This window comes from Dreissena polymorpha, chromosome 16 (assembly GCF_020536995.1).
Source record: "Dreissena polymorpha isolate Duluth1 chromosome 16, UMN_Dpol_1.0, whole genome shotgun sequence".
Lineage (NCBI taxonomy): Eukaryota > Metazoa > Mollusca > Bivalvia > Myida > Dreissenidae > Dreissena > Dreissena polymorpha.
The window spans coordinates 10,002,653-10,074,741 of record NC_068370.1 but is presented as its reverse complement, the minus strand read 5'-3'; the positions used below and the strand labels follow the sequence as shown (position 1 = coordinate 10,074,741).

General features: G+C 35.0%; 2 protein-coding genes and 1 pseudogene across 8 annotated transcripts; all 3 read left to right on the top strand.

Annotated features, from left to right (window-relative positions):
• The first annotated feature begins 18,733 nt into the window (after positions 1–18,733).
• On the top strand, positions 18,734–23,558 carry LOC127861892 (uncharacterized). Of its 7 annotated transcripts, none has more exons than XM_052400619.1 (5): positions 18,734–19,285; positions 19,838–19,891; positions 20,565–20,621; positions 21,891–22,000; positions 22,216–23,558. In XM_052400619.1, exons 1-5 carry the CDS (start codon positions 18,937–18,939, stop codon positions 22,231–22,233), a joined length of 588 nt encoding a protein of 195 aa, XP_052256579.1. In that variant the 5' UTR covers positions 18,734–18,936; the 3' UTR covers positions 22,234–23,558. The 7 variants fall into 7 exon arrangements, with proteins under 7 accessions (XP_052256579.1, XP_052256578.1, XP_052256574.1 ...); XM_052400618.1 differs by having other exon boundaries at positions 20,518–20,621; XM_052400614.1 differs by having other exon boundaries at positions 19,841–19,891; positions 21,891–23,558.
• Positions 23,559–27,570: 4,012 nt separating this feature from the next.
• On the top strand, positions 27,571–32,045 carry LOC127861889 (kappa-type opioid receptor-like). Its single transcript, XM_052400607.1, has 2 exons — positions 27,571–27,718; positions 28,154–32,045. Exon 2 carries the CDS (start codon positions 28,160–28,162, stop codon positions 29,195–29,197), a length of 1,038 nt encoding a protein of 345 aa, XP_052256567.1. The 5' UTR covers positions 27,571–27,718; positions 28,154–28,159; the 3' UTR covers positions 29,198–32,045.
• A 100-nt stretch (positions 32,046–32,145) lies between these two features.
• LOC127862835 (plasma alpha-L-fucosidase-like) lies at positions 32,146–62,500 on the top strand (annotated as a pseudogene).
• Positions 62,501–72,089: the final 9,589 nt, after the last annotated feature.

Here is a 72,089-nt window from a genome sequence, read left to right as displayed (position 1 = left end):
ATGCTTATATACATCTTACTTGCACAGCAGATACCTTTTCAAACATGTCTGGACCTAATTTTTGAGAAAAATAGTTGATTTTTCAGCCCGCGAAGTGCCAATTTCCTTGACTTTTGTCTATTTTGCTCCTTCTCCTACATTAATACAACTGTTTTAGCATACATAAGACACTTAGAACATGAGAAACACTCAAATAACATGAAACAGTAAGAATAACCTGATAAAATAATAACAAACTCGATGTCGGACAGCCATATCACTGTTACGAGCTTTTTTTCGGATTCCAGCTAAAACAAGATGTGTTTGTGAAACACTATGTACACCCACCACATATTTATGACCTTTGTACTTGACCTTTGACCTTGACGGATGACCTTGACCTTTCACCACTCAAAATGTGCAGCTCCATGAGGTACACATGCATGCCAAATATCAAGTTGCTATCTTCAATATTGCAAAATTTGACCTTTGACCTTGAACTTTGACCTTGAAGGATGACTTTGACATTGACCTTTTACCACTCAAAATGTGCAGCTCCATGAGAAACACATGCATGCCAAATATCAAGTTGCTATATTGAATATTGCATAAGTTATGGTTAATGTAAAAGTTTGACGCTAACAAACAAACCAACGAACGAACCAACAGACAGGGCAAACACAATATGTCCCCCAGTATAGTCTGGGGAACATAAATAGCCATTTTTCAATACTTGAATCATCTCCCTTATTTAGATCAGTTATTTACATCCAAATTATGAAAACTTAGCTCATCCAAGCCCATTTGTTGACTGGACGGTGGTGAAAAATCTTAAAAAAATACATTTCCCAGGCCGACTGTTTAAATTTGTTTTGTCATTTACCAATTAAGGACACCAAGTACTCTTTTTCATAACTGTTAAAGCATCTATTTCTAGTATTTTAGACAATTGCTAACAAAAACAGACTGTTTTCAATCAACTGTTTTGCAAAAAAACTGTCTTTCTTCACACCAAACACTTAACCCAAAGTGACACTTTACTCCTATTTCACTGATAATTCATGCTTTCAGAGTTCCAAGAGAGACACACTTTAAATGTCTCCTGGAACCTTTTGGAAACCATTTAAACACTCTGCTCATGCTTATATACATCTTGCTTGCATCGCCAATACCTTTCCCAACATGTCTGGACGTAATTTTTGAGAAAAATAGTTGATTTTTCATCCTTCGGAGTGCTAATTTCCTTGATTTTTGTCTATTTGGCTCCTTTTCCTACATTAATACAACTGTTTAAGTATACATAAGACAATAAGAACATGAGAAACACTCAAATAACATGTTACAGTAAGAGTAACGTGATAAAATAATAACAAACTGGATGTCGGACAGCGAAATCACTGTAAGAGCTTTTTTCGGATTCCAGCTGAAAATAGCCATTTTTTAATATTTGAATTACCTCCCTTTTTCAGATCAGTTATTTACATCCAAATTATGAAAACTAAGCTCATCAAAGCCCATTTTCACACTGCTTGTTAGTGCAAAAGCTTAAAACAAGGGACAAAATTGTCACAAAACCAGGTTTTCACTGTGAAAAAAAAATCTGATAAAGGGCGAAAACTGAAACTGAACTTTTGAAATGAACAAACAAAATTAACCCCCTTTGTAAGTTTGTTTTTTAAAAAAATCTATTTTTAGTCGTGGCGACCTTGACATTGGAGATATTGACGTGATTCTTTCGTGCGACACACCGTCCCATGATGGTGAACAAATGTGCCAAATGATTTTAAAATCTCACAATGAATGACATAGTTATGGCCAGGACAAGCTCATTTATGGCCATTTTTGACCTTTGAACTCAAAGTGTGAACTTGACCTTGGAAATATCGACGTAATTATTTCGCGCGACACACCGTCCAATGATGGTGAACAAATGTGCCAAATGATTTTAAAATCTGACAATGAACGACATAGTTATGGCCCGGACAAGCTTGTTCCGCCCGCCCGCCAGCCAGCCAGCCAGCCAGCCAGCCAGCCAGCCCGCCCGCATTCGCCAATCTAATAACCAGTTTTTTCCTTCGGAAAACCTGGTTAATTCCTTCGGAAAACCTGGTTAAAAATACATTTCACAGGCAGGCTGTGTAAACAAAAATTTGTGATTTACCACTTAAGGACACCAATTATTCTTTTTCATTACTGCAAAAGCAGCTTTTTCAAGTATTGTAGACTATTCCTGACAAAAACACACTGTTTTCACTCAACTGTACTGCAAAATAGACTGTCTTTAGTCATATCAAACACTTAACCCAAAGTGCACACTTTACTCCTATTTCACGGAGAATTCATGCATTCAGAGTTCTGAGTGAGACACTCTTTAAATCTCCTCTGGAACCTTTAAGACACCTTTCAAACATGTTTACTTTTTATAAACACTCTACTCATGCTTATATACATCTTACTTGCACAGCAGATACCTTTTCAAACATGTCTGGACCTAATTTTTGAGAAAAATAGTTGATTTTTCAGCCCGCGAAGTGCCAATTTCCTTGACTTTTGTCTATTTTGCTCCTTCTCCTACATTAATACAACTGTTTTAGCATACATAAGACACTTAGAACATGAGAAACACTCAAATAACATGAAACAGTAAGAATAACCTGATAAAATAATAACAAACTCGATGTCGGACAGCCATATCACTGTTACGAGCTTTTTTTCGGATTCCAGCTAAAACAAGATGTGTTTGTGAAACACTATGTACACCCACCACATATTTATGACCTTTGTACTTGACCTTTGACCTTGACGGATGACCTTGACCTTTCACCACTCAAAATGTGCAGCTCCATGAGGTACACATGCATGCCAAATATCAAGTTGCTATCTTCAATATTGCAAAATTTGACCTTTGACCTTGAACTTTGACCTTGAAGGATGACTTTGACATTGACCTTTTACCACTCAAAATGTGCAGCTCCATGAGAAACACATGCATGCCAAATATCAAGTTGCTATCTTGAATATTGCATAAGTTATGGTTAATGTAAAAGTTTGACGCTAACAAACAAACCAACGAACGAACCAACAGACAGGGCAAACACAATATGTCCCCCAGTATAGTCTGGGGAACATAAATAGCCATTTTTCAATATTTGAATCATCTCCCTTATTTAGATCAGTTATTTACATCCATATTATGAAAACTTAGCTCATCGAAGCCCATTTTTTGACTGGACGGTGGTGAAAAATCTTTAAAAAATACATTTCCCAGGCCGACTGTGTAAATTTGTTTTGTCATTTACCAATTAAGGACATCAAGTACTCTTTTTCATAACTGTTAAAGCATCTATTTCTAGTATTTTAGACAATTCCTAACAAAAAAAGACTGTTTTCAATCAACTGTTTTGCAAAAAAAAACTGTCTTTCTTCACACCAAACACTTAACCCAAAGTGACACTTTACTCCTATTTCACTGATAATTCATGCTTTCAGAGTTCCAAGAGAGACACACTTTAAATGTCTCCTGGAATCTTTTGGAAACCATTTAAACACTCTGCTCATGCTTATATACATCTTACTTGCACCGCCAATACCTTTCCCAACATGTCTGGACCTAATTTTTGAGAAAAATAGTTGATTTTTCAGCCTTCGGAGTGCTAATTTCCTTGATTTTTGTCTATTTGGCTCCTTTTCCTACATTAATACAACTGTTTAAGTATACATAAGACAATAAGAACACGAGAAACACTCAAATAACATGTTACAGTAAGAGTAACGTGATAAAATAATAACAAACTGGATGTCGGACAGCGAAATCACTGTAAGAGCTTTTTTCGGATTCCAGCTGAAAAAAGCCATTTTTTAATATTTGAATTACCTCCCTTTTTCAGATCAGTTATTTACATCCAAATTATGAAAACTAAGCTCATCAAAGCCCATTTTCACACTGCTTGTTAGTGCAAAAGCTTAAAAAAATACATTTCACAGGCAGTGAAAGACACCTTTCAAACATATTTACTTTTTATAAACACTCTACTCATGCTTATATACATCTTACTTTAACAGCAGATACCTTTTCAAACATGTCTGGACCTAATTTTTGAGAAAAATAGTTGATTTTTCAGCCCGCGAAGTGCCAATTTCCTTGACTTTTGTCTATTTTGCTCCTTCTCCTACATTAATACAACTGTTTTAGCAAATAACATGAAACAGTAAGAATAACCTGATAAAATAATAACAAACTCGATGTCGGACAGCCATATCACTGTTACGAGCTTTTTTTCGGATTCCAGCTGAAACAAGATGTGTTTGTGAAACACTATGTACACCCACCACATTTTTATGATCTTTGTACTTGACCTTTGACCTTGACGGATGACCTTGACCTTTCACCACTCAAAATGTGCAGCTCCATGAGGTACACATGCATGCCAAATATCAAGTTGCTATCTTCAATATTGCAAAATTTGACCTTTGACCTTGAACTTTGACCTTGAAGGATGACTTTGACATTGACCTTTTACCACTCAAAATGTGCAGTTCCATGAGAAACACATGCATGCCAAATATCAAGTTGCTATCTTGAATATTGCATAAGTTATGGTTAATGTAAAAGTTCGACGCTAACAAACAAACCAACTAACGAACCAACAGACAGGGCAAACACAATATGTCCCCCAGTATAGTCTGGGGAACATAAATAGCCATTTTTCAATATTTGAATCATCTCCCTTATTTAGATCAGTTATTTACATCCAAATTATGAAAACTTAGCTCATCCAAGCCCATTTTTTGACTGGACGGTGGTGAAAAATCTTTAAAAAATACATTTCCCAGGCCGACTGTGTAAATTTGTTTTGTCATTTACCAATTAAGGACACCAAGTACTCTTTTTCATAACTGTTAAAGCATCTATTTCTAGTATTTTAGACAATTTCTAACAAAAACAGACTGTTTTCAATCAACTGTTTTGCAAAAAAAACTGTCTTTCTTCACACCAAACACTTAACCCAAAGTGACACTTTACTCCTATTTCACTGATAATTCATGCTTTCAGAGTTCCAAGAGAGACACACTTTAAATGTCTCCTGGAACCTTTTGGAAACCATTTAAACACTCTGCTCATGCTTATATACATCTTACTTGCACAGCCAATACCTTTCCCAACATGTCTGGACCTAATTTTTTAGAAAAATAGTTGATTTTTCATCCTTCGGAGTGCTAATTTCCTTGATTTTTGTCTATTTGGCTCCTTTTCCTACATAAATACAACTGTTCAAGTATACATAAGACAATAAGAACATGAGAAACACTCAAATAACATGTTACAGTAAGAGTAACGTGATAAAATAATAACAAACTGGATGTCGGACAGCGAAATCACTGTAAGAGCTTTTTTCGGATTCCAGCTGAAAATAGCCATTTTTTAATATTTGAATTACCTCCCTTTTTCAGATCAGTTATTTACATCCAAATTATGAAAACTAAGCTCATCAAAGCCCATTTTCACACTGCTTGTTAGTGCAAAAGCTTAAAACAAGGGACAAAATTGTCACAAAACCAGGTTTTCATTGTGAAAAAAAAATCTGATAAAGGGAGAAAACTGAAACTGAACTTTTGAAATGAACAAACAAAATTAACCCCCTTTGTAAGTTTGTTTTAAAAAAAATCTATTTTTAGTCGTGGCGACCTTGACATTGGAGATATTGACGTGATTCTTTCGTGCGACACACCGTCCCATGATGGTGAACAAATGTGCCAAATGATTTTAAAATCTCACAATGAATGACATAGTTATGGCCAGGACAAGCTCATTTATGGCCATTTTTTACCTTTGAACTCAAAGTGTGACCTTGACCTTGGAAATATCGACGTAATTATTTCGCGCGACACACCGTCCAATGATGGTGAACAAATGTGCCAAATGATTTTAAAATCTGACAATGAACGACATAGTTATGGCCCGGACAAGCTTGTTTCGCCCGCCCGCCCGCCAGCCAGCCAGCCAGCCAGCCAGCCAGCCCGCCCGCATTCGCCAATCTAATAACCAGTTTTTTCCTTCGGAAAACCTGGTTAATTCCTTCGGAAAACCTGGTTAAAAATACATTTCACAGGCAGGCTGTGTAAACAAAAATTTGTCATTTACCACTGAAGGACACCAATTATTCTTTTTCATTACTGCAAAAGCAGCTTTTTCAAGTATTGTAGACTATTCCTGACAAAAACACACTGTTTTCACTCAACTGTACTGCAAAATAGACTGTCTTTAGTCATATCAAACACTTAACCCAAAGTGCACACTTTACTCCTATTTCACGGAGAATTCATGCATTCAGAGTTCTGAGTGAGACACTCTTTAAATCTCCTCTGGAACCTTTAAGACACCTTTCAAACATGTTTACTTTTTATAAACACTCTACTCATGCTTATATACATCTTACTTGCACAGCAGATACCTTTTCAAACATGTCTGGACCTAATTTTTGAGAAAAATAGTTGATTTTCAGCCCGCGAAGTGCCAATTTCCTTGACTTTTGTCTATTTTGCTCCTTCTCCTACATAAATACAACTGTTTTAGCAAACATAAGACACAAAGAACATGAGAAACACTCAAATAACATGAAACAGTTAGAATAACCTGATAAAATAATAACAAACTCGATGTCGGACAGCCATATCACTGTTACGAGCTTTTTTTCGGATTCCAGCTGAAACAAGATGTGTTTGTGAAACACTATGTACACCCACCACATATTTATGACCTTTGTACTTGACCTTTGACCTTGACGAATGACCTTGACCTTTCACAACTCAAAATGTGCAGCTCCATGAGGTACACATGCATGCCAAATATCAAGTTGCTATCTTCAATATTGCAAAATTTGACCTTTGACCTTGAACTTTGACCTTGAAGGATGACTTTGATATTGACCTTTTACCACTCAAAATGTGCAGCTCCTTGAGATACACATGCATGCCAAATATCAAGTTGCTATCTTGAATATTGCATTAGTTATGGTTAATGTAAAAGTTTGACGCTAACAAACAAACCAACGAACGAACCAACAGACAGGGCAAACACAATATGTCCCCCAGTATAGTCTGGGGAACATAAATAGCCATTTTTCAATATTTGAATCATCTCCCTTATTTAGATCAGTTATTTACATCCAAATTATGAAAACTTAGCTCATCCAAGCCCATTTTTTGACTGGACGGTGGTGAAAAATCTTTAAAAAATACATTTCCCAGGCCGACTGTGTAAATTTGTTTTGTCATTTACCAATTAAGGACACCAAGTACTCTTTTTCATAACTGTTAAAGCATCTATTTCTAGTATTTTAGACAATTCCTAACAAAAACAGACTGTTTTCAATCAACTGTTTTGCTAAAAAAACTGTCTTTCTTCACACCAAACACTTAACCCAAAGTGACACTTTACTCCTATTTCACTGATAATTCATGCTTTCAGAGTTCCAAGAGAGACACACTTTAAATGTCTCCTGGAACCTTTTGGAAACCATTTAAACACTCTGCTCATGCTTATATACATCTTACTTGCACCGCCAATACCTTTCCCAACATGTCTGGACCTAATTTTTGAGAAAAATAGTTGATTTTTCAGCCTTCGGAGTGCTAATTTCCTTGATTTTTGTCTATTTGGCTCCTTTTCCTACATTAATACAACTGTTTAAGTATACATAAGACAATAAGAACATGAGAAACACTCAAATAACATGTTACAGTAAGAGTAACGTGATAAAATAATAACAAACTGGATGTCGGACAGCGAAATCACTGTAAGAGCTTTTTTCGGATTCCAGCTGAAAATAGCCATTTTTTAATATTTGAATTACCTCCCTTTTTCAGATCAGTTATTTACATCCAAATTATGAAAACTAAGCTTATCAAAGCCCATTTTCACACTGCTTGTTAGTGCAAAAGCTTAAAAAAATACATTTCACAGGCAGTCTGTGTAAACAAAAATTTGTCATTTACCCCTTAAGGACACCAATTATTCTTTTTCATTACTGCAAAAGCAGCTTTTTCAAGTATTGTAGACTATTCCTGACAAAAACGCACTGTTTTCACTCAACTGTACTGCAAAATAGACTGTCTTTAGTCATATCAAACACTTAACCCAAAGTGCACACTTTACTCCTATTTCACGGAGAATTCATGCATTCAGAGTTCTGAGTGAGACACTCTTTAAATCTCCTCTGGAACCTTTAAGACACCTTTCAAACATGTTTACTTTTTATAAACACTCTACTCATGCTTATATACATCTTACTTGCACAGCAGATACCTTTTCAAACATGTCTGGACCTAATTTTTGAGAAAAATAGTTGATTTTTCAGCCCGCGAAGTGCCAATTTCCTTGACTTTTGTCTATTTTGCTCCTTCTCCTACATTAATACAACTGTTTTAGCATACATAAGACACTTAGAACATGAGAAACACTCAAATAACATGAAACAGTAAGAATAACCTGATAAAATAATAACAAACTCGATGTCGGACAGCCATATCACTGTTACGAGCTTTTTTTCGGATTCCAGCTGAAACAAGATGTGTTTGTGAAACACTATGTACACCCACCACATATTTATGACCTTTGTACTTGACCTTTGACCTTGACGGATGACCTTGACCTTTCACCACTCAAAATGTGCAGCTCCATGAGGTACACATGCATGCCAAATATCAAGTTGCTATATTCAATATTGCAAAATTTGACCTTTGACCTTGAACTTTGACCTTGAAGGATGACTTTGACATTGAACTTTTACCACTCAAAATGTGCAGCTCCATGAGATACACATGCATGCCAAATATCAAGTTGCTATCTTGAATATTGCATAAGTTATGGTTAATGTAAAAGTTTGACGCTAACAAACAAACCAACAAACAAACCAACAGACAGGGCAAACACAATATGTCCCCCAGTATAGTCTGGGGAACATAAATAGCCATTTTTCAATATTTGAATCATCTCCCTTATTTAGATCAGTTATTTACATCCAAATTATGAAAACTAAGCTCATCCAAGCCCATTTTTTGACTGGACGGTGGTGAAAAATCTTTAAAAAATACATTTCCCTGTGTAAATTTGTTTTGTCATTTACCAATTAAGGACACCAAGTACTCTTTTTCATAACTGTTAAAGCATCTATTTCTAGTATTTTAGACAATTCCTAACAAAAACAGACTGTTTTCTATCAACTGTTTTGCAAAAAAAACACTGTCTTTCTTCACACCAAACACTTAACCCAAAGTGACACTTTACTCCTATTTCACTGATAATTCATGCTTTCAGAGTTCCAAGAGAGACACACTTTAAATGTCTCCTGGAACCTTTTGGAAACCATTTAAACACTCTGCTCATGCTTATATACATCTTACTTGCACCGCCAATACCTTTCCCAACATGTCTGGACGTAATTTTTGAGAAAAATAGTTGATTTTTCATCCTTCGGAGTGCTAATTTCCTTGATTTTTGTCTATTTGGCTCCTTTTCCTACATTAATACAACTGTTTAAGTATACATAAGACAATAAGAACATGAGAAACACTCAAATAACATGTTACAGTAAGAGTAACGTGATAAAATAATAACAAACTGGATGTCGGACAGCGAAATCACTGTAAGAGCTTTTTTCGGATTCCAGCTGAAAATAGACATTTTTTAATATTTGAATTACCTCCCTTTTTCATATCAGTTATTTACATCCAAATTATGAAAACTAAGCTCATCAAAGCCCATTTTCACACTGCTTGTTAGTGCAAAAGCTTAAAAAAATACATTTCACAGGCAGGCTGTGAAAACAAAAATTTGTCATTATTTTCCGTAAAGCCTTTGGCTTTACATGTATCAATAGCATGTCTGTCAGACGCTGCGCATACGGCCCGCAATTATAAAGATCCGGAAAATACACCATGCACTACGCTCCGCACAGTACACATCAAAGAACCCGGATAATCATTGTCTTTTCGGCGCTTGAAGCGAGAGCACGATTTTATGGGTGAGTTTCACATGGCCCGATATTTTTTAAATTATATTGGCTCCACCTAGGACGTAGTCCAGGTATTTGTTGATTTTATTATTACAGAAAGTTTCCGTTTTTACAGTTCTTTGCTGTTATTTATTTGTTAATTGTAACTCTGGTTAAAATTAAAATGAGCCAGTCCTAGAACGAAGTTCTCGAGTACACTGCCAATGTTCTGTTCTCATCTTCGGAAAGCGAAGGTGAGTTTTCGGGGTTCGAGGCAGATAGCGCCGAACCAAAACAGTGCCAACAACGAAAGCTTAAATCGGTTGTTAAGCGAGTACATAGAAGTTCGACACGAACTGACGTAAATAATAATTCTAAAAATGACTCAAAACAGACAAAGGGAAAGCAAAAAGCCACAAAGAAAACAACCCCTAAGTCAACAAGTGTAGGCTTATTTGATTTAGATAATTTGTCTGCCAATGATATTGATGTACTGAGAAAAAAGCTGGGCATTTTTGATATGCCAGTAGAGGAAGTGTATGATGACTTTGAGGGTTTTGACCCCCAGAGTGCCCCAAATTTGAGAATAGAGGTTGAAAATGAAAATGAATTTACAGATTCAGATGCAAATGATTCTATGGGTGCACGAAAATATGCCCAAGACTCTAGCAATAACATGACATCTAAGTTGAAAAATAGTCTTTTTGACGATTCTGATCAGGTTGAAGATCGATCAGACTGGAAATTGCCCAAGATTAAAACAAAAGTTAAAGGACCAGCTATTACACAATCTTTGGCTGACTTAATTAGTGTGGCTTGTACATCACAGTGTGACATTGAATCTGTTTCAGAGAAGTATCATGTTCCTGAAAATTGTGAGAAATTAAATCCTCCCACTGTTAACAATGAGATATGGAAAATTTTAGACAAAAGAACACGTACTTATGATCGTCTTTTCCAAGACATACAATCACTACTTTCATCAGGCATTGTCCCAATTCTGAAATTGGTCCAAGTGCTTAAGCAGTCATTGATAACCAATGAAGAGGCTAAAGAGTTAATCTCTGACTCTCTGACATTATTGGGTCAAGCCCAGTTCAATTTGAGTGTCCGTAGGCGATATCTTCTTAAACCTAATCTAGACCAGAAATACAAAAGTTTGTGTAGCATAAACATGCCTGTGACAACCCAACTGTTTGGGGACGACATTGCCAAGGAAGTGAAGAATTGCGAGACCAGTCTTAATCTTGGAAAGATGAGACCGCAGCAAAGTTTTCAGCCCAATTTCTTTCCGAGGGGAGGATTTCGTGGAAGGTTTCCACGTAATTTCAATAGAGGTCGTGGCAATGTAAGATACATGCCATATGGACAGGCACCTGCCTTCAATCCTCGAGGATTTAGAGGACCCATGAGAGGAGGACCTAGAGGCGGTAGAGGTTTTAAACCCTCAGCAACTGTATCAGCCCCAAACGAGGGCAATTAGGAGCGGTAGGTAGACTCAAACACTGTTATAAGTCCTGGGAATTTTTTACCAGTGATCAATGGATTTTGAATAATATAAAAGGCTATGTCCTGGAATTTGAGTCAAAACCTTTTCAAACAGTTATTCCAAATGAAATCTCTTTTAATGAATCAGAAATTCAGATTATTGATCAAGAGGTGGATGATTTATTGAAAAAAGGAGCTATTGTCGGTTCTGAGTGGGAGCCAGACCAGTTTATTTCAAATATATTTGTGGTCAAAAAACCTAATGGAAAATTTAGACCAATTATAAACCTCAAAAGGTTAAATAATTTTGTTCATTATGAACATTTTAAACAAGAGCATTTTAAGATAGTGCTTGAATTAATTCAAGAAAATGATTTCTTTTGTTCTGTGGATTTACAAGATGCTTATTTTTCGGTTCCTATTCATCCAGATTATCAAAAATATTTGAAATTTACATGGAAAGGAGTTTTATATGCATTTGTTTGCCTGCCGTTTGGGTATAGTGCAGCACCCAGAGTATTTACAAAGTTGTTAAAACCAGTTTATGCATGGTTTAGGTCCCAAAGTATTAGATGTGCTTACTATATTGATGATTCTATTAATATGAGTTTAGACAGACATATATGTTTACAGAATGCTGAAACAATTTGTTCCACATTACAGTCTCTTGGTTATGTGGTAAATCCCACTAAGTCAGTTCTAGTGCCAACACAAAGGATTGTGTTCTTTGGTTTTATAATAGATTCCGTTCAGTTTATGATATTCCTTACAGAGGAGAAAATAGAAAAAATTATTCTTAAAGCTCGAAGACTTTTGTCTAGTAGAAGAGTAATAGTTAGAGACCTGGCATCGTTTATAGGTCTTTTAGTTAATGCTTTTTATGCAGTTCTAGAGGCTCCTTTGCATTATAGACAACTTGAACGTTTAAAATTAAAAGGACTTGGAAATAATAACAGTTTTGATAATGAAATAATGTTAAATGGGAGAGTTATTCAAGACTTGCATTGGTGGATTGGGAATGTTAATTGTAAAAATGGTAAAAGGATTAGACCTAAGAAAGTCAGTTTCATTTGTCAAACTGATGCATCTTTATTAGGTTGGAGTTGTGTTGACAACGAATCTGTTAAATTTGTTAATGCTGAATGGACGAAAAAAGATTCCGAATATCATATTAATTTGTTGGAGCTTAAAGCGATTTTTCTTGGGTTACAGTCATTATATGATAAAACCAATGATTGTCATATAAGAGTTTTTTCTGATAATGTATCTGCAGTGACCTATGTTAATGATATGGGAAGAATGACTTCTCAAAAAATGGATGGTTTAGCAGCAGAAATTTGGCAGTGGTGTTTAAAAAATAATAATTATCTTTCAGCTGCCTATGTGAAAGGATCAGAGAATAATGTTGCTGATTTTTATTCTCGATATTTTAATAAATCATAAGAATGGATGTTGAAACAAGAGATTTTTGAAAGAATTTGTTCAGAGTATTTTATACCTGATATTGATCTCTTTGCATCAAGCCTTAATTGTAAATGTAATAAGTTTGTTTCTTGGGTTCCTGAACCTCAAGCTTATTTCAATGATGCTTTTTCAATTTCATGGTCAGATTTTGAACCATATTTGTTTCCGCCATTTGCCTTAATTGGTAAGGTACTGAACAAACTAGTACAAGATAATGTTAAACGAGCTATATTGATTATTCCATTATGGAGATCTCAATTTTGGTTCCCAAATGTTATTGATTTATTGATATCAATTCCTGTTAGATTACCTCGTCACAAGGATTTGTTGACCGACCCAGAGGATGGAACATCACATCCACTATCCAAAAGTATGGACTTGGTCGCAGTGCAGCTATCAGCCGACATTTGCTTGTGCAAGGAGTTCCTTCAGGAGCAGTCTCAGTTATCCTTAACTCATGGAAATCAGGAACAGAAAAACAGTATAGTTTGTCATGGCGTTAGTGGTGTATTTGGAATCAAGAACTAGGTAAAAATCCCATTAAAACCTCTGAGACGCAGGTAATAGCTTATTTATTTTACCTGTTAAAAAACAATAAGTCTTATTCAGTGCTGAACACACATTAAGCAATGCTTTTGCAGACTTTAAATATTTTAGGCAATAAATGGTGTGAATCTCCAACATTAATTAGTAGGTTTATGAGAGGTGTAGCTATTATGAAACCTGTGGTTCCAAGGTACAAATTTACATGGGACGTGTCTTGTGTTTTGCAACTATTAAAGTCGCTTATGCCTTTGAAACAGTTATCTTTGAAAACATTAACGCTAAAGTTAGTTGGTTTGGTGGCTTTGGCTGCTGCCCCTCGTGCACAAACTATTGTGTCCTTGAATAGTGATTGTGTTAAAATTGATTATACTACTTGTGAAGCGGTGTTTTATTTCAAAAATTTGTTGAAAACTACGCCAGTGGGTAAAAAACAAAGTTTTTATTTAAAATTGCAGCACTTTCAGGAAGAAAGTTTATGTGTGTTTCATACCTTAATTCATTATATGAAAAGAACTAAGCATCTTAGACTTTCATCTCAGTTGTTTGTGTCTTATGTTTCTTATAAAGAAGTGTCTACAAGTACTATTGCACGATGGTTGAAGGATGTTTTAGTTATGTCAGGTATTGATGTGGCTATTTTTAAGCCACATTCATTCAGATCAGCAGCAGTTTCTGCTGCAGTTAAAGGAAATTGTTCCATTAATAATATCCTTAAAACGGCAGGGTGGAATACTGATTCCAATTTGTACAAGTTTTATTATAGAGACATTGTTGAAAGGTCTGATGTACCATTTGTTCAGGCAGTTTTTTCGCAGGTTTAATTGTATCATTAAACTTAGTGTTATTTGATATGTTATATGTTAAAATATGCATGTATACATATACAAAGTGAAGGTTTATTTAACCGTATTGTTTTCATTTGTTGACGTTTCAGGTATTTGTATGAACAGTCACAAATGTTTTTCTATTACCTTTGTATTCTGTCATATATGGTTGGGGTATGGAATGCCTATTATCATATTGTTTACCTATTGTGTATTATTTTGTTAACATGTTGAAATAATACAATCTAGACAGGAAAGGAACTTAAGAATTGGTTTTATATCTGTGTCCTGCTAGATTTGTTGTCAGTCTTTAAAGATGCTATTTATACATGTAAAGCCAAAGGCTTTACGGAAAATAATGTCCCCTCATCCAAGCGTTTGTGACGGATGAGGGTCATTATTAGAAGTAAAGCCGGAGGCTGAGCATGTATCAACCCACCCCTGTTGTTGTATAAGGGTCATATGGAAGTGTTATTCTTCTTTTTCACCCTCCCAGGTTGACATTTACTGACAACAAATAACTTTTAAACAATGATTATCCGGGTTCTTCGATGTGTACTGTGCGGAGCGTAGTGCATGGTGTATTTTCCGGATCTTTATAATTGCGTGCTGTATAAGCAGCGTCTGACAGACATGCTATTGATACATGCTCAGCCTCCGGCTTTTCTTCTAATAATGACCCTCATCCGTCACAAACGCTTGGATGAGGGGACATTTACCACTTAAGGACACCAATTATTCTTTTTCATTACTGCAAAAGCAGCTTTTTCAAGTATTGTAGACTATTCCTGACAAAAACACACTGTTTTCACTCAACTGTACTGCAAAACAGACTGTCTTTAGTCATATCAAACACTTAACCCAAAGTGCACACTTTACTCCTATTTCACGGATAATTCATGCATTCAGAGTTCTGAGTGAGACACTCTTTAAATCTCCTCTGGAACCTTTAAGACGCCTTTCAAACATGTTTACTTTTTATAAACACTCTACTCATGCTTATATACATCTTACTTGCACAGCAGATACCTTTTCAAACATGTCTGGACCTAATTTTTGAGAAAAATAGTTGATTTTTCAGCCCGCGAAGTGCCAATTTCCTTGACTTTTGTCTATTTTGCTCCTTCTCCTACATTAATACAACTGTTTTAGCACACATAAGACACTTAGAACATGAGAAAAACTCAAATAACATGAAACAGTAAGAATAACCTGATAAAATAATAACAAACTCGATGTCGGACAGCCATATCACTGTTACGAGCTTTTTTCGGATTCCAGCTGAAACAAGATGTGTTTGTGAAACACTATGTACACCCACCACATATTTATGACCTTTGTACTTGACCTTTGACCTTTACGGATGACCTTGACCTTTCACCACTCAAAATGTGCAGCTCCATGAGGTACACATGCATGCCAAATATCAAGTTGCTATCTTCAATATTGCAAAATTTGACCTTTGACCTTGAACTTTGACCTTGAAGGATGACTTTGACATTGACCTTTTACCACTCAAAATGTGCAGCTCCATGAGATACACATGCATGCCAAATATCAAGTTGCTATCTTGAATATTGCATAAGTTATGGTTAATGTAAGTTTGACGCTAACAAACAAACCAACGAACAAACCAACAGACAGGGCAAACACAATATGTCCCCCAGTATAGTCTGGGGAACATAAATAGCCATTTTCCAATATTTGAATCATCTCCCTTATTTAGATCAGTTATTTACATCCAAATTATGAAAACTAAGCTCATCCAAGCCCATTTTTTGACTGGACGGTGGTGAAAAATCTTTAAAAAATACATTTCCCAGGCCGACTGTGTAAATTTGTTTTGTCATTTACCAATTAAAGCGGGTATATACGATCTTGTGAAATATTTATTTATTAATATAAAATGTGTAAAAATTTATTATACATATATTTCAATATGAACTAAAATAAAAGTTAAGAAGAACATGTGTCGAAAAATGCTAAATAAGCCAGATATTTAATTCTGAAATCGAAAAAGGCTGTACAGCCGAATTCGCCAGCATGTATATCATGCATGTACGATGTGAATCTAAATTTAGTTTAACGGTTCATTTGAAATTCCTGCAGCGATATCGATTCATACGACACACAAACACTTACTAAAAAGACGAATGCATCGGTTATTGTAGGGAAATAATTACGAATTATCTTCGTCACAATCGGCTCAGGGCCCTAATTTGTATTTGCTGTATTTTATGAAATTCGTCTTAAATGTATCATTTTTCTTGCATATTGTGTGTTATTATAACATATTTGTATCAATATTTTACAATTCAGCACATATAAAAATCGTATATACCCGCTTTAAGGACAACAAGTACTCTTTTTCATAACTGTTAAAGCATCTATTTCTAGTATTTTAGACAATTCCTAACAAAAACAGACTGTTTTCAATCAACTGTTTTGCAAAAATAACTGTCTTTCTTCACACCAAACACTTAACCCAAAGTGACACTTTACTCCTATTTCACTGATAATTCATGCTTTCAGAGTTCCAAGAGAGACACACTTTAAATGTCTCCTGGAACCTTTTGGAAACCATTTAAACACTCTGCTCATGCTTATATACATCTAACTTGCACCGCCAATACCTTTCCCAACATGTCTGGACCTAATTTTTGAGAAAAATAGTTGATTTTTCAGCCTTCGGAGTGCTAATTTCCTTGATTTTTTTCTATTTGGCTCCTTTTCCTACATTAATACAACTGTTTAAGTATACATAAGACAATAAGAACATGAGAAACACTCAAATAACATGTTACAGTAAGAGTAACGTGATAAAATAATAACAAACTGGATGTCGGACAGCGAAATCACTGTAAGAGCTTTTTTCGGATTCCAGCTGAAAATAGCCATTTTTTAATATTTGAATTACCTCCCTTTTTCAGATCAGTTATTTACATCCAAATTATGAAAACTAAGCTCATCAAAGCCCATTTTCACACTGCTTGTTAGTGCAAAAGCTTAAAAAAATACATTTCACAGACAGGCTGTGTAAACAAACATTTGTCATTTACCACTTAAGGACACCAATTATTCTTTTTCATTACTGCAAAAGCAGCTTTTTCAAGTATTGTAGACTATTCCTGACAAAAACACACTGTTTTCACTCAACTGTACTGCAAAATAGACTATCTTTAGTCATATCAAACACTTAACCCAAAGTGCACACTTTACTCCTATTTCACGGAGAATTCATGCATTCAGAGTTCTGAGTGAGACACTCTTTAAATCTCCTCTGGAACCTTTAAGACACCTTTCAAACATGTTTACTTTTTATAAACACTCTACTCATGCTTATATACATCTTACTTGCACAGCAGATACCTTTTCAAACATGTCTGGACCTAATTTTTGAGAAAAATAGTTGATTTTTCAGCCCTCAAAGTGCCAATTTCCTTGACTTTTGTCTATTTTGCTCCTTCTCCTACATTAATACAACTGTTTTAGCATACATAAGACACTAAGAACATGAGAAACACTCAAATAACATGAAACAGTAAGAATAACCTGATAAAATAATAACAAACTCGATGTCGGACAGCGAAATCACTGTAAGAGCTTTTTTCGGATTCCAGCTGAAAATAGCCATTTTTTAATATTTGAATTACTTCCCTTTTTCAGATCAGTTATTTACATCCAAATTATGAAAACTAAGCTCATCAAAGCCCATTTTCACACTGCTTGTTAGTGCAAAAGCTTAAAAAAATACATTTCACAGGCAGGCTGTGTAAACAAACATTTGTCATTTACCACTTAAGGTAGCAGGGCACGGTAGACACACACTCTCTCAGTTATGATATTTGTGAGGAAACAGTAATACTGAACATTTACCAATACCATGCTCTAAAATAGCCATTATATGCATGTTTTGACGATTTAAAAACATGAAAATTATAAAGCGTTGCAATGCGAAACAAATTCTGTTGTTGTCGTTATATTTTGTGAAACTACAAGGATTGCTTATATAAAGCATAAAATACCTCTGACATTGTATCAGGAAGGATAGCCCAGTGGTCTAAGTCGTTTTTACCCCAGGACTCAAGTGGTTCGAGCCCTGCTGACTGCTGAGGGTTATCTTTTTTCTTTTTTTAAATTTTATTCTTGAATTTTTACTGGAGCTTTTTAGATCCAATGCTTACATTTATCAATATAAAGCATTTAATGACAAACTTCAAAACATGCCAAAATCTGTGAAATATAACGACAACAACAGAATTTGTTTCGCATTGCAACGCTTTATAATTTTCATGTTTTTAAATCGTCAAAACATGCATATAATGGCTATTTTAGAGCATGGTATTGGTAAATGTTCAGTATTACTGTTTCCTCACAAATATCATAACTAAAACAAAAATTTGCGAATCTGAAACAACTTTTTTCAATTTTGTCAATTTACCCAAACGTGAAAAGGCCTCTTTAAGAAAGCTATAATGGATACAAAAGTCCATTCAGATCTATTCGGGTCGATTTTTTAAATGCGTATTTAATGGCCTCATCATTATGCTGTCTTCAAGTTCACCGTAAGCGCCCAACAACCTTGGGCCAGTAAAATTTTATATTTATATAGTACCTGCTAAAACTGCAAATGTATCTACAGTATGAATGTAATCACAAAGTATAACTGTTGTTTCAGAATTATGTGCATCGGGCCATTGTTTACCGTCATTCCTACAAGATATCACCGATATCTGTCAAAAGACATTCTGAAATCTTACATTGCCTGTGACGATAAATACAGAGACCAGCTCCAAAAACAAATGTGCCTAGCTGACATACCTGTAATCATTCGAGAATACACTATAGCTGTTTATCCAAAGGTTTTGGACAACTTAAATGCCATAGGAAAGGCAGCTTTAGAGGACCTCCATCCCTGGATACTGTGCACGTTAATTGACTGGGAAAGATTCGACAGAGTTATATGTGACATGCCGGGTTCTACTTGTGAAGGTAAGTTGGCAATACAGTTTAGAAACTTGTTCATCATGTTAAGATCATATTATATTAAAGGATAAAGAAGTTTGGATGGGGGATTATAGGAATCTTAATCACCTGCCGGTCAGATTGTCTGTTGACTTTAGTAGGCATTTTTGTCACAAAGTACATGTAATGGTACAGATTCAACTGAATTAATACTATATGCTAAGGTCATAATATTTGACGTCTAACTTTGCTCACAGAGTTGAAATTTACCGCAATTTTTGTCACAAACTACTTGTACAGTTTACATTGGATTGGATTTGTACATTAGTTATGTTACCAAGTAAATTGATGTGGTGATTGAACTCATTAAATTTCACCTGATCTTTTCTTTGCAGAATAATAAATCAGAGCTCCATATAAGGTTTTGTGAAATTCTTAACGTTACTACCAGATTTTCAAAAATAATAAACTTAAAGTTTAGAAGTGTCAAAAGTCAGCCATATGTACATGTATATGTACATGTATATGTAAATATTAAGGATGTGTGTATTTATCAGAGAAATGTTGTTATAAATTCAGCAGGGGCTGAAGGATCTGTTGTGCAGTTGCCACAGGAAAGTTCCACCGGAAAAAGTAAGTTCACTGACATTTTATAAAATAAATATTTTTATTAAACACATTTTGAGAAAATGCAAATACATGTATTTCAATTTGCTATGTTTCTGTGGAAAGCAGTTTAGAACATAAGTTAGTGTGTGAAACCTGGCTCTCATTTCAATGCCAGAAATGGTTGCATAATGATTGATGAACTAGTTTGTGTTTTTCCTGACTCATGGCTGTGAACTTTGCAATGATTTGACCAACATTGTTTTTATGCCCCAAGCATTTAGTGTTAGCACCGTCCTTCCGGGCTACCGGTAAGGGTTTGGGAGCCATCTAGCTGTAAACAGAACATAAGATAACAATAGACTTTATTCCGTAACAATAGAATAGGGGGACAATGGCCCTGTATTAAAAGAAAATAACAATGGAAATGGCCCTTTATCCCATTCCGGCATGCTGTCCGTCACAAAATGCTTAACCTTTTTTGGCAAGTGGGCTATTAGTCTATTTTTACAAAACCTACAGTGATGAAACTTCACACACTTACTTGTTAATGTATTTGCCATCATATGTTTTTTTCAAAATGCATATTCTTGAGAACTTAAGCATTTGGTTAACATCTTTGTAAACTTGGCATTTGTCTATTTTCACAAAAGCGACAGTGATTAAACTTCAAACACCAAATTGTATCCATGGATTTCAGATTCTGTTGATCCACCTTCAGTTGACAAAGAAACAAAGCAAACATCAAGTGCCCAAGGTATAATTTTTCATAATCATTTTGTTTATATACAGGTAACCACATTATTGTTTTATGGGTATATGGAGCCAGTTATTTGACCTAATGCAAGCTGGCTTTTAACCCTTTGAGCGCTGGAACCTGATTTTGAAGGCCTTTGCAAACAGTTTGGATCCAGATGAGACGCCACAAAACGTGGCGTCTCATCAGGATCCAAACTGTTTGCTATTCTGATAGTATTCTTTGAAAAAAAATCGAACAAAATGCTAATTTTAGAAATTTAGCAGACAGCATTTTAGCAGACGACAAATTTCCCAGCATGCAAATTGTTAACGGGCTGACTAACAAACACCAATGGCAGAAATGTTAGTGCATCATACTTGTTATTGGAGGTGTTCCTGTCATTGGCCAGCCGTATTTTGATGAGCAAGAAACTTAATGCTTGCTTAGTACTTGTTGGTTCAAGGAACATATTCCAGATTGTATCTACAAGCTTCAAGCCTCCTTCCATACAAATTCAAATTAATCCTGTATAAATTAACCTACCATTTGAGTGGAACACTAGTGCTAAATGCTGACAACCTCTCTACATATTCATCAGCAGGGTTTGAATAACTTTAGAAACATTTTCATAAACCAGGTTAAGTGGTCTGGTTGATTCTAACTCACGAAACCCGAATCGTTTGGATTGCTTCTATCATTGTGCACCAAGTATGACTTTGGTTTTTAAGATTCTAGAATAATTTGTCTTTTCTGTACCCTTTTCACATTTTGAGAAGAACATTGACAGTGTCTTGTGTCCTTGATTTTCTTGTGATGCCAATACATCAAAATCCTTTGTAAATTTGACCTTAATACATGTAAACTTAATTAATCACTTAAATAATAAACTTATAATAATAAACATAATTACTTCAGTACATGTAATTTGATTGTGAAAAACAATTGATTAAATAGTTGTTTTTATGCCCCCGAAGGAGGGCATATAGTGATTGGACCGATCGTCTGTCTGTCTGTTTGTCTTGCCGTCACACTATGCGTTTAGGTTTCGCGTTTAGGTTTCCAAAAATGCTCATAACTTCTATGTCGCTTCAGATAGCAATTTGATTCTTGGCATGCATGTGTATCTCATGGAGCTGCACATTTGGAGTGGTGAAAGGTCAAGGTTATCTTTCAAGGTCAAAGGTCAAATATATGGCTTCAAAGCGGCGCAGAAGGGGGCATAGTGTTTCTGACAAACACGTCTCTTGTTTATTATAACCCACAAATAAAGTTAATTTACTGTTTTAGATTCCAACAATGGAGAACGTCATGAATGGAATGAGGCCGAGACTAAACTACTACTTGACACGACTGCAGAGAACATGGAAAAACTGAAAACTGCAAAAAACAAAAATAAGGTGTGGTCTTGCATTGCAGGTGTTCTCATAAGACATGGTTTCAATGTCACTGTAACTCAATGCATAGACAGGTACAAATATATGAAACGATCATACAAAGCATATCTTGATAAAAGCAAAAAGTCAGGAAGTGGTAAATGCTCATTTAAATATGATGAGAGTGTAACTGCTTCTAGTAGTTCTACACCAGTGTCTGAACCCAAGCGTTATTGCAGGAGAAGCATGATAAATGAGTTGAAGGAATTGATGGAAGAAAGAGATCAGAGGTTGCTCTCTGCACTTAAGAAAATGAATAATGAGCAAAATGAGCTGATGAAAAAACTTATTGATAAGTTGTAAACTTATCTGAACTAAAGATGTATTGTTTTAAAGAATTAGAAAAACTGTTTTAATTTTGTTGATTAATTTTAATTTGAAGAGTTAATTTGAATTACTATGTTTTTTCATGCTAGTAAGGCTATTTTGAGGGTTAAAAGCATTATAGTGAACTAACTCACACGATCGTCATTTTTAGAAAAATGGAATTGAAGTGTTTAAGTGTGCCTTCAACTTATTAAACATTGGTGTCATATATCGTAATTTTGTTAATAGTCAATTGTAGGCTTTCATAGACGAATGTTTATTAGTTTAATTTCTTTATGTCCCCGGATCGATAGATTGGGGGTATATTGTTTTTGGCCTGTCTGTCTGTCATTCTGTCCCAAAACTAACCTTACAGTAAAGTTTTGCAATAACTTTTGAAATATTGAACATAGCAACTTGATATTTGGCATGCATGTGTATCTCATGTAGCTGCACATTTTGAGTGGTGAAAGGTCAAGGTCATCCTTCAAGGTCAAAGGTCAAACATTTAAAACTCTAATATAGTAAAGTTTTGCAATAACTTTTGAAATATTGAACATAGCAACTTGATATTTGGCATGCATGTGTATCTCATGGAGCCGCACATTTTGAGTGGTGATAGGGCAAGGTCATCCTTCAAGGTCAAAGGTCAAAAACAAAAGCGGTGCATTAGGGGGCATTGTGTTTCTGACTTGTAAACACATCTCTTGTTTTTTTAATAAAAACATAAATTCGTGGGATAGTTCTTTATGACATTCTTTTATTTCTAATTCGTAGATAAATATGTCATAGTCAACCAACCCACATTGCAAATGTTTCTCAATACAAAGGGTTATTAGCGTAGTCGTCGTGCAAAAACTTTGATGTGAGTCATTACTTCTTTGTTATTTGCATATGTTCATCAAATTCACAACTATTTTTCTTCTTGCAACAATGCCTATCCAGAGCTGAATTTTTTACCTTGACCTCTGATTTCAACCTTGACTCCTTTGACTCTGATTAACAGACAAGCATTGGTTCCCGCGGGAGCTGTTGTATATAAACTATAATTCTATGCTATATAAATTTATTTCCAAACTTATCACAATTTTAACAAGAAAGCATTACATGCATAATATTTGACATAGTGATATATTGTCATAATGCCCTCACAGTATGATTACGTGTAAAATTATGACTAAGGGTATTAAATGATGGAACATTGATTGAGGCTAATTAATTAAAAATTACTTTCATGTAGAATTTTGAAATTTTCTATAAACTGTACATATAGTGCAATTCTTGTCCGGGCTATTTCTCCCCAACTACTGACTGGAATACAGTGAAGCTTTATGGGAAGCTTAACTACCTTGAAGAGATGCGCATGTTACTTGTGGGTTCTGGTTAGATGATTTTTTTAGAGAGTTATGGCCCTTTGAAATTTTTAAGTTGCTAAACCATCCATCGTATTATTTTGTCCAAAGTTATGCCCCTCAAGATGTTTCCTTTTATCTGAATATATAGTGCAATATTTGACAAAAAAAACTTTGGGGAGCATCACCAGTCCCCGAAGGTTTCTTGTTAAATGTGTTTGTCAAAATTGTTCATTCCCGTAGGTTTAAACTTCAACCTTATGTGTTTTAATAACAGAAATGGTGAAAAAGACAAGCAGGTGAAAGATGGGGGGGTGGCATTAATTTTATGTCCTGTGGACTTATTCCTAGTTTTGTTTAATCTAGTCAATTCCCTAAGAGTACAAGGAGTACATTGTTACTATGATAATTTATTTTAAATTTCTATAATTTGTTAATAAATTATGTTTCAACTCAATCAACATTCTTTGTGTTGTGGATTGAAGGTTCCCAGAATCATATGTTCCGGCAGCGAAAATTAGTAGTGTCTTAATACATGTCTGTTCCAAGCTTGCCTAGATAGCTCAGTTGGTAAGACATCAGACTGTCATTCCAGTCGTTGCTGGTTTGAACCATAGGGTGGCGGGCAAAATTTATCTGTGGTTGTTTAATCAAGGTCAGTGTCTTAATGGATATTAACCTTCCACCTAAGAAATTTTAGAAAAAATGTGTCAGTACTCATTGAACTCCAGGAATGCTGGTTAGTTATCCGACCACTGGAATGTTAACTTATCTGTTGAAAACTTACATTAGGCGTATATAAAGACTATGTATTAAAACGTAATTCTTACATATGAAATTTTAGTATAATATTACTATGTTTCCTGGAAAAGATGTATTCAAGAAGGAAATCTATCAAACATAAATTAAGAACATCAGTAAATACTATGCTTTATATGTAACGATAACGTTAGAATATGACACATGAACATACATGCAAATACAACATAACTGTAACCAGGTGTATTGCTGTAAATTAGGACATATAGTGAAATGTAAGGTAAAACCAACTGGTACCTTAATTTACATCTCAATCTGAACTGATTATGACATAAGCTTAAAGCAATGCATCTGATAATAAAATCATTTCCAACATGCAACAGTACAAATAAAGTACAATGTTAAACTTTCACTGAGACAGATGTCGTACAAGTTCATCTCTAAATTGGATTCCACTCTCTCTGTCTTCATTTAGTTCATCATACACATTAATATCAGGTTCTGCACAAAAATCAGTGATTTCATCGTCATTTATAAGACAGATATTATGGAGAACACACGCAGCTACTATACAGTAAGTTAAAAACTCAATTTTGTGTACATAAAAGAATGTTAATCGTCTAAACCTCCCCTTCAGTTGGCCGAAAGCACGTTCTACAACCTGTCTTCCTCTGCTGTGCTGCTTGTTATAATTTTGCTTTTCCCTTGACAGAGTTCCGTAATCTTTGAATGGTGTCATCAGCCAAGGTAGTAGTGGATATGCAGCATCTCCAAGTATATACTTGTTCTTGGGTATAACCTTTTCAGCACTATCTAAAAAGAGTGGTGAGTTTTTGAAAACTCGTGCATCGTGACTGCTGCCAGGCCAGCCAACAAATATATCAAGAAACAAAAGACGATGATCACTAACAGCCTGGAGAATAACTGAGTGAATTTTTTTCCTGTTGTAATAGGATTCTTGATGTATCTGAGGAGCCGTTATGCGTACATGAGACGCATCTATCGCGCCAACAATGCCTGGAAGCTTGCTTTTTTCCGAAAATCCCTGAGTTACAGAGTCAAGTGCTTCATTCCTTGGCCACTTTATAAATAGTCTCACTAGATGCATACTTATTATACGTGCAATTTTCCAACAACAAATGTGTTGATATCCCAAATCTGTCTGCCAGTGACCGAAAACTGTCGTGTGTTCCTGAAAATAAAAAAATGGATATAAATAAAGCTTATTCAATATTTTGACAGTGTTTAGAAACGCTGCCACAGGGACCTATACGTATAGGTCCCTGGGTGCCATGACTAAATTTTCTGATACACTTTTCCAACTATCAATGAGTGATACTATAAAACACATGCACAAAATATTGTATGAAGTAATTTGTGCAATACATATTACTGCGCGGTAGTAAGTATATGATTACACTTGCAGAAATCATGACGCAAAAAGTCATAAAGAGGTATGTTTTTCACCAATCAGATGAGTCTGTTCATTTGTTCATGAAATGCAGTATAACTATAGCTCTAATAGATCTACATGTTTACTGTATATACATATAAGCAAAGTAGTACTGTTTTTAATCTATGAAGATTTAGTAAAAATAAGTACCCATAAACCATAGGAAAATCAACAGTTGTTTCTCCAAAGCCAATGGTATGTTTCCTTTGCGTCGTTTCAAATGACTGCCAATGACACCACATATGATTTCAAATGAGCTTCTTTCTAGGCGAAAGTGACTTTTGAAGTCGCTCAAACTGTATCTTGGCACTATCGATTCTGCATACAATCTTATGCGAGGTACACTGTCGCGCCGTAAAAGTCTTGTAGTCACAAAGTCATTTTGAGTCATGAGAATGAACAATGATCTGGTGCGGTTAGCGTCCATGAGTTTTTTAATTGCTAACGTTATTAAACCTTTCTTTCTTCGAGTTTTGTCAGCCATCTTGAATTACTCCATAAGCGTTCGGACTAAATCCGTTACCCGAGTTACTCGGGTTACATAGGGTAAGCAAAACAATTTTACACGGGTATGTATGCCGAATGCGCTCAATCACATGACATGCAGCTCGCCACCAGAGGAAGACCCCTATTGAATTTGGTGTTGATTCCTCGAAGGTAAAGGTCATAAACATACTTCCTTTATGTGAAAGCCTTGTTGAAGGGATTTCTTAAGTTCGTTCTGTCCCTCATTCTCATATTTGGTTGTTGCTTACTACTAGAGGAAGACCACTATTGATTTTGGTGTTAATATCTTGAAGGTCTATGTCACTAGGCCATATTATCAATTTTATTTATTTGCAACCTTGTTTAAGTGATTTTTTTCAGTTCTGTTTGTCCAAAGACCTATAGATAACATCTATAGGTCTTTGTTTGTATATAACGTTTAACTTCGAGTAAGACATCAATATGAAACAAGAAGATTTCTTTTCAGTACATGTTTAATCATCATTTATAGATTATCCAGATTATTGACGAGCAACATATATGTCCAGTCTATCGATACATTAATTAGACGATATTATTGTTGCTGGTATTGTTTTACCTTTTAAATACCTTTTATAATGCTTTATCAAATAAATTATTGGCATAAAAACCAACGACCACTACCACCGCAAGCAGCAACAGGCAAACCGATAAAGAAATACGCACCTTGACTACTACAGATTAATTTGAATGGTATCAAATCTGCAAGTCTAGCTTTCAGATTGTTGCTGTTGATTTTCTATGTTGATGCAAAAATCATACGTATCGTAGAAACTGTATCCGGGTGCATTCTTTTTTAAATAAACATTATTTGTCTTTTGAAGGTGTACCAATTATGCGTATTGTCGAGAACCAGTCACTTTAGACAACTCTTTATACATAATATTCAAATAACAATAACATCTGTTTAGAAATTATTTATTTAAAATTTAAAAAAATCGGGTCAAAAGTGGTTTTAACGGATTTGATATTGTGGTTCTCGTTTAAAACGTGAGTTCATGTTGCATATTACACTTGCGAAGTCAACACCATATATGGTTCGTCTTAATAATTTATTGAAACACGGTGATTCGTTGAAAGAATAATTCGATATTGTTCCTGCTCACACTTTCTGCGTGATAGTTTTAAGTGGATGCGCGATTGTAAGTAGCAAAGTACACTTCTGAGTTAGTCCCATTTCAAACCAGCGACCTATACAAACAGGTCCCTGACTAAACACAGTTGAATTATACTTCTCTGTTGCATTTATCGTTGAACATATATCCGGAATATAACAAATAATTCTAGGTATGTATTTACTTGTAAATGCACACATTTGACAACTGACAAAAGGCAAAGTAATCTTTCTTAGACTACCTCATAAATTGTTATATTCTTTTTGCTAGATTATGTAAGCTTCACGCTTTTTTTTTTATCGTATCATCTACAACGACGTTTTCTGATGCCTATTTATTCATATAATAATTGTTTCTTGTAATCCTAAACTTCGTAAACAACTTTCGTTGTCGGTAAATCAAAATTCATACATCTGATTCAGCAACAGTGCATTTATAAGTGTATGTGTTCTGAACACAACAATAAAAGAAACAACACATTGTTAAAAAAAATTTAAGCGTCACGTTTCTGAACACAACAATGAAAGAAACAACACATTGTTAAAAAAATTTAAGCGTAACGTTTCAATAGTACTTAACTGCTCACAGATTACCATTGTGTTGATAGGCACCAATGGAAAGTTTCCACAACACTTCTGGAAGTTACAACGAAACTTTAGAAAACGATGTCATATTGGAACGCATCCACAGAGACTTGATCACCGGGTTAATCCCTTTAATGGTATGGCTGGTAATGGCAGGCGTTATCGGCATGGCGGGAAACATAGTGACAATCATCTTCCACGGGTGGAAATCGCGGCCCTCTTCCACCATGGTGTTCATTACTTGGTTGGCGGCTGCGGACCTACTTGTTTGTTTACTTATGATAGAACAGATAGTTGATTTACATTTAAACGTTTACTTTACTAACCCCGTGTACTGCAAGACAAAATATTTCTTCATTTATGTTGGTATTTATTGGTCCGGCATGTCGTTGACGCTTATATCAGTTGATCGCTTTAAGAAGGTTTGTAGGCCGATAAGCCAACAGTTTTCCGAGAAGTCATCAAAATATGCATCAATGATTGTTGTTTTAATCGCTTTCATTCTAAGTCTGCGCATAGTATTTGCTTTTGACATTTCGGAGGTCGAAGTAAATACGACAGACGGATCTGGGCAAACTGCAGTTGGTCACGATTGTTACTTCACAAATGACATCGACCTTATACCGTTTGTGTCCGTTTGTCACGTAATAGACTTTTTGTTTCTTCTTTTATGTCTGACAACGATGCTAATCTGTTACGGACACCTGTTCGTTCACATAAGAAAGCACATTGAACAAATGGCTGACAGGACCGGTGGAGTTGCCATTGTTTCGTCAGCATCTCACAAAGCAGATTCGGCGCTTGAAAATGCAGACCGGCGAATAACAATTATGATGGCGTTAATAAGCGTGTTGTGTATGATATGCTATGTGCCATACATCGTTATTAACCTATACTTAGAGTTTAGCAGCAATTCAGCTCATAGAGATGTCCTCAATATAGGCATTGAGTTTGCATTGCGACTTCCATATTTAAACAGTGTGATTAACCCTATCGTGTTTCTTTGTCTGAATCCGAAATACCGTTCTTTTGTTAAACACCAACTCTGTAAATGCAAGGGAATGTGAACATCCAATAATGGTCGGAATGCAATTTCTGACAATACATTCCTGTCAAACTAAACAACATTTAATTTTATATAATGTTTTTCTTGTCGCCTATATACATCCAGACTTAAATCATAGCAAGTAAAGTAAACTTGTTATTGAAATATATGAATACAATATACGTTGTACACGTTTGTGAAGAACTTTAAACATTACTAATCTGTTTCGTAGTGACCAAATTTAGTTCCATGATCAGAGAACATGAGAGAGTTGAAATCTATCATTTAAATGGGTTCTGTCAAAATAGATGTCTGTTGACAGCAGGTGAAATACGCTCACGAGGCTAGTCGATGTCCTTATATAATGCAGATATAGTTATCATGTTGTAAATATGGTGTGCTAAAAACACGTATACATTTCAAATTAGCGATTGTTTAGTCAAGGAAGTTCACGTGTGTTGAAAACATGAAAACACAAACGTGGTGAAACTCGTATAACTCGATGACAGAGTGGCAATGTTGTATTTTGCTTGTTGTTTATAATTGTTATTTAACAATAGCGGTTTCAGTTTATTGACAGAATCAGCAAATACATGCCTTTGGCCACATACTAAACAAATATACATAAGATGACCACACAAATGAAATACTTACCAAAAAGCATTTCACATAAATAGATAATTAAATGAAAGTGTGGATACAAAATTGTTTTTCAACAATAACAAGAAGCAACAAAGTAGCTAGCTAGCAAGAAAATCATTTCTGTTTAACATAGCATTGTAAATTAATTAGGAAATATTTCTTAATTGTCTAGAGTTAGTACTGGACATCATAGATGTGAAATTGTTGACAGTATAAAAGATTGGTTTAGATTATACTTCATTCTTAAATCTAGAGAAAGCGTACTTATACATAAGGAGTGATATTCTGATTCAACAACGTAACTGTTACACAGTTTGCATTTCCTAATTTCTCTAGCAATGTTATTGTATCAAACAGTTTCAATTTTTAAAGAATGGGCGCTAAGTCTAAATCTTTTAGAGCTTTTCTATGCCCATCATTATCAACACATTCCATAATGTTTTTTTCGGAAAAAGGAGGATTAAACAAAAATGAAAAATTGTCATACAATGTTAATGATATTGAAGTTGTTGGTAACTTTAACTATTTAGGCACGGTGTTGAATTATACTGGACATTTTAAATAAAACCAAGAACATTTGGTTGGTAAAGCCCTTCAAGCATTCAATACATTATTGATAAAATGTCATGACTTTGATATAAAACCGAAAATATTATGTCATTTGTTTGACACATTTGTTAGTTCTATATTAAATTATGCTGCTTCTTCCTGTTTTTGAGCGATGAGGATCTGAAATATAAACTTTAAGATGCTATATTCTTAAATCTTTTTATAAAAAGAAGGGATGTAGTTGATACTTGTTTGTAGTTTCATTTCATCGTTCCTCAAAAAATTGTAACTCTGTTGCTCTGGTCTCTTTAATACCACTGAGTAATTAAATGGTAATTAAATTGAATGCGTTTTAATTCCCTTTAATTATTGTTTAATTTGAGTTGCAATGCTCTGAGGTTCAATTTTATTTACACTTATATGTACGATGAATATTGCTGAGCCAAGTGTGAGGTGGAGCGCTCTTATAACCGGTTTAAACCCCCAATGTTTTGCATTGACCGTTCCAAGGCGGTGACCCCAGCTTTATTCTCTTATGAGTTTATGTTTTGTATTGTCCTGTTTTGTACTGTTTTGGCAATTGATCACTTGCCTTTAATTAAGGACCGACTAATTGTATATAATGAGAATACAATACTGCTCCAGCAGCTGGAGTTTCACTTCTTTATATTCAGAAGTATAGGGTTTCATAAAGTCAGATGACATTGAACGCATACATTTAAACTTTTGCAAACGATTGCTTCAGGTTAAAGTAAATACATGTTATGTTGCTGTTTATGGATAATAAGGTAGATATCCATTGTATGTAAACAGGTATGTTAAAATTATAAAGTTTTGGTTTAAAATTCTATACAATGAAAATATTATTATGAAAACAGTTTACAAACAAACTTTAAACGATTGTAATAAAGGTTTTTAATAATGGACCATACATGTTAAGAACATGTTAAATAACTATGGATTCGGTTATGTATTTGAAATCCAAACGTTGTGCAAGTAAACAGTTTTGTTAGAGAGTTCAAATGTACACTTGTTGATAATTTTAAACAAGAGTGGTATGGTAAAATGAATTCCAGTACTATTATAGATATGTATAAAGTTTATAAATGCTCTTTGGAATACGAAGAATATTTATACTTACTTCCTAGACGTTTGCGTTTATTCTTTGTTAGATTAAGAGTCTCTGCACATCCGTTGAGAATCAAGACGGGCAGATATGCTCAGAACAAAATTCCACGAAATGAACGTTATTGTTCATGTTGTTATTCTGTTGATCTAGAAGATGAATTCCATTTCATATAGATATTAACCGCTGTTACACCGATTTAAGAAAAAAGTATATTAGCCGTATATTTATATTAACCCATCTGTGTATAAATTCCACAAGTTGTTAGTTTCATGTGATATATTAGAATTTCGAATGTATGTAAATACATAAAAGAAGCTTCAGTTACTTGAAATACGATCCTAAATAATACTATTTAATAGATTTCATCACCCCTAGATAGAAATAACTTGTTCTTCCATATATATTTTTTTGTATTTGAAGTTTTTTATGTAACTTTAATGTTACATTATGTTATGTTGTTATTCGTATTCACGTGACAACACATATTTTGTATATTCTAGTATGAAGACGATGTACTATTGTATAAGTCTGAATAAACTATATGTCTGTCTGTTTGTCTGTCTGTCTGTCCATATATATTTCAAATGTAAAATCCTTTTTAAATTTAACATAATAATATAATTTACTTTGCGAATTGATCATATCATACCATGACTGGACGTATTGATCTCGAAGACGTTGTTTAAGTTTTGAATAATGATGGTCTGTTATGTTTACATGTTCATACAATAGATAACTAAAGGCTAAATTGTCAATAAGGTCTTTGATAGCTTTTGTCCAGCATAGTTTTTGTTGTGTCAGCAAACGTGTTATCTGTTATATTCTTATCGTACATAGATCGTATAAGTGAGTTTGGTGAATTAAATATTTTGCACCAGAAAAACATTCATCATTCCCGTCCTTAAGAAAAGCCAGATCGTGAAAATCGAAAGGGGTCATTCGTTTCTTCATTCTAACCAGCTGCAGCAAGCCACCGACCGCCTCAATGACTTACATGCGCAAAGCAATATAACCTATTTATTCGGGGGGGGGGGGTATGATATAATTATCACTAAAATAAAATATGGTACGATAACGCCGTTGAAGTTAAAATAAATATCGACATAAACCTACTGTGGCAATCCTTAGGTTCCTCGTAGTAGTTTATAATGCATTGACATTTAAAACTATCATGGACTATCCAACTTTACCAAGCTAAAAGTATTCTGACGAAATTGTGTAATTGTGTGGGGCGATGCCATGATATACATGTATAACCTTCATATAATATGGGGAAAGTCGTACATGCGCTGACTTGCTTTAATGTTTTTGTTCTCCGTGCATCAGTAAGAAAACTGATCGAAATGTACATTCCATCTGGAAATGTCAAGAGTGTCTAGATAAGATTTGGAAACTTGTAATATTTTCAGTATTGTTCGATGTGATCCATTACAATTCATACCGCCCATATACCACTTATGTGGCTTCCGATTGTATTGTTAAAACATATTTCAAAATCGATTGACTAACTAGGAAGTTATTTGTTAGGTGTGGTTGACAAGCTTCTGGTTTCACATAAGATTGATGTTTTTTTCCCAGGAAAATGGACAACCAACCCAAAGCGATTTTCACTTCAATCAAGATTAGAATATTCACAGGTTTGATAGGTTTTTCATCTCAAATAATGATGAGTGTAATTTTATTTCACAACAAAATGTGTAAGTTTTTTCCGTAAAAAAACGAACAGTAAATGGAAAACAATGGAAGGAGACAATATTATTTATTATCATAAAATTTGTATTTGAATCGACCCTTATTTACTGTTTTATTTTTTTTGCGACAAGTATAAGGCTTTGATGAGTAACTGAGCTCGAAATCAGTCAAATCTGTGTGTAATTCAAGTCCTTCTTCGTCATTACCGCGTCATTTAAAGAGGACTCCGAAATTATCGTCTGCAGTCTTATAACGTTGAAATCAATCGTTTTCGTCCAGGAATCTTTTGTATGTTATTGGTTTCTTTTTTCTTACCTCAAGGCCTAGTGACAATCGAGAGATTATCATGTGACTTCGTTTCACAACAGACAAAATGGCGGCTGTACACAATTATCACAACATTGGGTTTTGTATTGCCTTAATTTGAGCGATTTATCCATTGCTTGCGAAATATAGCCCAACCTGGGAAAGTATCGATTCCCGCCCTACAGGCCTCCTGCAAACTGTTCTTGCTAATTTGCAGCAAATTTGCCGCAAACATGGTTTCTTGCAAACTTTTACCATGCAAATGAGCTTTGCGGCAACTTTGCTGCAAACTTCATTTGCATATGGGTTTGCCGCAATTTTGCAGCAAACTTAATTTACATGGTTAAAGTTTGCTGCAAATTTGCGGCAAAGTTCTTTCCATGCTCCTGCAAACTTCATTTGCATATGGGAGTTTGCGGTAACTTTGCTGCAAAGTTCTTGCAAAGTTGCTGCAAAGTCACCCTAAAGTTTTTGCAAAGTTCCCGCAAATTTCATTTGAATGCGGGACTTTGCGGTAACTTTGCCGCAAAGTTCTTGCAAAGTTGCCGCAAAGTTCTTGCAAAATTGCCGTTAAGTTCTTGCAAAGTTGTCACAATGTGAATTTTCTGTAAATTAAATTGCAAGCATACAAATATAGCCTTTCTTTTCTAAATGTTAGAACTGTCATATAAATGCTGCAACAAACATAAAACTAAAGCAGAAAAGTTTTCATTGAATATTGTATTATGTTGATTAAGTTACAAACTAGATTATATTAAGTTTTTGCTTTACACCTTTTAAGCGATAGCAATAGCTTTATTATATATGTAAGTGAAAAAAACTTGACATTTCGTGGCGAATAGTTATAAATAAATAAATCTAAGTATTGGTTACATTGCAATTTCATTTGGTCACTGATTAAGCAAATTATTGCTACAACTATGTTGGTTTTGTAAGATAGATATACCTTTGACTGACTTATGTCTTAAATGTGACCTTCTGCAAATATAATTTGTTACATCATTTATTTTAAATGTTAATCACCCACCAGAACAGGTATTTGAAACTGTTAAACAATATAATTAGATTAAACTAAACATTATAAGAAAACAATTCAAGAAAAACAATACAAACAATACAAACAAATACTAGTTCAATGCATTTCCAAAAGGGCCACTTCATAACTCACTGAATTCCTCTTTTTGACTTGTTGACACACAACATGTTGATTTCCACATTCTACTCAAAAGTTTCAGAATGTTCATCAAATTCAGTATTTCAGGAAATTGTAAAAACTTTAACTTTAAAAAGTCCAAAGATTGCTTTTAAACTTCATTTAAACCAGTAACAGGTCCTGCGTGGATCTATGTTTACAATTTCAAATTTCAAATTTGGCTCACAATTTGGAATGAACCAACCAGAAGAGAGCCCTTACAGAAACAGAATGTTTGCTGCAACTTTGCGGCAACTTTGCAGCAACTTTGCGGCAAACTTTTTTGTTTGCGGGAAGGTTTGCAAGAAAAAAAGTGCAGCTCAATGTCGCCAATCTGCCATCTGCGTCAACATGAATTGTTAAGTTTCTTGGCTAAAGCGGAAGCTTGTAAATCTGGGATGACAATATAAAATTCTAGTATTATATAATAGTATACTATTTACTGTTACAAGTTGAAATATACAGTGGCACGTGTGAAGTCAAAATCTAGATTTATTTAAGTTTTTCTTTAAGTCAATTTTGTATTAAAAAACTATTCTAGATATCCACTTCAAACTTGGACCCAGGACATCTGTCCACTCCATAGTGGCAATGCTGGTAACCCTGTGACCTGTATTCATGAAGTTATCTAACCTTGTTCATAACTATAATGGCCATTTTCAACTTAGATGGATTCTCAAAAACTATCAAACCTTTCAACTAGAAACTTAATGCACATAAGAATTCGAAGACCTACTTCTATTGACTTGAGGCGACAACTCTGTCAAGAATTTGTAAGATTTATTCCCCCATTTTTACTAAAAAAATAGTATTCGTCAAGCACTTGAAGTCGAACGTCCAGCATCCTTTGTCAGTGCTTTTGTCGTCTGAAGAATAACTGCAAAATAAAGAAGGGATTCTACTGAATTAATTTTTGTAAATACATTTTCATGCCAATGGAAATTCAAAAGATTGCACTTTTAAATAAACATACTTAACCATACAATTAATGTTTTCATATTATTTCCCTATTCAACTTTACGTACTATTCAAAGAATGAGGAGAGCTATCCTACTAATCACCAGAGCTTCTGCATTCTTGTCTTAATGCTACTTTGAAATATTATTTAGTCCATTGACAGAAAGTGTATTTTATTCTTTGTAATGTTGCGCAGTTGTTTTCAATTATGACCTCACATTTAATTAAGGCAAGAGCAGGCAAATTTCTGTCAATATTCTTAATAAAAGTTTCTTGCAAAGTTCATGCAACACTGATATTTTGAAAAAGTTTCTTGTTAACTTCTTGCAAACTTTGCGGCTAGCCGCGAAGTTCTTGCAACTTTACGGTAAGCCGCAAAGTCCTTCAAAGTTCTTGCAAACCCTCCCTCAAACAAAAAGTTTGGCGCAAAGTTGCGGTAAAGTTGCGGCAAAACTGCAGCAAACATTCTGTTTCTGTAAGGGCGGCCGCTTCCCTCGTGGTATGACGAAGCTAAACTGGGCATTTTTGTCCACCGGGGTGTTTTCTCTGTCCCAAGTTATTCGCTCGAATGGTTCTGGCAAAACTGGAGTCAACAGAGACCGCCGGGGATAGAAGCATTTATGCAGGAGAATTACAAGCCTGATTTCACCTACCAGGATTTTGCGCAGGATTTTTTGGCTGAGTTTTTAAACGCTGACCAGTGGGCCAGTATATTCAATTCTTATGGTGCAAGGTTTGGCAGTATTAAATAAATTTCTGCTGAGTATCATGTTAAATGTGCCTTCCCGAGGACTGTTTTCAGTGCTCCATTCCTCAAATGAAGTGTTTTACAGAGGCACCCCACCCATTTGTAAACTGTTGGTTCAGTAAAGCAAGCAATTGTATAGTTTTTTTATATAATATTAACATAATCAAATAATAATGTTAAATAAAAAAAAGATTAAATTTATAAATTGTGTACATGAAAGATGCAGTCCGAAGCAAAAACCCGTTCATGCTCATTGACCTGGAAGGGGCTGTAAAACAGCCCGGGAAAGGCACTGTAAGAGTCAACTGTAAAATGCTTGTTGTCTTAATCAGATGATTAAATAAGTAATACCGCATATTCCCTGATATACCTACAAATGCCCTCAGGGATCTAGCAAGGTTCAAAATTAAGTGTGAAGTCATTGCTTTAAGATGTTAACAAATGATAACTGGATTATATATATATGTCCTTTGTAAATTAATGTATTGCGTTTATTTTAGATACATAGTGTTCACAAGTAAGCACCATGAGGGTAACTCTAACTATGCTTCGAAGTATTCCTTTGACTGGAATTCAGTGGATGTTGGCCCGAGTAGAGACATCATAGATGAGTGTATTTCACTTGTTTGAACGACTGAATTTTTTTAGGGTATTAACATACATATAGTTATTAATTGATATCAAATAACATTATCAAAATTATGATTTTTTATAAAGATGATTGTACAAGGCAGGTATTAAGCAGTAGTCTTTTTGTTGTAATAGCATTCAACATGGGTGGTCTGGCTGTTGACTCAAAATCAGGATAAAATTACTAGCGCAAACTTATATTTAACGCGTAATTTAATGTGTGAAAAGTCAAGTAATTTGAATCAAATTTTGAAGTCATGACTTTAAAAGTTGTTTATGAGTGCAGGTCTTAGTGCACATCTTAGCTGTGATACCAAGTTTGCAACAAACAAGTTATAATTTAATTTAACAGTTATTTTGTCTGATGACTTATTATTTGAGTTACTAGTATTCACTGCAACAGTATATTTATAATCGCTTAAAGGGATCTTTTCACGCTTTGGTAAATTGACAAAATTGAAAAAAAATGTTTCAGATTCGTAAGTTTTCGTTTTAGTTATGATATTTGTGAGGAAACAGTAATACTGAACATTAACCATGCTCTAACATAGCCATTATATGCATCTTTTGACGATTTTAAAACCTAAAAATTATAAAGCGTTGCAACGCGAAACGATTGAATAATTTGGAGAGTTCTGTTTTTGTCGTTAAATTTTGTGAAACTACGAAGATTGCTTATATAAGGTATAAAATACGCAAAGTATGTGTACTCGGCGGAATAGCTCAGTTGGCTAAAGCGTTTTTACTTCAGGATTCTGGCAGGACTCCAGGGGTCACTGGTTCGAAACCTGCTCCGGGCAATGTTCTTTTCCTTTTTTTAATGTTTTTCTTGATTTTTTACTGGAGCTTTTACGATCCAATGTTTACATTTATCAATATAAAGCATTTAATGAATAAGTTAAAAAAAATGCCAAAATCTGTGAAAAGGCCCCTTTAAAATGATATTTAAAAACCAGGAAAATACACTTTTATGAAATGTTAATGGACTCTTGCACAAACAAACTTCTGTTTATTATAGGTGAGCTCGTTGCCTCAGTTCGAGCCAATACACAAATGCATTTTGGTCTTTATCATTCACAATATGAATGGTTCAATCCACTGTTCCTTCGGGACAAGGCAAACAATCTCAGCACAGAGGATTTTGATCAGCTATAAGTATACATTTACTAGTTTGTGAGAAACTTTGTTTAGATGTGACAAAATGTTACTAATCTAGATTAGTAAATTAAATAATTTTTTTATCACCAAATAATTTTTCATTTTTATTGTGTTTTTCTCATTAATAGTCTGAAGTTTCTTCATACACAACATGGAAGTACATTGTGAATCATTCTGAACATGGGTATAAGGTTCAACAATAATCAATATTAGTTACTTAGTTTATTTTTTTTAATTTAGCTCACTTGCATCAAAAATCAAAGGCTTATTGAAACGCTTTTGAGTAGTAAACTTTATGAATGTGTGTATAATTATTTTTCAAACTAAAATATGTTTTTTATGGATGGAATCCAATATGGTTGCAGTTGCGTGAAATACATTAAACATATGCTATTTTGCTGCATGTGCAAGCTATAGAGTGTTGAACATGGCGCTAAGTGGTCTCCGGTTGATCCCCATTGCAGCTGCAATATTTGTCAGACTCTTTGGTACACCATGTTAATACCTCGTGATGGTCTACATGCTTTAGTTATGTGCAAGCTTTAGAGCATTAATCTTGGAACTAGAAGGTAAGGTCTGATCCTCTTTATTGCTGGAGTTTTGCTACCATTGTTTAAACTGTGACTGTTTTGCAAAAGAAGGGAAACTTATTAAAGTTACTTTTACCAATCAAATGTCACAACAAAATGACACTTGCACCATTTCTGTACAGTCATTGATAGATTTGAGATTGCCTGTTGCAGTTCAAGACGTTGCCAGAGTGGTATGAGATTGTGAAACAGTAAAAGCCGGACATCCTGTGGACTGATGGAGACTGTGAGGGCACAGACGAATATTGGAAGGCCAAATAGTTTATAGCCTGGCTCTACAATGGCATAGGAGAAAGGAGATCATATATTTGCTTTTCAATGACTTAGGAGGAAAGAGTTCATAGCCTGGCTTAACAGTGACATAGGAGAAAAAAGTTCATAGCCTGGCACTACAATTACATTGGAGAAAGTAGTTTATAGTCTGGCTTTACAATGACGTAGGAGAAAGGAGATCATAGCCTGGCTTAAGAATGACTTAGAAGAAGAGTTCATAGCCTGGCTTTATAGTGACATAGAAAAGGAGATCATAGCCTGGTTTTAGAATGACTTAGGAGAAAATAATTCATAGTCAGGCTTTACAGTGACATAGGGGAACATAGCCTGGCTTTAAAATGACAGGTGATACTGTGACTTTGTATATGTGCCAAGTTCTGTGAAAACTGGTCCAAATACATGGGCATAAGGTGTCGTCCCAGCTTAGACTGTGAATTCTGCACAGGCTCATAAGTGACAACACTTTTAGCTTTTATAAAAATTAGCCTTAAAGGAAGTCTTTTCTTAGCAAAAATCCACTTTTTTATAAGCGGAGATACTAGCCAGAAAGGAGGTCATAGCCTGCTTTAACAATGACAGGGGAAACTTGGTTTTTACAGGTGGTTCATTATTTATGGTTGTTTATCATAGATTTTCGTAAATGGCTTTATAGACTAGACATTTGTATATGGCTATATTGCCTAGACATTCGTATATGGCTGTATAGCCTGGACATATATTTATGGCTGTATAGCCTAGACATTTGTATACGACTATATTGCCTAGACATCTGTATATGGCTGTGTAGCCTGGACATATATTCATGGCTGTATAGCCTGGACATATATTTATGGCTATATAGCCTAGACATGTGTATATTGCTGTGAAGCCTAGACATTTGTATATGGCTGTATAGCCTAAACAATTGTATATGACTGTATAGCCCGGACATATATTTATGGCTGTATAGCCTGGACATACATTTATGGCTATATAGCCTAGACATTTGTATATGGCTATATTGCCTAGACATTTGTATATAGCTGTATAGACTGGACATATATTTATGGCTATATAGCCTGGACATTTGTACATGGCTGTATAGCCTAGACATTTGTATATGGCTGTATAGCCTAGACATTTGTATATGGCTGTGTAGCCTAGACATTTGTATTTGGCTGTATAGCCTAGACATTTGTTTATGGTTAAATTGCATAGATATTTGTATATGGCTGTATAGCCTGGACATAGATTTATGGCTGTATAGCCTGGACATATATTTATGGCTATATAGCCTAGACATTTGTATATGGCTGTATAGCCTAGATACCTGTATATGGTTGTATAGCCTAGACATTTGTATATGGCTGTATAGCATAGACATTTGTATATTGCTATATTGCCTAGGCATTTGTATATGGCTATATCGCCTATACATTTTTGTATGGCTGTATAGCCTGGACATTTGTAAATGGCTGTATAGCCCTGACATTTCTCAGGTTAAACATAAAAATGTTGTATCCTTTTGACACGTTGTTATAAGATAAATCAGTTTCACACTTATCTCATCAGATATAAGACTTATTAAAAAAAGTTTAAATGAAGAAAGTAGCCTAGCTGTGTACAGCTAGGTGATATATTGTATTTATTACATCTAGTACATATCGAGGGGTTAGAGCCAGAACGTTATAAGTCCATTTTTCAAATAGTGGAGAAAAACGCATAAGAAGGTTTGACAAACTACAACTTTTATTTGAATATGAATATTAGCATAATATTATGTTACAATATTAGGTAAAAGTATTGTTATGGCATTATAAACATATCATACAATTGCATACAATATTTAATGCTTTTGTATTCAAAATAGCACTTACTTCATTATGGCATAAAGGTAAAACATATATATTTTCTGTGTGCCACTGTGTTAAGTGCACTTGGTGCTACTTAGCATAAGAATAGTACCCTGATTTTCCTATGCCATACAGGTCTAAGTGCCCTTAAGGCAAAACAGCCCTGTGCTATGCATCTGTTTTGAGAGACTGAACGAAACATGTGCACTTAGCACAAGTTCATATTAATATTCATAATACAAAATATTATTATACAGAAGTACATCATTATTTCCTTTTGCATTCTAGATTTTAACAGGACATACACATGTAACAATACATATATTTCAATCAGTATGGACTTGTTTGTCTCCAACCTTCACAATGGAAGAAAGTCAAGATTCATATTTTCTATTCCACTTTCGAATCTTCACTTTCTTCCATTGTATCTGGTTCTGGAAGACTGTCCTTAGTTGTCTTATCAGATGGAATATCCTTGAAATACTGGTCATATTCTGAAGGAATTATTCATCAGAGCAAAGTGATAGCAGGTCTTTTTTCTTTGCTACTGTAATTTGAAGTTTGGCATCATACAAGGGTTTTACGTCACATTTTATAGAAGGTCCTTTCCTTGAGGATTTAAATTGCACACACTGAAAACTGGTGTCATCAAAACTGCTCTTAAAAAACACACGCCCCGGATCACTTTTTTGCAGTTTTATCCATGTTATTTTTGTCCATAAAACGTTTTGTCCACTTAAATTTACAACGTTTAACGGTAGTACATATTTGGCTACATGCTTGATATCTAAAAATTCATAGTATTTCATCGGCACTACAACACACGGATTTCTTTTTCGTGCAACCTTCACAATTGTTTCTCACTGGCTTGGTACATATACCGATGTAAGTTTCTTTGCTCGTTCTATCGAATCATGTACACTATCACAACTCCATCTTGGTATGTCCACTTTCTAAAAACGTTTGTTCAATAGTGTCTCTATGTTTTTACATTTCTCTTAAGCATGCATCAATGCAACAGTAACAACCCTATTTCGATTTTGACCACAACAACAGTCAGAATAAAAACAGACATTCTCTACTGTGATAGGAAGAGATTTCATGTAAGTCAAAAGACAAGTTCCCTCTTCACAAGAGCCCCGTTTTCCTTCAGTTTAAGTCCACAAAAAAACACGTCGAACTTGCGTTTTGTAAATAATAAAAGGAAAGATTGTTACAATTGAGCTTTCTTTTATAATAAACTTTACTCACAAGAGAACATGGAATCGGTAAAACAGCCTCTAGATAAAATGTTGCAACATGGTACGACTTGTCTTGTTTTGCACGAGACTTATCCAACTTCTTTTCCTCTCTAGCTCTGTTTTTTCTTTTGATATGTTATTCAAAAGCAATTTTCCAATCGGTGGTTAGCTCGCCTGCTATCTCCTTATTTCTATACACAGCGCATGTCTGAAACTGGTCCTTCTTGGTTATATTGAATGAATAGTTAAACTCCTCACAGAAAATTGTACGATACATTGAACTTGATATGTATTGCCTGCCCATGTCTTTACAGTTTTCTTTGTATAATTAATACAATTTACTAATATTTAAATAAGATCGTAGAAAACGCCTTTTAGTGTCTTGGCGTGTGTAATGTGCTTCTACAGTAGGAAATGATTCTATATGATTACGAACATCTTCTATGATTGCATCTGGGATTTTGTTATGGGGAGTGTGCTTTCCACGCCTGTCAAAGGAAGCAAATGTTCCTGAAGATAGTGATTTCAGTGCTGTATCTATCATTCTGCCACCAATACCTAACATCTTCTGGAAGAAAGCTTTGCAAACACATTTCGTATCTAAGTGATATACTCTGGAAATAGCTCTGCGCTTTGATGAGTGTGTCCTTACACGACTCGGCACATCCCCGTGAATTATGTGAATATGAATGAGGTTGGATTAACATATATCCCGATCAGACTATAATATTTAATACATTGTATACCCATTGTCTGGTATAAAAAAAAATGTAACATAGGTTTTAACTCAAATTCCTCATGCATAATACTAGTATGGTTACTTTGTTTAAAATAATTATAATGTGTGTATTATAAACTGGTAGGAGGGAAACTTATGTTTGTTCTCCACTTCATGTGCGTAAATTACATTTTGAACTTGAGTAAAATACCTCCTTGTTATACCATTCGACCCTAACATATTGACTGATTATATTCATAAATGTAGCATTATTTGTGTTAAATTATATTTGTATGTTTCTTATTGGCTGTTGTGGTCATGTCCTTCATAAAAATATAAAAAAAACCTATGTGGTAACAGTGATACATGCGTAGTAAAGTATAACACCCTGATGTGCGTGATGCTATTCGCGACTTAAGGTAGACGTAACTATTTCTCTAAGAGAGATTTGCAGGATGTCACATGCTGAAAAACCTGCTGATAATCATTCATTGCTTAAACAAGTGATATACGTACATTGATGCGGGGTGTAAAAAAAAAAGATTATACATAGATAATGTTCTAAGTTCATGAGGTCCTTCCGGAACAGTACCTGCATTATGTGGAGACCCATAGTGTTTCCCACCACTCCTACCTAATTTAATTACTGGACTCATGAAAGTTGAAACGAATTTTAAATTAAAGCTTCAGTTTCCAGCTACATATGTATTTAGGTTTTACTGAAAGTTATTCAATTTTGGTGTGGTCTTATGCTGTGGGCGGGGGGGGGGGGGGGCGGATTGCCCAGAGAAAACCCACCTGTCCGTTTTAGTGACCACCTACCAAACTCACGTGCCCTGGGAATGGGGATTGAACCCCGGTTGCAGAAGTGAAAAGTGCATGTACCAACCACTGCGCTAACCGTAGCCGGACAGCCTTGTAGATAATGAATTAGCATAAATCTATTTAAATTGAGATTTGAAAATCAGGTCAATGCCTTTGCTGCATAATACAACTAAATCTGGTCAACGTGTTTGCTGCATAAAACAATTAAACCAGGTCAATGTGTTCGTTGCACAATAAAACTAAGTCAGGTCTATGTGTTTGCTGCATAATACAACTAAACCAGGTCAATTCGTTCGCTGAGTAAAACAACTAAATCACGTCAATGTGTTCGCTGCATAAAACAACTAAATCACATGAATATGATTTCTGCATAATAAAACCAAATCAGGTCAATGTGTTCACTGCATAATACAAATAAACCAGGTCAATATGTTTGCTGCATAATACAACAATCAGGCAAATATGTTCTCTGCATAATGCAACTAAATCAGGTAAATGTGTTTACCGCATAATACAACTAAATCGTGTCAAATTGTGTTTGCTGCATAATGCAACAATGAGGTCAATGTGTTCACTACATAATACAATCAGATCAATGTGTTCGCTGCATAATGCAACAAACAGGTCAATGTGTTCGCTGCATATTGCAACAAACAGGACAATATGTTCGCTGCATACTACAACTAAATTAGGTCAATGTTTTTGCTACATAATACAACTAAATCAGGTCATTGTGTTTGCTCCATAATGCAATAATTAGGTTAATGTGTTCACTGCATAAAACAACTAATTCAGTTTAATGTGTTTGGTACATAATACAACAATCAGATCAAATTGTGTTCGCTTCATAATGCAACGTTCATGTCTATGTGTTTGTTGCATAATGCAACAATCAGGTCAACGTGTTTGCTGAATAATGCAACAAACAGGTCAATATGTTCACTGCATAATACAACCATCAGGCCAATGTGTTCACTGCATAATGCAACAAACAGGTCAATGTGTTCACTGCATAATACAACAATCAGGTCAATAAGTTAACTGCATAATGCATCAAACAGGTCAATGTGTTCACTGCATAATACAACAATCAGGTCAATGTGTTGTTTTTTCATTAAACAACTAAATCACTTGAATGTGAATGCTGCATCATTAAACACTCACTTCAATGTGTTTGAAGCAAAATGCAACTAAATCAGGTCAATGTATTCGCTGCATCTACTTCTAAATCAGGTCAATGTGGCCATTGCATAACACAACTAAATCAGGTGAATGTGTTTGCTTCAGGTCAATGTGTTATCTGTATAATGCAACACTGAGGTAAATGTGCTCCCTGCTTTATACAACAATCAGGTCAGTGTGTTCTCTGCATAATAAAACTAAATCATGGCCATTCATACCTTGACAAAGAAATTAGTTTTTACAGTGATGTATGCATTTGATTTTTCGTTCATTTGCTCTTCTTATTGATATCCGAGTTTTTCAAATTGCAGCCTTTTATATTCCTCTGATATATTGTTTAAGTGCTAGAAGGTAACAACATTGCAGGGCATAGACCTAATTTTTGTAAAATAATACATGTCATTTACCCACAATCTATTTCATTACATTTCTATTTGATTTGTTGTATTTTAATAACAAAAAATACATCTGGAGCATTTAGGCAAAACTTCCGTGTCATACAAATATAAACAATCAATAGGAAACATCCTTAAGGGTATGGCAATTTTAAAAAGTGCTATGTTGCAGATAATATTATAACATGTATATTGCTTTTCTAAGTTTTGCTTGTCAGCATGATCGTGGCAGTCCAACTAGTGTTTTCCGGTCAAAATTAGCAATTTTTGTATGAATCTGGAGCGAAATATACATATGACAATTTGTACGTGACTATCTGATATATCTGTTAAGTTGTTAACTCGTATCGTGTTTAATTTGGTTGTTATTGTATCTGTGAACTATGGAGTTCATAATAGCAATACTTAACTATCGGTCCTTCACAGTCAACATTTAAGTATGCCCTTTCTTTTACCAGATCTGCTTGCCGCTCCTCACAAGTAGTTATTTCCGTTGATCTTGATTGTGACACCAAATTGTATGTGGTACTTACAGTAATATATTAAAAAATAGACCCAATCCGAAAATATTGTGTATGCCCCGGTATTGACAGACTGAGAGGTATATAATGATTGACTCATCTTTCCTTCTCTACATAGTTAAAACAAAATGGCACATCCCATAGACTATCAATTATGTTTTTTACAAAGCTTTTATACTTGCATGGATGTTGTCCTTGAACACTATCAACACACCCACTCTAACCTTACCTCATGTTGCTGTTGACGCTGACCTACATTTGGCTCAGACTAATGCAGAGTCGAATCTCTTGTTTAACCCTTTTCCACTTAGATACATATTTGTACACATTTGTAGTCTCTTACAAAATAATATTATATAAAATTCCTATTTAACAAGATGCAGGTTGTAAATGCCTCATTTTCAACCCTTAGATACTGATTAGCAGCGAACATCATAAAAACCTGAACAGTCTGCGAGTTACTCGCAGGGTTAGAGTTAGAACGGTATTTTATAATTTTTCTTTTTTCGTCAATCTGGTTGACTGCCCCTTTAAGGCTAGTGACTTATTACTGACTTTACAATACTGATCTATACATCGTATCTTAAAATCTGTTTCTTGTGCAAAGTATGCTGTCTCATCATGTGTTTTTAAAAGTCCATTTTTAGACAGAATTTCACTACCAATACCCTACCAGCTCACATGGAAATATGTATAATAGGTACCCAATATACATAATTATGTATCTTTATCAAGACATGGCAGTGGGGAAAGATTCGTGCTTAATATCATTCAACATGTATTTCTATGAAGTCAGTCAAGAGCCACTAATTCAGAAAACGGATGCAATTTTTATTAATTGCTTTTTCCAGCCATCCACTATTTAAGTACTCACAGTCAACAAGGGTGTGTGTTGACCTTCTTGTTTTACTGTAGCTGTCTTATCCAGAGGTTTGACCTAGATTCCTTTCCATACTTGTATGCAGCGAGAAAATTGATGGCAGATATAATTGCGCACATGTTCATGTTTTTTGTATGTTCATGCTATTTGCATCTTCCTCCCATGTCAACATTAATAGATTTCACGCAAACAATCTGCCTTCCATGTAAACTTAAGTAGATTTTACGTAAACAATTGAAGGCCACAATTTACTGAACATGAAATATTAATGAACTAGAAGTGTTCTCCTCAACAAGGAAGATTTCATTCATAATGAGAAATGTTTAATTGAAACTTAAAGTGATTTTTGAAAGACACACTCAACTTAACAATACCATCATTGTGATTATATACTTGGAAAAAGTATTTTGAGTATGAAAACCCACCAATGGTTAAAGAGGTTTGTTTTTAGAACATTCAGTTCGTACACTTATTATACAATTTTAAGCAAGCTCCACAAGATACTTTGCAAATTATTTGTAATTGACTGACATGTATAGTTTAATCATATACAGTACAGCTCACGCAAAACCAACAAATTCCGCGATCCGCGGAGTTTGACGACATCAATTGTTCGCGGAGTCGACTCGGAATCGACCATCTGGTCGCCGAGTCGCCGTGTCTGTTCGCCGAGACACGCCTCGGCATGATGCCGAGGAAATTGTTGGTGATATGACGCTGAGTCACTCGGCGAACAATCTTATAAACTATAATTTACCTGGGATAAAAACTGATTACAAGTTCCGAAATCATGATGTTTATTAAATGTAGATTAACTACGTTCGGACAATTCCTCTAAATAAAATATAATTTAAACACACTGTATCGTTACCGTTACGCTGTTTCAGTTCCTACATTACTGAAACAATTAGTGTATTGTATACTGACTGCAGCTTCTTGGGAAAACAGGGCTTAATGCATATGCATAAATTGTCAACCCAGTACCAGAGACTGTCTTTAAACGAAAAACACCATAGAATCAGAAAGTGTCGTCCTTGATTATCTTGTGCGAACTGCACTGGCTAATCAGTGTGCACAGGACACCACTTATTGGACAAACATAAGGCCCCGTTTTCCCTGAACGCAGCCAATGTGTACAGATTTCAATGACAAACTGGCCAATGTCGTCGCACAGGCTGTTAAACACTATTGATTACATACACACACTCACTGTCTGCAGTGTACCAGTGGTGAAGCATAAACAGGTTAATCAGTGTGCACAAGCAGATGCGGTGGTCATCGTTCTTAGGGTAGTTAAGAGCAGACCGCCTTGCAAAACTAGCTCTTAACCTTAATTGTTCGCAAGCGAACAACTAACAAGAGAGGTGTTTGTCAGAAACACAATGCCCCCTTCTGCGCCGCTTTGAAGCCATATATTTGATCTTTGACCTTGAAGGATGACCTTGACCTTTGACCACACAAAATGTGCAGCTCCATGAGATACACATGCATGCCAAATATCAAGTTTCTATCTTCAATATTGCAGACGGACGGACGGACGGACGGACTGACGGACAGACAGACGGACGGCTTGACGGACAGTTCAAAAACTTCATGCCACTCTTCGGGGGCATAAAAAAAAACACGTACGTATGCCAAATACTGCTGTTCACAGAACATTATTGTATTTCAGCTAATGGAACCACATATATCTCAGACACGTGAAGTATCATATGCAAATGATGATGATGATGGTGATAAAAATGACGACGACGACCACGACGCCGCCGCCGCCACGCCACCGCCGTCGATGCTGCTGCTGCTGATGATGATGCTGATTATGTTCAATATCACGACCGCATTTGAACATAGATGTAGAAGTGGACCGCTAAACATTAGAACTGACGTGTATACATGTACATCGAACAAGCATAATAGGCTTCAATTTAACCCTTTACCACTTAGATACGTATTTTCACGCATTTGTAGTCCCTTGGAAAGTTATATTTAATTTAAGACCTTTCTTACTCGATTCAAGTTCTTAAGCCTTCATCTACAAACATTAGATACTGATGAGCAGCAAACAGCATTAAACCTGAACAGACTGCGAGTTACTCGCAGGCTGTTCTGGTTTTATGCTGTTTGCACATAGCCATTTCCACTTTGCTGATAGGGAAAGGGTTAAACGAGTGTTCTGATTAAAAATAAGTAGCTTTTCTTTACATGGACTGGGTATTAAAGATAAAGACCGCAGGAGCACATTGGCAATCGAAATAGCGCGAATTCTGTACCCCGCAGATTCATGTGTGGAACATTACGTAAAGAAAATAAGAACACTGTCATTACATTATTCTTACAAAATTCCTTGCGTGTCATGAATTACCAAAAGGTTGTAATCGTAACACCATTATACGTTTGCCTTACATATACGTATCGAAGGCAATGATACGTGAAGTTTTCAGTGGTAAACCTTTATCATGATTATTGGCAAAATATGCATTGAAACATTTGGTATTTATACCTGCTCTAACTGCCACACTTAAAATGATCGCATTACCAAAAAGCTTTAAAATTACGACGAAAATTATCACCTGAACACTATTTTAGACTTAAATAATCAATTTACATAATCGCGCCTGTAACTTAAGAAGCCTCTTCAAGCAAATATTCAGCAATCAATACAACCATGACCTACTTAAATACAATGGCTGTTTATACAAGTTAACATGTAATATAATGTGACTCACATAACTACTGAAAACCACACTATGGCGCATAGGCGTTTGCAAGTAACAGGATTAAAGATCTTAACTACAATGTAAAGCGTGTTGTTCATGAATGTTCCTTATTCTTGATCATACAAATAGTTGTCTGAAAAGGCTTGATGTACAATACAATGCATATTGCAAAATATTTACAATGGCAGGAAAATAATATGATCGGAAGAAACACGTATTAAATATCCTTGCATAATGACACATCAGACCACCATGGCATGCACCTGTTTAATTGTTCTTAAGTGTTAATACTCTCTTGGTTAGTCGTTGGAAATTCTACACATTCTATACTTATCTTCCTGTTGTCATGGACAATTAAGAAACTATATTCAGCCTGCTGGTATGCAAAATATATTAATGTAGAGCAGGCTTGGCTGGGATATTGATTTTATCAGACCGCCATTCCCGGGCGTTGTATCAGATTGCAAAGATACAATACGTATTCAAATGTTTGTTTGAAAACTAAACTAACGGCGCACTGTCATGTTTTAAGCGCTAACATGCACGTAGGCCATGCTTAAGTACGGTATACTTTTCCACAATGAAATTGAGGCCTTGACATAAATTATTGCATTTTAAGAGGGTTTTAACATGCAATTTAGTTGCAGTTTCGTCACATGTTATCGCTGTGTGCTGTAAAAATTAAGCTTGTAATATGATGCGGGAATAAAAGTAGGCCTGTTAAAGGGAGCTTACACTTTTGAATGAAATAAGAAAACGAATGACGTGTATTGCCAATATATGAAGGTGTGTCCCCCATTTATATGTGGTACTATATTTTTGTGCTTTATTATTCACATATCCATAATACTTATAATGAGTTTATGGAAAAGACGATTATATAAAGTACAACATGGTAGATAATAAGACGAGACTTAATGTCATTTGCAGTACATAGGATATACACTTTTTTTATTAAAAAAACAAACATAATAAAATGCAACATGAATTCAAAACCATAAATATATATAATAAAAATATGTTATGTGTTTCTATTATACAATTAATCGATTTTATGATGCTTGTTTCAAACAGAAAATGATAACTGATCGCACTTAATAAAATAACTCATCCTATTACGTGTATATCCCAGTAAACCATGTCTCGTAGGAAAAGAATATAATTACACATCTAAAAACTTTAAGTGTATTATCAATAACGTAAATAATGGCCAGCTTGTAGGGGAATTTTCTTTTCTTTATTTAAGAGTGTGCAAATCTAGTATCAGTTTAACGATCGGTATGTTCAGTTCCGAAAATTGGAATAACAAATATATATCAAGCATTTGCGTTACACACGGAAGTTTTATACATAAAAGTAGTTAATAAGATATCAGCTATGTCTGCCCGACTTAAGTTATTCATTGAAAATAATTGGCATTGCAAATATGTTCTTCCCATTTCACAAAATCTTAAAACAGCAAGCCCAAAAAATAAAGGACGTACTTGCAAACCTATTTTATCATATACAAAAACAAGCTTTGCAGGGGTATCGATTGCAACAGACCGGGATTTTCCAAAGCCGTATCAGATTTCACAAGTACAATTTAAACTTATGAGGCGTTCGCCATGGGTCTTATAAATATTGGGTGTATTAACATAAACGAAATATCAAGCGCACAAGCCCTCCCGTTCATCATGTTTAAGGTACACGATCTTCAACAATAGACAAATACATACTAGTAATACATGCCATGGCCAATGCGTCCCAACAATATATACCAGAGTGCAAGCTTCATTTTTATATATTAACGGGTATTTGAACATAACATACATACTTTGAAATTTTTATATAAGATTTATAAAAATATGTTGTTAAAGGTTTAATAATCGTACGGTCAAATAAAACATTATATCAAATCGCTGAAGGCACTGAAGTTGTTCGCTATTGCATAATCTTAGTTTTCAAAATTATGTTATAGCTTTTTATACCGCAAGTTTGAAATGCACACAACCCATTCAAATTTATAAAGAGTGTGTCGCAAAGCACAGGTTGAGATGTGGGTGCGCTGTTTATCCTCATATTAATGTTATAGAGATAACTTAGACAAAGCAACAACAATATGTCTCTCTTTATTCGCAGATGGTTGCTGCACTGGCAGCCATCTTTAGAATTTTGGTTGCCTTGCTAAAGAATAACAAGCCTAGAATCATGTACATGTTGTAAAATGTGTATCTAATACTACATTTATTTTCTTTAAATTATTGAGCAACAATTTTGGCGACATGACAGACGTTTAAAGCAAGTCTCGTTTCCGAAATAATCTACGGGATTTAACTGTGTTAACTTTAACTCAATATAGATCTAGTTATCGACATACACAATAATTGTTTTTAACAGATGACATCCGATTGATAATTTAATTAAATGTATGCAGATATAGAGAAATGTTAACAATCGCACAGCGTATTTTCTGTGTATGTTTCTATATTTCGATAACATGTGTTATAGATTAGTATACAATCAATATTTGTAAATAGTTATACTCGGCGAATCGCCGCATCTACGCGGCGTAACTCCGCGAATCGATGCCGAGGCAAAACCAGACGCGGCCTCACTCCGCGAAATTTCGCCGAGTGCCTCGGCATCATGCCGAGTAAATACGCGGCGAAAATACGTTAACAGAAGAATCTGTCCGCGGCATAGCCGCGGACTTTGTTGGTTTTGCGTGAGCTGTACTGTAGAATACATACATGTGCTATGTTATCTCCTAGATCATCTATGGCAGTATAGTACTTGCATATTTCTGCATTTAAAATTTTTATCATTTGTTTTCAATGGTTTTTATACCTCAATATAAGCAATAATTTCCTTTTGCCTTATTAAAATGGCATGAGCAAACATTTTGGTTCAAATTGCAGTATAAAGTGGATTTTAACAAGTTTACAATTCCACTGCAATTTACAGAATCATTTTTAACTTTGCTTTAATTAATTATCATTCTTCCACCACCCTTACCTATTTTATGTAGACAGAGTTTGAAATTAAAGGATATTTTGCGACAAATCATGGGGTTATTCTGCAATACATTATGGAGTTATTCTGCTATCAAAACCTGTAAATGTTGTAGGGCCTTTTTCCTACTTTGCGTGTGACCTGGGTCAGCCATCCCACAGTTTTGATGCAAGCATTTCACAAATCTAATATTACCACACTATTTTACAAAACCAGCCTTTGTAAGTTGTTTGACATTTGACAGACATTTTATATTCAAAAGTACAATTCATTCGTCTGTCCGTCACAAACTTTTAAGAGCTATATCTCAGAAACTATTTAAGTTTTTTTAACATGAAACTTCATAGGTGTCTATATATAAAAGAGGAGAAGGGGGGTATCAATTCAACGAATTTGCTTGTTGTTAAGGAATTACAAGTATGAAACTGGTGAAACCAGTGTTGTAACGTTAGTTCGGCTAAAAAACCACACCAGTGCATTGGACCGTCAGTAAATTGTATAGTAAAACTTGAGATCCTTTGTTTAAAAAGTCAGCATGGGGATCCAGATTTGTTTGAATGAGGAGTCACTTTAAAGATATCACAGTAAGATTTAAGCATGCACTTTTACAACGGAAATACCTTGAATCAGAAAAATCATGTGACGAAAGTGAAAACACTTGAGTAATGTAGTACTGGCAGAGAGCGAGGCAAGGCCAGCAATTTGGAGTAGATTTTCGTATTCTTATCCGTTTATATGTGTAAATTTTCTTTAAAGCTTGAATAATTTCTTTTCAAATAGATTAAATTGCATTTTCATGAAATGCATTTTAATATCAAATATTGTTAATATGTATGATTTATAGGGAATCCTATGCGCATGTGACATGGCACAATTGTTATTGACAAAGGTTTTAAACTTGGAAAAATTATATGGCTTACATTTCTCACACGAGAACTAAAATTAAATGTATAACTAATGTGTCTATTCACAAAACAGAAATCACATAGACAAACATTTAAATGTTTGTCAAAAGTATTGACTATGGATCATTGAAGATACAGTAAAACCTGTCAGAATTTAGTTGCTCATATGATGTATGATTTTATTTTTCGAAAGCAAAAGTGTCCAGCCAATGAAAATATTTTACTATACCTATGCATAAAAATCATCATTTTACAATTTCTACAAGTATGTGAATATTGTTTGTAAAATTTTGAGGAGTTTGTGACTAAATTTCTCACAATTTTGAAATTTGTGGGATTTTTTTTTCAAATTAATTGAGCGTCTTACTTTTACTTCACAAAAAAGGAAAGAGAGCCCTCTGTTGTCATGGTAATTCAAGAATTCCCAGATGTTCAGTTCAGTAAAATGTGCCTTCTTAAATATGTGATATTGAAGACGTTTGACAAACATATCATTTCTGCACTCGGCCCAGTGAAACCACATTTAAGTAGTAAAATGTTCATACATAAGTTACCAAACCTGTTGACTTGGTATACATTTTGCATGATTAGCTTAATATTTTTATTGAATGTAATTTCCTCAAATAATCTTAATGAACCTGGCAAAAGTTATTATAATTTAAGTGTGTTGTCGTCATAAAAACAAATGTATGTATTTTTTGTGGAAAAAAGGCATATTATGTATAAACAATCATGTCAGATTTAAAATTATATACAGCTTACGTTGTTTGTTAAGGTAATAACCAACGGTTTGTTATTCTGATGCTTGTAATTAATTCCTATTCATCGGAACTCCAAACCGTTGGTGATTACCTCACGAAGACAATTATTAATTCGCTTCTAATTAACTCATGTCCATTTTGTCTGGGTAAATCAGCAAAACATGCAAAGTTTAATACTTTCATGCCATCAAAGTCGGGACCTACAAGGATTTCATTACAGTTCATGACACCGACATCAAAGTAGAGCAAAGTTACAGTACAGATCTAATAAAGCAAACTCCGATTTTCGGTTAAGGCCAAATAAAATATAAAAGTAAAAATGTTTATCTCGACAATATTTAAATCAAAGTAAAATTTGGGCCAATTGATATCAAACAACCTATTGAACAGGTTAAAGGTTACGCTAAAGTTGTAACAACTGTAGAAGCTACCCTTATGACTAAATGTTGATCACATTTGGTAAGAATTTATATCATCACAATATCACAACAAAGATGAAATCTAAGTAAAGTGTATTCAAAACTTAGGTTATCATATCAAATATAAAAAAAAGCTTATGAACACTATAAATGCTTTGTTTGTTTTAACTTAGTCAAATGAAATATAGCCTGAATGGTTTAGGGTCGCATGGGTTATATAGATTTTATAAATATCTACATAATATTCAACATCAGCGCATTCAAAATGCAATGCCAATAGGTTTCATATTATATATTTTGACTAACATCCTTGTTAATAATGATCCTGGAGTCTTTACATTCCGAACTCCAGGGGCAACATCCTTTTAAACACATCGATAGACAAAAAACTACTTATAACTTATTATATTCTGAACCGCCTTGTCAATTAGGTTATGTAAATTGATGCCTATGTTGTAAATGCATAGTGATTCTCTACAGCAGTTGTTTATATGTGAATGCAGTGGTAAAAGCTGGTCACAAAACGAGGTTCACATAATTTGTATAACAAAATTAAGAGATAAACCGAGACTTACCTAAGTTGAAGGTTGATCACAATTTTATCGACTGCATACTGTTAAATCTTCTGTGCTTAAGTATTTGCCTTGCATCTTGTATTTTGGTCCTCTACTGAGAGTTAGCTAACGTGGTTATTGGCTTCGCTTTGTGTTGTCTACAATCAGCTTCAAATCTCCACTTCAACCACTGGGAAGATTCGAACAAACCTTCACTTAAATGATCAATGGGTGATCCTCTATCAAAGTTCTTCAAAACGTTCCAATAAGATGCATGTATTGATCATCAGTATTACGGTGACATATATGTGACATTCACTCCTTTTTGTTAATCACTCCTCTTGTTTTACATTGCACTCCTCTGTTTTCTATCTCGTTCCAACGACATACTTACTTGAGAGAACGACCTACTAACTCGAACTCGAAGGAACAGTCAGCTAAGTCGAGTGAACGATATAGAAAAAAACAGGAGTGTACAACTAAATGAAAGAGGCGTGCAATCAAGAAAGAGCGGTGCAGTAAATACATGAGGGGTGCATTAAACAAAAGAAGAGAGCATTTTAACTATCTCAAGGGAACGACTTACTAACTCGTGGGAACGAGTAAGCTATGTTGTGGGACAACTTACTAAGTTAAAGGAACGATAGAGATAGAAAAAAAGAGTGCAAAAATAAATATAAGAGGAGTGTAACGAAACAAAGAGAGGTGCAGTAAAGTGTTTAATGCACTTCTTCTTTATTTAATGCACTGCTGTTTTTTCATTGCACTCTTCATTTATTTAGTTTTGCACTACTCTTTTTGTATCTCGTTCTCTCGACTTAATAAATCATTCCCACGACATAGTTAACTCGTTCCCTCTAGTAAGTATGTCGTGGGAACGAGATAGAAAAAAGAGGAGTGCAGTTTATAAAAAGAGGGGTAAATGTCATCTCTATGACACTGTACATCTGAATATGAATGCAAACATGTCAGTATAAATTTAGATTATTCTCAATCATTTATTATTAACTAGTTATATTTGTTTCAAAATACATTTAAGCATATTGATATATTTATCTTTGCTTTAAATAATTGTTCATTGTTTTTTCATTCTGCCTCTTCTAACCATGTTAAGGATGGCCCCACCTTGCCCCTGTACTGACCTGTGGGTCATTTTTATCGTCATATGGGCTGGGATGGTCATGGAAGGACAAAAGTGTAGCATTTTGAAGGGACTTGTTCACATATTTTGTGAGAAGGTTGACTGACATAAGTCAGTGATATAACTAAAAGAAATTAATACAGCAACAAATTTAAATTAAACGAAAACAGACATATACCGGTAACTACAAATTATACAAATATATAGCAGTACATATTGTATGGTATCGTAATATGCTTTTACTGTTTTTTTTAATCTGTATATTATTTTAAGTGGGCATGTTTTAATAGAAATGCGTATCTTTGTTTAATATTTATTTTATGTCATTTCATAAACTGTATTATTTCCGATTTAAACCGAGACTGTACGATTTTGTCAAATATTTATGAATTTATATAACACGTGTAAAAACTTATTATACATATATTTCAATATAAAAATTAAAATAAAAGTTAAGAAGGACATGTGTCGAAAAATGCGAAATAAGCCTGATAAATAAATCTGAAATCGACAATATCTGTACAGTCGAGTTCGCCAGCATGTATATCATGCATGTACGATGTGAATCAAAATTTTGTTTTACGGATCATTTTAATTTCCTGCAACGATATATATTCATACGACACACGAACACTAACTCCGAACCTAATAAAAAGATGAATGCTTCGGTTATTGTAGGAAAATATGTACGAAATATATTCGTCACAATCGGCTCGGGGCGCTAATTTGTCTTTGCTGCATTTTATAAAATTCGTCTTCAATGTATATTTTTTCTTGCCTATTTTGCGTTATTGTAACATATTTTAATCAATATATTACAACTTAGCACATACAAAGATCGTATAGTCTCGCTTTAATAATATTTGTTAAAATGAATTGCGAACTTTTTAACCAATTTATGTAATATTGTTTCATCTTAATCTGTAAAGAAAATTACACTAACACAGGGCATCAACAAGAACGATCAACAACGTGTCCTTTAAATATTGCTCAATCTGTGTCAGTTTGCAACATGTATGGGGAAAAATTGTTGCCTTGTTTTACTGATAAGGGATTTGATTACAGAACATGAATATATCTTTAAACATTTTCTATAAAATATGTGTTCGTCATTTTCAGTAAACAAATTGACTGCATAATGTTACATCAAATACTGCCGGGAGAAAAAAAGTCAGTTGAGGAAGCCAAGAAATCATGCGAGAATTTCTAGCTGCTTACTTACTCTGGAATGTATGGGTTTAGTTTTAACCTACGCCTTATATATTTTAATTTGAGTAAAGATTTATGTTATTCAAATAAAAGTTGGTTTGCTTTATTCTCAAATCTTTTTTCTAAAAATAAGGGATGTAGTTGACACTTGTTCGTAATTTCATTTCATCGTTCCTCAAAAGGTTGTAACTCTGTTGCTCTGGTCTCTTCCCTACCATTGAGTAATTAAATGGTAATTAAAATGAATGCGTTTTGGTTTCCTTTTATTATTGTTTAATTTGAGTTGCAATGCTATGAGGTTAAATTTTATTCACACTAATATGTATCATGAATATTGCTGGGCCAAGTGTGAGGTTGACCGTTCCAAGGCGGTGACCCAAGCTTTATTCTTATATATGTTTATGTTGTTTTGTATTGTGCTGTGTTGTACTATTTGGCAATTGGTCACTTGCCTTAAATTAATGACCAACTAATTGCATGTCACTAACATGCAATACTGCTCCAGCACCTGAAGTTTCACTTCTTTATTTTCAATTAAAAATTTAAAGATATTATGTTATTCACTACAGTAAACATATAAGAACAATGATTAAAATATTCGTTGTCCTCAGAATATCCACAAAACATGTGTTTATCATAAATCATTAGAATTTTTTTTATAACGATGCGTACACTATGACAAGTTTTGTCCACCATTTTATACTTTTAAACATAAAGATTGACGTTTTTAAACGCACATTCCAATGAAGTCATACTGTTGAATCACTTATTGTAAGGAGGTCTCATTTTCGCACACCTACCATTTCTCCAATTTATGATCACTGGAATATTTACCAATTAAGTTTTCCGCATTCTTCACGTTAAAAGTGAAACGTCGAATCAGATCAGTCGTAACACCCTATGCCGTTATGTTTGAACATAAGACGTTCTTCTGACGTTGATATGAACTCTTTGTAAAAATATAAGCACAACTTTGGCATGTTAAACTTTTATTTGAAAATAATTTAATAGATGCACAGCTTTTAACATGCTTTTTCAAACTTTCAATGTGTAATGAACTGCTTGAATGCTATAACCATAGAAGTATACATCTGCAATAAAGCCTGTCTATAGTGAACATATCAAATGGCACTGAAGTCAGAGAGACGTATGTATACCTGTAATACAAGTATAAAGTTAATAACTGCAAAATCTTAAAAAGATAAGTATAAATTTCTTCCTGCCTTTCAAGTCCAAATTTGAAACATTTTAGTATTTTAATTATAATAGACAGCTTTTTACACACAAATATAATACCTAAAAATCTTACCTTTTACTGTAAAAGTAGTTTTCTTTGAAAACATCTTCATTCTATAAGAAAGAACTTTCAATGAGAAAGGCGTTGAAACAATTATATTATTTTACCATCTTAGTAGGAGAGCAGTGTCTTTTATCAACATAAACACCAATAAAGCCATATTTCTCCCTATCTAATTACCCATTAGTACAATAGTTTGTGTTTCCTGTTGTTATAAACCGTATCAAGTAATTCCTTTACAAGGTAAGGGCTTCATATTTTTTTTACCTTGAATAAGGGGCACAACTGGCTTATGTTAAAATGATTTAAGTGCACTTAAATCCTTTTGGCACATGTATTACCTCTCAATATGTATGAAAACATATTGTGCCAAAAAGACTTAAGTGCTATTAAAGCTTTCTTGCAGTCATGAAAAGGATATAAAGCATTCTGGCATACAAGGGATTTGTCGATAAGCACTCAGTGCACCTTGGGTCTGTCGGATATACTATGTTGTATACAAGATATGATTCCAGGGAATAGTGAAAATTGAAGAATATTGGAATAGCTTTCTAAACGTGCAAAAAAGAGATTTTTGATAAAATACCACGTTCTGGCTCTAACCCCTCGATATTTGTTTTAAAGACAATGTGAAAATAGTTTACAGTCTTGCTCTATTATGACAGAAGAGTAAGGCGACAGCATAATGTTATAATGTAGAAACAAGTACCTATAAGTGCACAATTAATGAGTGGTATTTTTATATTTAATGTGATGCAGAGTTACAAAGAAAAAATAGAAAATGAAATTGATATTTCACTGTGTTTGGTCCTAATTTAATGTAAATATTGATTTCTTTCGTTAGTTAAGCTAGCACATCTTAATACCTATTAACTACATGTTGCTGCATGTTTATCTGTATATTTGTGAAAAAGTGTCAAAAGTACTGGTTACATGTTGGGTTTATCTCTTTGTTTGTTTAGCCCCGTGAAGGACACCGTTGTAATTAACGACAGATGGGGCTATGGTATCGGTTATGTGCATGGGGGCTTCTACACATGTGGTGACAGATACAACCCAGGTGGACCCGAAAATGTTTGTTGACATAAAATGGAGGCTAAGTTGGATAAAGAGCCCAATCAAATCAGGCACTTCAGAGTTATTGCCCTTTATTTTTTATAAAATATTATCAATTTCTTGATTCCTCTCTCATAACTTACACAATTTTCATTGAATCTTTACCTATATTTCTGCAAATATTTGTTGACATTAAATGTAGGCGAAGCTTTGTAACCAGTCAAGTCACAGGAGGCACTTTAGAGTCATTGCCTTTATTTAGACAATATATGCACATTTCATCGTTTCAACTGTCCTCACTCATTCACTTTACAAAGAATCTTCACCAATTTGTCCAGCGATGGGGTCCATTTTTTAGTTCTGCGTATATTTCTGTCCATGACCTTCTTTTATTTAATACTATTTACAGAGAAATAACTTCTATTCAAGAGTGTAAAGTTTGCTTGGTTCACTAAGATCACTCTTGTTAGATACCAGGTTAAGATACATGACGAGGTCTAAAATTCATGTGTTTTCCGGATCCAGAGATGTGTGTTATTGGACAGACACAAAATAGTACAATATTTGGTTTGCTTTTTCCCACTTTTAAGTACTATCCATCAAATATTCAGGTCACTTGATTGAATACAAATGGGAGAACGCAATGAGGATAGACAAGTATTCCTGGGGTTACAGTAGAAACGCAAGACTCTCTGATTATCTCACCATGGTCCAGCTGATAGCCACTTTTGTGAAGACTGTCAGGTCAGTAGAGCATTTGGACAAACAGGGTTGTGGCAAGATTGGGGCAAGCTTTATATATACCAGAACATGTGCACATTGGACCAACGTCATGATAACAAGCTGTTAATAGCCACACTGCATTTTTTGTCTCAGTATGCTTTTCCTCAGGAATAAGAAAAATATCTGATATCAGTTTGTTTTACATTATGCTATGATGATTGTGGTGTAGCTTGCACTGGCCACTCCTACTTGCAGGACACGCTTCCGGCATGAATGCCTCTTTGATAGCAAGTACACCGAGAGACTGATATGTATGCTTGACGAGTAGGGATGTAAATAAAACCAGTATAAGTTTCAATGATGTTTGTTCCTTAAATGGAGTTCATTTAATGGTAAATAGTGTATTCTGTAGAAGAAACACTACAATAAATAATTTGGTAAACTATATTGCCATTCGATTTTTATTCCAAAAGGGTGCTTGCATTTATTTGGATTTAATAGAACGCGTAGTCAATATTATATAAACTTCCATAAAATAAAAAGGGTAGAGAAAAGTGCATGTGTCATATCTATTTCTCAATTGATCTCAATTGATACTACTACTCTTCATTTATAAAACTTGAACGCCAAATATACATATTATTTTGCTGATGAACAATACATGTATTGATTATTTTAGCCATAATTTAGAAAATGTATATTTTTGCAACGTGTACATTTTTCAAAATATACATTATTTTTGTACCATAGTTTGATAATAAACTATGGTTAGGAGCATAGATGTGAATCAATTAAGTCACAAGTGGGATTACACGTGTCAATTCTCCTTATCGTGGTATAATTTACAACAAATTATCATTGAAAAATGTATTAAGCTTCAAACACTATCTTATTTTTCTTATCTGTCTTTTAAATAGTAATGCAGGAGAACTATAACTACCGGTATCCTCGTCCATATTTTGATTGTATCTACACATTTTTGTCATCTCACCATAACAACATAGTATGGTATCAATTCCATATTAGAACAAGCTCAAAATATTACATAGAGAATAATAGGTTAGTGTTGATTATAGATCAGGTTTATCATGCGAGGCTTAGAAAACAAAAAGCACCAGCCTTGGCGAGTGCTTTTTCGTTTTCGTGCCGAGCATGATAAACCTGATCTATAATCAACACTAATCTATTATTTTATTTATCCCAATTCGTATTTTGTAAACCTTTTTATTTAAACAAAATTAGTTTGACTGGATAATTTCGCTGGATTTATGACGTCATTTCATCGAAATATTGCCGTCATTTCCTGCCGTTGATTATAGATGATATTTAATCAATGGGGCTTTAAAGGGGCCTTTTCACAGATTTTGGCATTTTTTAACTTATTCATTAAATGCTTTATATCGATAAATGTAAACATTGGATCGTAAAAGCTCCAGTAAAAAATCAAGAATAAAATTAAAAAAAGGAAAAGAACATTGCCCGGATCAGGTTTCGAACCAGTAACCCCTGGAGTCCTGCCAGAGTCCTGAAGTAAAAACGCTTTAGCCTACTGAGCTATTCCGCCGAGTACACATGCTGAACGTATTTTATACCTTATATAAGCAATCTTCGTAGTTTCACAAAATTTAACGACAAAAACAGAACTCTCCAAATTATTCAATCGTTTCGCGTTGAAACGCTTTATAATTTTTAGGTTTTAAAATCGTCAAAAGATGCATATAATGGCTCTATTAGACCATGGTAAATGTTCAGTATTACTGTTTCCTCACAAATATCATAACTAAAACGAAAATTTGCGAATCTGAAACAACTTTTTTCAATTTTGTCAATTTACCAAAGCGTGAAAAGATCCCTTTAATCAACCGAAATCGCTGTAAAAGTGGGATAAAAATATTAATTTAATGATGTCTTATAGCTGCGGGGGAAACATGTTGCTCAACGTTGAACCGCGTCACGATAGAATCAAAGACCAGCTGATGCAGGACCGACTGGCGCAGATGGGAGACTGGTTGGCTGCAATGGGGAGGCCATATTCCAAACCAGGTCCTGGACATACCAGAACGACTCTGTCAACGGGGATGTGTGGTAAGAAAGAATTTGCTTAGGCATGGTTTATCATGCTGTTTTGATACTACTCACCACAAATGTTCGTGTTTGGGACTTAGTATGTCCCTTCTATAAATAATCTCACAAACGGTATGGTCAAGATCACACTGAAAGGCCAAAGGTAAAATTTGTGCATTTATCTTCAACATTGGTTTTGCAATATTATAACTAAAAGTGTTCACCATGTGGACACATCTTGCTCCTCCTTAGCTTAAAGGTCACAGTAAAACTTGTCTTCATGTAACATCATTGTTTAAAAAGTCATGCGAATATATAGCAAGTGGAGATGACATATCACATGCAAAACCTGTGTCTCGATCTCAAAGGTCAAAGTTAAAATTAAATGTCAATGTTTAAAATATAAGCCGGATTTAGCTGATGGAGACTTATTACTTAGTATATTTTTTTGTCTAAAACTTCTTGTTTAAGTAGAGCTTTACGTTTGTTTGGTGAAATATTTTTAAGACATAACACAAATTTGCAGAGATTGATAGATGTGCCAACCTGATGAGAAACTTTCATAAAGTTCTTGCCACATAGGCATAAGTACATATAATATAATTTTACCATTTTTATGCCCCCAGATCGAATGATCAGGGGGTATATTGTTTTTGACCTGTCTCTCTGTCTGTCATTGTATGTGTGTGTCTGTCCCAAACCTTGCTCATAAAATAAAAACTCTTGGGTCTATGTTCTTTAAACTTCACATGTTCATGCACCTCATTGAGATCTACAATCAAACATGGTTTGAGATCACTAGGTCGAAGGTCAAGGTCACTGTGACCTTTAATTTCAAAATATAAACTTGTTTCTAAAATAGCTGCCGTGCGGCTTCAAAGCGCAGTAGGGGGCATTGTGTTTCACAAACACAGCTCTTGTTTTAAATTAATACAAAATAAATATATACACAATATGGAACTTGTACACAGAGTTTAAATCCTTATTGTTTCAGATATACAAACAGAACAACCACAGAGGACACAACTGTGTACGCTATCACACTGTCCTGGCCTCGAAACTCATTGTATCTCGGTTCCCCTGTTCCGCCCAAACAAACTACAGTTGTCCCCCTTTTGGGCTATGAGCACAAGCTAAACTGGGAACCAGCAGATGACAATGACATGGTTATCTCCCTTCCTCAGTTGTCACAGAGTGAGTACCCCTGCCAGTGGGCCTTGACTTTAAAACTTGAGGGGCTGATCCAAAATCAGCGCATGTGGCCAATAAAAATGCCCAAGTTCAATATTGATAAGCCTGCCCATCCGTATTACTGACCAACTGTTATATATACTTAGAATAGTGTTCGTTGTATAACAAGTGATTATTTTTAACAGTAGTTATTGCTACGTACACATGTAGAACATGTTTGAAACAAATTTGTTAAACCGTAGCAGACAACCAGGTTGGGCGCAAAGTAATGTCCCTTATTTAACTATTTCATTTATTTCAGATTTTTTTTAAAAGTGTTTTTCCCAAGCCATTTTAGCGTGGCGAAAAGCCACGCCGCCCTCCCGGATCGCCACTCTGCCCATTTCAAAGGCAAATTTCGCCACGCGCATTTCTTTTCAAAGGCAAATTTCACCACGCGCCCTTATCGATAACATCTTTATTGACTTACGATCTAACTTGGTCCGCAAAATCAGCTTCCTTGATCGTCTGTGACGCTCCGACTGTGCTTGATTTACTCGAGAGACGTCAACGTCTAATCGTCTATATTAATTGAGCAGATCTAAGTTATTACAGTGCTCGATTTATAGGTAGGTCTTACTGACTGCTTCAATGCTGTGAACTAGTCATGCGTGAATGACCCCGTGTCAGTATCAATCGATAATGCCAGAGACTATGTACCAAGCGCACTTTCGGTCGACAATGTGTACTCCTCCACGATAAAATCGTTTTTTACTTCGGAGACTTTTGATGAAAAACTCGATATTATTCTCGTGGCAATTGTGCATTGCATGCATTATTCAGTTATATCAAAACATATATTTTTACGCATAATTACATTTAAAAACACAAACAAATATATTCTTTATCGTTTTCGTCTTTAAGATAATTAGATCTAATTATTGAAATAATTACTGAGATGTATACTAATTTAACAAAATGCGAATCGCGTATACGATTTAACGTTGCTATGCGCACCTGTCGCTTACATCATTTGACATTTTAACAACATGGCGGACTATACAGAATTAAATTGTGACTCGGCAAAAATGGCAAATAACGTCGTAAACGATCGAATTAACGATGAAGGTTAAACATTAAGAAGAAATTAAGGAAATGTCTGTGATAATCAACGATGCATAAAAATGTTTTAGATAGCAACAACATTATTTATTTATTTGTAATCTACTCGGTGGATGTATGTCACGGAAACGAGTGTTTGCATATTGTTAGCGATCAATTTACTCGCAATGTTATTTTAAACATCTGTCAAGATTATTGTTAGAAAATGGGATAAGACAAACATGGTTTCATTTATATGCTAGTTGATCAGGGTATAATCAGATTCATATGCATATATTGCTTTATTATGTTTGTCGTGCTACACAGTTTATTGAAACAGCATGGAACTTAAATGAACATTGCAAGAATAAATATATTAACATAATTCATAGTAAGTTAAATACATCAATTACCATTCAATGTGCTTGTTTATATGTTATTTTTTCCACAACTGCTTCTGATGCGATTACATGTTTCCCCGTAATTCAGGTATTCAGAGAACGTTTTTGCCCTTTTTTGCATAAACTGCGCGCTAAAATGCCCTCTTTGAAAGTTATGCACCATGCCCCTTTGCCCTCCTGGGAAAAACTAACCAAATACATTAGGACGATATTATGGCATGTTTGCTCGCAAGATTTTGCACGTAAAAGTTTGGAAAGAACCTCTTGCAAACGAATTCGATTGCAATTAGACATTAGATCGAATATTTATGTTCTGCACAAAGTAAGCCTTGGTGTCGTTTTATGACTATTGAAAATAAATATTGTGCCAATTGCTGGGTTTGAGGACCATTATAAAACATTGATAGTTTATAAACCAAAACTACCCTTTGTGAAAATCAAATAATTATTCGGTAAGTCACATGATTTTTTTAAAACGTTATGCCAAATTGTTGGACCAGTTATTATGTTACTGATTGGGATCAGTCTTTTAAGTATTCGTTGATAAATCAGAGTCAAAAGTGACTGGTAAAAAACACGACGAAATAATGTAGATATTTATTATAGTAGAAATACTCTACGCAATAATGGTTATTAATTAAAATGAGGTAAGGGGTGTAATAATAAATGATCGTTATACAATTATAATTAATTCATTGCCAACAAAATCATGATAAACATCTCTCGAAATACAATGGGTATTGATTGCATTTAAGGTACGGTGTATTTTATGATTATATTAGTACGACGAGTTTAATTGTGCTCATCTCTCCCATGTGCATAAATGTGGGGTAATGTTTGAGCTTCGAGACTTAATTTAGTAGCTCAATTTAAGCGCTACTTTTAAGTGTTTACTAAAATGTGTACTTAGCCTACTTAATTTACAGTCGAATAGTCACACAGAAGTAAATCCAGACAGTTAACATTTCGTTTACAATTGCAATCCGTCGACTTTTTTGTGAACGTTTGATTTTTGAAAAATTATTACATTATCCATCCAGCTTTTCTTCTGACGGCCTCGACGTCGACCTCACTCTAACGTGCCCTGGAGAACAGTCTTGCAAAGAGAATCGTGCCAGGTGACGTGTCCAAACCAAGCAAACTTTCTTCGTTTGACGGTCGCCAGTAGGGGCTCTTGTGGACCAACAATTGTTGCATCCATGTTCCGGACGCACTCGTTGGTCTTGTGCGCCGTATCGGAGATGCGGAGACATTATTTTCACATGTCTGCATCCTGCGTTCCATGTCCACGTGAAACGTCCAGGTCTCGCAGCCGTAGAGTAGGATGGAGACTACGAGGGACTTGTAGAGCCTGTACATGGTGGGGAAATGAAAATAATGGAAAAAAACTGCTTGTCTAAAACCCGCTCAGTCTTGCCATCGCTGTCGTCGCCATGGCAATTATTATTCGGACCTCAGCGGTACTGGTACCATCCTTGGACTGGGTCCTCCCAAGTACTTCAAGCTAGTCACTTCTACTAGCTTCTCGTCGTTCACGGTGATGTCTGTGCTGGTGTTGGTCGGGCTGTTCACTACGATCTTCGACTTTTCCGTGCTGACCTCTATCCCGTATTCTCTTGCTATTTCATATAGTCTGTTGGTGAGATCTTTATGTTCAATGTTAGTGCCACCCATGAGGTCCATATCATCCGTGAATCTCAAGTTGGAGAATGGTCTTCCACTGATGGAGATAGAGGTGTTGTGGTCATGGAGAGTCTCCTGCATTATCTTCTCAGGGAAAATGTTGAACAGTATGGGAGAGAGCAGACATCTCTGACGAACGCCCACTGATGTCATGAAGAAGTCCCTCTGCTGTCCGTTGAGAAGTACTAAGATTCTGCAGTTAAAGATATGTTCGACTGTGCTCCACCCAGCTCTGAATCCAGCCTGCTCATCGGCTGGCAGGTCCTCGGCCTTACTTTTCAATCGATTTAGGATGATGCGTAGACTGATGGTGGCGGTGATTATCGCACAAATTGAGGTTTCCCTTTTTCGGTAGGGCTATAACCAGTGACTGTGCCCACTCCTTGGGCCTAATTTTCTCCTCCCTGATCCTTCGGCATAGTGCCGTCAATGCTTAAGTCGTTGTTTTTCCTTCGTGCTTTATCAACTCGGAAGGGACGTTATCCACTCCCGGAGATTTGACTGACTTAAGACAACGCACTGCCCCCTCCACCTCTGCTTCAAGTATGAGCGGACTTTCGTCGACCGCTTCTGGCCTGGGGTCGTTCTGAAGAAGACTGGAGTCAGGTTGGAGCGGATAGTTGTAGAGGTCACTGCAGTATTCAACCCATCTGTTTAGGACTTTGGCAGCACTCTCGGTAAGGAGATTCCCGTCAGCGTCTGATATAACACTGGCCTTGGGCTGACTGGTCTTCGTGAGAGAATTGCGGGTGCTATAGGCCTCCTTACCGCTGCCTGTGGTCATCTCTTTGTCGATGATGATACATTGTTCCTCAATCCATTCCTCCATGGCATCTTACATTTTCTTCTTTACCTCCCTGTTTTCTGGTAATTGGCCCTAGAGTCCAGGCTTGTGTACTTCCATTGCCCAAGCTCTCTTCTTTTGTCACATAGAACCATGATTTCGGTCATCACAAATGGCTTGTTTTTCCTTCCCCTCTCCCAAACACTTCTTCAGCCGGTGACAGTAGGACATCCTTAATGTTATTGCAAATGATGTCGATGTCAGTGTCTTATATTTCCATGACTGCAATTTTTCCACCTATCTGTGCTTGAAATACATCTGTTATCACTGAATCTTTCAATTTATCCAAGCCAAATCTAATGCGAGTGTTCTTTGTGATGCGCCTGCTCTTTAACTTCGGCTTGATGGTGGTGAGCACTAAGTCATTGTAACTGCCGATGTCTCCGCCAGGAAACGTAATTGTGTTCGCCTTGTTAATGCTAGACTTCAACCGTTGCGGCGCAAATGTGAAATTGGTCTGGTTTTGTACTCGCCCGTTTTGGAGCATGCCAGGTCGCTGATCTGGACGGTTTGTATGGGTGCAGCGTGTTGGCCAGGGTGAGTTGGTGGCTTTTGGCGAACTGAAGACGTCTGAAACCTCTGTCGTTGGTCCATGCTAAGTCAAATCTATCTACTGTCCCTGACCAGTCTTGGTATGCGTCTGGCCAAACCTTGGCATTCCAGTCACCTTGAACAATGAGGATGTCTTTCTAGGGGACCTTGGTTATGATGCGCTCCAATTCTTCATAAAACTGTTCAATTTCCTCGTCTTTGTAGGCAGCTGTTTGTGCGTAGACCTGGATGATTGTTATGTTGATAGGTTTCGCTGATAAACGGATGGAAATGAGTCTGCTGGAGACTGGGCAGCAACTGATTACGCTGTTTACTACCTCCTTCCTAACGATGAAAGTAACCCTATGGCGATGTATAGAATCCTCCTCGCTGAACCATATCTTATGCCCTTCGTCTGTTGATGTTTCTCCGAATCCTATCCACCTAATATCGGCTAGTCCGATGATGTCCCAGCGGTAGCGCTTCAGCTCGTGCCTCAGTTCATGTACCTTGCCAAACACATTGAGTGTTCTCACGTTCCATGTTCTAATGATTGTTTCCTTTGTCGCCAATTTGATCGATGTATTAACTCCAGTTGCTAATTGTTTGAGCACTAATCCACAAAAAATGATGTGGGGTGTTTAAACTCCTCCTTTCAGCTGATTTCCTGCCTTTAAATCTCAAAATAAATTTGCAAATAGTTATTAATTTTCCTGGATATATTTACAAATAAAGAGTTTAGTTGAAACCTGTAAGGGGGGATAGTGCACTTACCTCCCCTAAATCACACCCCCACGTGGCTGGTGTGCATCGTCAAATTGAAGCTCATTACCTCTCTAGAAGCAATATGATACTGCTTCCATTCTTGATGAAACTTGTTCAGATTGATTGTTTGGAAAATCTCAAGGCCAAGTTCGAATCTGTTGTCCATTTAGAGGCCACATTTCTGACTAAATATTGATTAAAATTGTTCAGAATGTTCATTTTGGAAAAATCTAGGCTAAATTTGAATCTGGGCCATGCGGGTCCAAAAATTGGTCACCAGGTAAAATCGTTTAAACCTATCGACTCTGTCAGAATGTTCATCTTGATAATATCCAGACCAAGTTTGAATCTTGGTCATTTAAGACTTTGAGGAAGTTCACCAGGTCAAATCTTTGAATTTCTTTCCACTTTAGGGACACCACAAGACGCCAGCTTGAGAAAACTTCCAGAAAATGTATCTCGTTAATATCCAGACCAAGTTTAAATCCATATCAGGTGTATCCAAAACATAGTTACTGCTTAATTATTTTATTTAACATCTTGTAGCCACTTTAGAGGCCATATTTATGACTATGTATGGATAAAAGGTTGTCAGAATGTAGTCATCTGGACAAAATGAAGGCCATATTTAAATCCAGGCAAAAATTAGATCTTCAGCTCATGTCTTCAACAATCCGTGGTCATGAATTCTCGTGAGCGCTTAAGGACCATAATGACTTTCATGTATGGTATAAAGGATATAGTTACAGAACCCCCCCCCCCCCCACACACACACACACCCTGAGAAGTAGCAATTCATATCTAGAAAACATACAAATGGATAGTCTAGAAAGATTTGGTCTGACTGTCCGAGCTATGTACCGCAGTGCTTCTGTTAGGCCAATATGGCAGAACGCATCACCTTGTAACAAACCCCCATGTACTTTTTAAAACAATGTCACAATTTTTCTTTTATTTGATCATTTAACATTTAACAATAAATAGCAAGTAATGTTAATTATTTACATGGTTGTGCAGTGAGCACCAAATAAGTGAAATCTGAACAATTAAAGAACAAAATAGATAGCACATCTAAGAAAAAGAACTAACAATTGAGCATATAAATGTTGTGAACAACAGGCTTTCAGGTATTTTATAGCATATATAATATGGCTTTTGATACAAGCTACAATATCAATAGATGAATGGTTCTTGTGCTTTATCAGGCAGTACAACTGCAAATAAAGCTACTGCTATAACTATTTTTTTGTATTTAGGTTCTTATTTGACTGATAAAAATGTCATTGAAAAACTGAGTGTTAGTCATTATTTTCAGTGAATCTCAGCATAGTATAACATAGCAAATTAGCACAACAATGAAAGAAGAAAACTTAAAATTGTATCAATAAACAATGTAAGTCATACAAAAAATGTAAACATATTTGTTCATTTATTGCAAATAATAGCGATAATTTTCCAAAAAACTCATGTTTAAAATATGCAGTTAACTTCAAAGGCCTGAAGAGTCTAGTGGTAGCAAGTAATTTTTTGCCTCCAAATTACAGGGTTGAATGCCGCAGAGGTCAATTTTTAAAGTTAACTTTTTCTTGCTTTTATAATTCCAAATATTATAGTTTTGTTAGTTAACCACATTTTTCAACATCACATGTAAGCACAGATGCCCCACATTCCACTTATGTCTCAACATTCTGCTGTTAAAACAAGCTGTTTAAGGCAAAAATTGAATTGACCTCTGAAGCTTGACCTTGACCTTTGAGGTAGGCAGAGATATGTTACACTTAACACTTGATCTTTGAGGTAGGGAGACTGCTTTACATGTGACCTACTGTCTTATGATAGTTTACTTTTGTGCATACTTCAAATCGCATGAAAATATATACGACAAAGTTGTGGCAAAGGCAAGATTTTAAAGCTGTTTAGGGCCAAATTTTACATTTAAGCTCTGTGCGTAATGTTGATCTTTGAAAGTATGAGACAGGTGTTGCATGCTGTCTTATGATCACATTTGTTCAAAGTATATTCATGTATTATTTTGAACGCATGCGCGCGCACGCACGAACACATTTGTTATTTAGTCTTAATTATATAAACTTAGTATAACTATGGTATAACGCATTCACTGAGTAAAATGCTACTATAAGTACGATATTTCCAATTATTAAAAAAGTATGTCACACATCTTGTATTATATCTGTTAGTACTGCCGAGGTTGAAAGTATTCAATGTAAAAGGGCGGCATATGAGAGCAGAAACAGTTTCAAAGTGGCGACTTATCATGAGTGTTATTGCTGGTCAATAGATAGGACAGGCAGAGAAAGAAGAGACGAAGATATGACACAATGAAAAGCCATGAATAGTGTTTAAATTATAATCGCACAATACGAACATCATATAATCGGGAAGTAAAATTCTCGGATCGATATATAATATGTAGCGTGTCAAGCCATGGCCGCTGCTGTTTTTAGTTTAAAATCAAAATATATTTCTTTAAACGTAACTGACATTTACATTTTAGATTCTACAAATTTGATTTGCTCTTCAATCATCCCGTTTCTCATTCAACAGCCAAAATGTATAGAGACGACATCGTTGAAATGTTTTTTATGATGAGAACTGCGACGACTAATGTAAAGTTTATTATAAATTACAATATCAATAAAATGCGACTGCAGTTTGACATTAAATAAAATTAAACATTTTAAACATACTAAGTTCATGGTTTAGTGTTTCATTAGACATTATATCAAGTATTGGACGTTGTCGATACTATTGAAATTAAAAAATCTTATTAGAAATATGTTTTAGGACTCTTGAGATACATTGATGTTTTATAAAGCAATATTATGCGATCAAAGAAAACATAAACAAGTTTCGTCACTGAAATCAAGCAATGTGATCATTTCAAACCCGTGTGGCATTCCGGGAGAACTTTATTTCTTCACTTTTTTGTATTTAATACTCATATAAATCATAATTTTGTTAAGATTAATAATATTTCCTCTAGATGCAGTAAATTGTTGTAAATTCATGTATAAATAAGTAAGAAAACAACATTGGTAAAATATTCCCTATACGTTGAGAACATCCATGTAAAATTTGTAGTGCACACAATATCCACG

Coding starts and splice junctions, on each gene's coding strand:
- LOC127861892 (XM_052400613.1), top strand. CDS start 18,937: ATGAATGTAATCACAAAGTATAACTGTTGTTTCAGAATTATGTGCATC. Junction 19,892..20,564: donor GGAAAGTTCCACCGGAAAAA/GTAAGTTCACTG, acceptor CATGGATTTCAG/ATTCTGTTGATCCACCTTCA. Junction 20,622..21,890: donor GCAAACATCAAGTGCCCAAG/GTATAATTTTTC, acceptor TTACTGTTTTAG/ATTCCAACAATGGAGAACGT.
- LOC127861889 (XM_052400607.1), top strand. CDS start 28,160: ATGGAAAGTTTCCACAACACTTCTGGAAGTTACAACGAAACTTTAGAA.